General features: G+C 34.8%; 1 long non-coding RNA gene across 1 annotated transcript; it reads left to right on the plus strand.

Moving 5' to 3' along the window:
* Window positions 1-30,402: 30,402 nt before the first annotated feature.
* Window positions 30,403-53,087, plus strand: LOC141488448 (uncharacterized). The gene is made up of 6 exons (XR_012468683.1): window positions 30,403-30,720; window positions 39,587-39,618; window positions 40,977-41,041; window positions 45,611-45,713; window positions 46,847-47,003; window positions 52,346-53,087. It is a non-coding gene; the product is annotated as an uncharacterized LOC141488448 (long non-coding RNA).
* The last annotated feature ends 7,861 nt before the right edge of the window (window positions 53,088-60,948 follow it).

A 60,948-nucleotide genomic window follows, 5' to 3' on the forward strand; every position in this document is an offset into this window, starting at 1 on the left:
AATGCTATGACTGATGAGGAATTATTGTTAAGATGGAGAAGAAGTAGAGGGTGAAAATGAGAAAGAAATCACTTCTTGTAATTTGTGTTTTTCCTCCACAATTGACTCTCCTTTAGACTGCCAGGGGTAACAAACCCTGAAACAAACCTCAGCTATGCCACTCTCAGATAGTATGTCATACTTTTCAAGACCACCAGAAATGGGGTCTATCAAATTAAAGAGTTGAAAGGAACCTCAGTGGCTATTTAGCTCAAACCATAAACAAAAGAAATACTTACTATGATATATTTGTGGTCACCTGGTCTTTGCTTGAAGATTTCCAAGGAAGGGAAATTTAATACCTTTATTCAAGACAGTTCATTTCACTGTTGGGCAATATTATTTGTCAAGAAGTTTGTTTTTTCCCCTTTTCTTGACATGAAACAAATTTGCCTTTTTTGAATCTTCATTTTTCTTGCTTCTACCCTCTGAGGAAAAACAGGGAAAAGCTAAGTAGTCCTCCACATGTTTTTGTGGGTCAATTATTTTGGTCATGTCCAACTCCTCATGAAAGATGAAGAAACTGAGGCAAATAGGGATAAGTGTCATGACTGGCAAGTGTTGGAGGTTGGATTTGAATTTAGGTCTTCTAAGACAAATCCTTTCTCTACTGCACAACCAAGCTTTCCCTACATGACAGACCTTTACATATTTGAATACAATTATTCTGTATCACGACTCTTTTCTTCTACATACTAATCATCCTTGAAGTGATCTTTGGTTGACAAGAACTCAAGGTACTTCATAATCCTCTTACTCTCTGTACCTCCATTGTCCTCTTCTAAATACTCTCCAATGTGTTGGCAGAAAGAGCAGGGGTCCATGTCTTTTTCCTTTAGTCACAAGTAGTTCCCCTTTGGAAGCTGTCCTCTGTTCAGTCCAAAGCAAGTCCATATTTCTTCTTCTTCTTCTTTTTTTTTTTTTTGCAAGGCAATGGGGTCAAGTTGCTTGCCCAAGGCCACACAGCTAGCTAATTATTAAGTGTCTGAGGCCGGATTTGAACTCATGTACTCCTGACTCCAGGGCCAGTGCTCTATCCACTACAACACTAGCCACTAAGTCCATACTTCTTGATTATCCTTTTACTTTAAAAAAAACAGTTTAAAAAAAGTTATGCTTGCTGGCTGATTACTGAAATAGATAGTTTTATTTCTGGAAATGTAGAGTAAGTCACTTTCAAGGCCAGTACTAATAGGAATTATCCATTGGTCCTAAAGTTATTATGCATTATCCTTCATCAAACACTGAGCAGAGGAGTTGTTTTTTCCCCTAAATATTCTTTTCAAAGTCACAAGTGTCTGTCTTTTGTGTACCTTTAATAAACTTTGACTAGTTTTCTAAAAGAAAAAATTGTTCTTTTTATCACAACACCAGCTTGTTAATACCCTTTTAAATTATAGTACCCAGAACTAAACAATATTTCAAATGAGGTCTGACAAGAGGAAAGTAGAGTGGGATGATCACCTTCCTATTCCTGGAAATGATGCTTCTATCAATGCCATCCATTTGGTTGCCTCATTCCAATGTGATTCATAGTGAGATTAGAATCTACCACAATCCTTATATATTTTTCAGACAAATCACTCTTTAACCCTGTTTTCCTCTCTTTTACTTTACTTTTTTTTGTACCTAAGTATAAGTCATTTCTATAGAATGTCATCTAAACTGATTCTGTACATTTCTGTAGCCTATCATGATTTTTATAAGTGAAAGGAAAGGGAATAAGTATTTATATAATATCTATTGTGTGCTAAGTATTTTAGAATTATCTCATTTTATCCTTACAAGAACCATGAGAGGTAGAGTTGTTTTATTTCCCCTCTTTTACAAGTAAGAAAACTTAGGCAGGGGCAGCTAGGTGGCACAGTGGATAGAGCACCGGCCCTGGAGTCAGGAGTGCTTGAATTCAAATCTGGCCTCAGACACTTAATAATTACCTAGCTGTGTATCCTTGGGCAAGCCACTTGACCCCATTGCCTTGCAAAAACTTAAAAAAAAAAAGACCAACCAAACAAAAAAACTTAGGCAAACAGAGGTCGCAGGGTCACAACCAGTAAGGTCCGAGGGTGGATTTGAACTCAGGTCTTCCTAACTCCACACACTGCAGTCTATCTACTATATCACTTGCTGCCTCTATGGGTTTCACTCTGACAGCAATTATGTTAACTATTCTTATAATCTTTGTGGCATCCTCAAATTTGGTGGACAAGCCATTTGTATCTTTATCAAAGTCATTGCTAAAAAATTTTAATCTGTATGGAATTAAGCACAGATAACTAGAATTCTCTAGATCACCCCAACCATTTGTGCCATTAGGAATGATTTTAGTATTATCTAAATTGATTCTAGTCTATTCTATATTTCTCCATTTCATCACAAGAACAGGGAGATAGACTTTGTATTCCCCCTTATATATTAATATAGTCATTTTAGTAAAAAACAAAAGAAATAAGGTTAATCTGGCATGACTCATTCTTTTTTTGGTGTTGTTCAAAAGATTTTACTAATTTTGAGTTTTACAATTTCCCCCCATTCTTGCTTCCCTCCCCCCACCCCCCATTGTTTCCATGGTATACATTGATTTCAGGTGAATGCCATGAGAGAGAAATCATATCCTTAAGGAAGAAAAATAAAGTATAAGAGATTGCAAAAATTACATAATAGGATAACAGTTTTTTTTTTTTTATAAAGTGAAGGTAATAGTCTTTGGTCTTTGTTTAAACTCCACAATTCTTTCTCTGGATACAGATGATATTCTCCATTGCAGACAGCCCAAAATTGTGCCTGGTTGTTGCACTGAAGGAATGAGCAAGTTCATCATCACTCCCATGTTGCTGTTAGGGTGTACAAAGTTTTTCTGGTTCTGCTCATCTCGCTCAGCATCAGTGGAATGACCCATTCTTGATGAAGGAATGCTGGTTTTGTTATCACTGCTTCCCATTCTAGGTGGTTCCTAACTAATGATTTATTCTAGAATTTTCCCCAAGAAATTCAAATGCATTGTTCCATGTTTACAAACTCTCCTTTCTCCCATTTGAAGATCAGGACATCATTTTCCCAAGTTAATATTGTTAAATTCTTTTGAATTCTGTTATCAAGTGACTTAGCCATTCCTCCTAGTTACTTGTAATTAAAATTTTGGAAAGTATTCTATCTATGCCTAGATGCAAATCATTGACTTTTTTTATGAGCCAATGGGTTAAGTGACTTACCCAAGGTCACACAGCTAGTAAGCATCAAGTGTCTGAGACTGAATTTGAACTCTGACACTAGGGCTGGCATCACCTAGCTGCTCCCAAATCATTGATTTTTTAAAAAATGTTGAGTAGTGCTGAATGATAGTGTCTTAGAGAGTAAATACTCCTGAATTGGAATAAAAAGAGATTTGAATTTTAGTTTCCAACTTTAATTTAAATTAAATTACAATTTTAACTTTACATTTACTGTGTGACAAAGCAAATCATTTAACCTCTCAAAATCCATTTCTTCATTTGTAAAGTCAACAGTAATACCCTCAGGTATCTTGTACAGTTGTTATAAGAATCATAGAGGTATTTTAAATAAAACTTTGTAAACTCTAAAATGCTAAATCTATATCAACTCTTTTTATAGGACCAAAAACAGTCACTCTTCTTCATGAAAATCATTTATGTTTTTATATTCATAATTTTAATCCTGAAAGTTTTCAACCATGGAAACTTTACATACCTCTTTGGACCATTTCTTAAGCAGAATCTTAAGACTCAGTGATCCTGCATTATCTTCATCATCCCAAACATTAGGATTTGTCATTTGGCTATTTTTATTTCTTCTCCTCTACTATATACCCTAAAATGAAGTGGTCACTTCCTCCTAAAGTTCTATCATCTCAATCTCATCTGTCTCCCTTAATTGATCACAATCCAATTTAGGATTATGCTTTCCATCCATTTCTTTCTCCATCCTTAATAAAGGCAAGAATTACTCAGCTGTTCAGTGTTTAGAAAAGAGCAATCTATGCAGTTCTTTCTATATAATTGGACCACACACTTTTGGAAATTCCTCTGATTTGAATGTTAACAGTCAGCAAAGTGATCAGGATATCAAGATGGTAAATACTGATGGAACAGTAGAGTTTGTGATTTCATTAGCATGGGGATCTCCCAATGAAGGAACTTCCTCAATCATTGCAGGTTGAAATGTTTCTGACTTAGAGGAAAATTTCTGGGGAATTTCTTGATGATCTAGGAGATTAAGTGACCTTCAACTGATAACATAGGGAAACAGGGTAATAGCCAAGATATGAATTCATGTTTTCTTGAATCAAAGTTTAGCAATTTATCCATTATACTATTTTACTTCTCCTAATGGACATAATGTGGTACAATAAAGGAATTTAAAGGGAAGAAGAACCAAGTATTAACCAGCTCAGCAGAACACAGACTTTACTATTACATAAAAAATAGACAATGATGGGTTCAAACTTTCAAAATCGCAGTACCTTCAGGACCTTTAATAGAGAAGAACAAAAATTAACCAGGTACAATATTCAATGAACTCTGATTCTTTCTTATATTTTAAACTAATTTGACTCTTTTCTCAAGAACTACATTTGGACATACTTAAGAATACTTTCATTTAATTCTGTTCAGTTTGTATATAAGTGAACTACCTTTTCTGTAACTTCCTTATGTATGAATCAATTTTAATCTTGGAGTATTAGAGTTTAACCCTCATGCCAATACTCTGGATAAACACAACAAAACTAAGTCTCATCTATAGAAATACTAATAATCAAAATTCCTGACATCTGCCCCTCTTGAAAGCTGCAGTTGTAAACGAGGAAGGGTGCTTTCTTGGGTACTTCCACTTTGTGGATCAGATTCTTACTAATATAACTACCAGGAAATAAGACTAAAATTGGAATTTTGAAGAACTTTGGATTTCCAAACCCTCCCAATCCACATCTTCCAGTGTATCTGAAGACTTTGTTATCAATGAAACACTTGCTTTCCTTGATGTACAGGTAAGAAATCTCACAATTTCTAGATGTTATACGGATCAATGTATGATAGTATAAATGTGGAGTTTCACATAATAGAAGCTATCTTGATTTTAGAGATCTGGCTATTGGCACAGTTGTATTTAGTTGTATTTAGAACCAGGTCACAGTCAATGAAGACTTAGGTTATGCCATTGACAAATGGCCCTGTGAAAAATTACTTTATCATAATCTCTCTATTCCTTGCTCTCCAGAGGGCAGATGCCCCATCACTTAAGTGTAGAAATAAAAGAGACATAGAAACATTCCCTGCTCAAAATAAAGAGAAACTGATAAAGTAGATGTTTATTAAAATACTCCTGACTTCAGAACTACAGAAAAATCCTAGTCTTTAAAAGAAAATCTCCATAGTTCCTTTGGTGCCTCCATGTAGTCTCTCACCTTCAGGGAAACATCTAGTTGATTCCCCTTTGCAGTATATTTTCCGAGGATTGTGGCCACCACTATTGGTGATATTTATGGCAGAGAATGTCTATGTGGGAGCATCTAGTCTAGTTGTTACCTGAATGGGCCTTGAAGGCCACTGTGGCCAGTAGCAGTTGGATACACTATAAATCAGAATTTTTATCCTGTCTATGAATATTATGAGAACTTTGATTAATGATCACCAAACAGACATACTATTGGAAGAACTAAAATTCTCAATATAAATGAAACCAGAAAATTTTTGCAGCTCAATGGAAGAGTACACCATGGAGATGAAAAGAAACTGGTGGAGTTAATTTCATCATGACTCTAGAGGCAAAAATAAAAATAATTTTTAGGTTACATTTGCTCATCTTATGATGCATTGCCTATGATAAGTATTAATAAAAATAATTTTAATTTATGTTATAATGTTACAGGGGGTGGCTAGGTGGCATAGTGGATAAAGCACCAGCCCTGGAGTCAGGAGTACCTGGGTTCAAATCCGGTCTCAGACATTTAATAATTACCTAGCTGTGTGGCCTTGGGCAAGCCACTTAACCCAGTTTGCCTTGAAAAAAAACTTAAAAAAATAATGTTATAGAAGATAAAAAGGCAAATACATTGTATAAAAACAGGTCTTCCAAATTAAAATATATTCTAATATTGGTTACTTCAGTGCAAAGGTAGAAATAGATGAAGACATAGAAAAATGTAGTAAAAGTTGGTTCAGGAGTAAGAAATGAGAGAAATCAAAGACTTGACAATTCCCTAAAAGTTTCATGCCTAAGTATTATGACTATTTTCTTCAGAAAAAGAAACAAAAATCTTGGGCATGGTGTGCACCAAATAACATAACAAAAAAAAAGGGAGAATGATTATATGTTAGCAGACATGAAAATTTTTGTCCCTGCTGTGAAAGTTATTCCTGTATCAGTTTTCTGTGTGCAGTTAGATCACCATCTTGTCAGAGCAAAGATAAAAATTAGTATAAAGTTAGAAGAAAGAATAAGAGGTTGAAAAGGAAACAGATGGAAGGCCCTTAAAACAATTCCAGATAGACTTATTTAAGTAAGTTATTGATGAAATAAAAGAAGTGAAGGATACAAAGAAAAATTACACCAACTAATAATTTAATACTTGTGTATTATTCAACCAGTCAACAAACATTTATTGGGAGTCGAGATAGAAGATAAGAGGCAACAGCTTTGACAAATTCTTCCAACATTCCCTTCCATATAACTTTAAAAATGCACCTCAAATTAAGTTTTAGAATGGCAAAGTGAACAAAAGGTTGAAACATTTTTCTAGACTAAGACAATTTAAGAGATTTGCACTAGAAATCTGTTACTCAGGGCAGGGACCAGTCCAGAGCGAACACAGGAGCAGTATCAGCAACAGATCTTGGAGGTAGCTGCAGCTTCAAAAACTCTTAGAACAGAGATGGGAAGGAGGTTGTAACCTACTCAGAAGGAGATTACAGGGGACTCTTTGCTGGCCCTGGATTCAGCTATCATTACTTGGCAATTCTTTTAGTCATATGCTTTTGAAGATTGCAAATCTAGAGTGGATGCATGTATACATGGATGAATGCATACGTATACATATACGTATATGTAGGTGTACATGTATGTGTGCACGTATATGCACATGTATGTGTGTGCACATGCACATGCATATGTATATGCGTGTGTATGTGTACATGTATATATATATATGTGTGTGTGTGTGTGTGTGTGTGTGTGTGTATGTTTGTAGAAGTGTAATAGTACTTGCAGCTACAAGAGATCTGGTCATAGTTCCAGGGCTAAGAGATATGCTAGAACTTGTAATTACAGAGAAACAGGGAACCTTCCTGGATAAACACCAGAGGACAGACCAGGAGAACTGTCATCATACCTTTCCCTGATTCACACCACCTTGGAAAAATTGAAAACTTTCAGATTCTCATAACTAACTCTGAAAACAACAACATAAAAATGTTTGGGACAGTACCAATGCCCTAGGTGAGTAGAGCATAATATTAGCATAAAGTTCAAAACCGTGAAATAGATTGGGAAAATGAGCAAACAGTGAAAAAAGAACTTGACCCTAAAAAAACTACTAGGGTAGCAAGGACCAGGGCACAAATTCAAAAGAAGACAATAATGTAAAAGCAGTTATAAGTGAAATCTCAAAGAAAATGGCTAATTGGAAACAAACCCAACAAGAATTCCTAAAAGAGGTTTAAAAAACAGTTAAGCATGATAGAGGAAAAATTGAATAATACAAATGAGAATAATGCAATAAAATTATGAAAAGAAATTGAAATTTTGGTAAAAGAAGAAGAAAAAATCACTGGAAAAAATTCTTTAAAAGCAAAGTAGGTCAAATAAAAAATTCTCTAAAAAAGGGCAATCTTAAAAAAAACAGAACTGGCCAAATAGAAAAGAGGTACAAAAGTTTGCTGAAGAAAATAATTCCTTAAAAGTAAGAAATGGGCAAGTGGAAGCTAATAATTCCATAAAACATCAAGAAATGATAAAACAAAGTCAAAAGAATGGGAATATACAACAACTCTCCTATAAAATAGATCGAGAAGAGATAATTTAAAAAATTTTGGACTACCTAAAAGCCATGATCAAAAAAAAAATAGCCTAGTCTTCATATTTCAAGAAATTATTAAGGAAAACTGTCCCTATACCTTAGATCCAGTGAGTAAAATGGAAATTAAAAAAAAAAATCACTAATCACCTTGTGAGTTTCCAAAATGAAAATTTCCAGGAATAATATAACAAAATTCCAAAGTCCCCATGTCAAGGAGAAAATATTGTAAGCAACCAGAAAGTTTTGTGGAGCCACAGTCAGGATAAAATAAGATTTGGCTTACACTCCTATATTAAAGGATTGGAGAGTTTGGAATATGATATTCTAGAAGGCGTGTTGAGATTGCAATCAGTGAAACTGAGTGCAATCCTTGAAAGAAAAAAATGGATTTTCGTTGAAATGAAGGACTTTTTTTGGCAAGGCAAATGGGGTTAAGTGGCTTGCCCAAGGCCACACAGCTAGGTAATTATTCAGTGTCTGAGGTCAGATTTGAACTCAGGTACTCCTGACTCCAGGGCCAGTGCTCTATCCACTGCACCACCTAGCCGCCCCTGAAATGAAGGACTTTTAAACATTTTTGATGAAAACACTTTTATGGGAATAGGAAATATATGTGTGTGTGCACATGTGTGTATATATACACACACATGTGCACACATACACACTTTCTATTTAAATCCACGCATACAAATATGAGTATTCATGTCAGAACATGCAATTTTTTCTGAAAAGCATGAGGCAAGGTTCTTAATTAAACCAAATGAAACTATGAGAGATTTAAGGGAAGAAGAGAAATTTTTAATAGTTTTTGTGAAAAATCAAATATGAAATCAAGAAGCTATAAAAGGATTATCACTACAAGGAGTAAAGTTGAATAAGCTGAATTTTTAATGTACCTGGGCAGCACAACTGTGAGAAGTTCTCCAGCTGTAGCAGCAGCTACTGAGTAGAAAGAAGGCAGATAGTGAAAGCATTCCAATTTCTAGTGCCCTCCCTTCTTCCCTCCCTCCCCAAACTATATAGTTGTATTTATTCATTTCATTTCTGTACTATATATTTTCTGTGTTCTTCAATGGAATATATAGCAAGAGATGAATAGTAATAGTGATTAAAAGTAGAAGACAGTATAGAGTTAAAATAGTTTAGTATAGATATGAAATTGAAGATAGAGGAAAAGGTAATGGTAGAAAAGATAATGGCATAAGAAAATATTGAGGGGTGGTAAAATTGAAGGTTTTAATGACAGTAAAAGACAGGCTTATGATGGGTAATATATATGGGGAGTGGAATGATAGAAGGTTATGTCAAAGTGAAGAATGTGTTTCTAATTAGGGGAGAATATTTATGGGTAATAGTGAAATCTAGAGTTTGCATGGCTGTAGTAGAATATTTAAGATTATGGAATCTAATGAGGTTGAAGAACTGGAAGATTAGAGCATTTGGAAGAACATCTACATGGATAATGAAGTCTCCTAGTTTAAGGACAGGAGTTGGGAAGAAGAGAAAGATGGCAATATAGCAATTAAGCTTTTTGAGAAAAGATGGAGAATAGTGGTAAACTACAGCTGACATAATTTTGATTGGGTAGAAATTACTGAATGAGGGTACTACAAAGGAAGAAATATTGGTAAATGATCCAGGTGAAGGAAGACTGTATATGACAGTGGGGGAGTAAGGACTATTGTAAAACTTCTCATTCAGAACCAAACATGTCTCTTAGAAGAGCTAATAAATGGAAACTGGGAAATAAAGAGATCTAGGATAAAGGAGGGTATGTCATTGGTGTAGTGGGAAGGGTGAGAAAGGGGAATGAGGAAGTTGAGGTTAAGAAAATAGTCATGTTTTCTACATGAAACTGCAGGAGTCATAGGAGTAGGAGTAGGTAGCAAATGAATAAAAAAAAGAATAAAGACTCCAAGTAATGCTGCATAGTTCTCCTATTCCTTGATGACTAGGAAAAGGAGAAGGCTGTAGGAAATGCTGAGAAGTGACTGGAAGAGGGTGTATTTAACTGATTAAATCTATTGTTCTAAGAATAAAGACAAAAGTTTCTAAAGTGAAACCTTACTTAGCAAAGGGATTTCTTGCCTAAGCAGAGTGATATAGCAGTTAAAGGCAACACTTATTTAAAATATAAATAAATTTATAAATTTTTATGATGAAATATACCAGAAAATTATGAGTACTAATACCTTAAAAACAGTGAGTATCATTAGATGAGGGGGGAAAAAGACAATTTAAGAAAGCTTGGTAAGAAAGCCAACCAAGAGAAACCATACCATGTTCATTTTAAGGCTTAAAGTGGAAGAAGGAAAAAAAAGATCTGCAAAGATTTTTGTAACAAACTTTTCCATCATAAAGGAAAATGGAGCTATCAGTTTGGAATCTAACACCAACAATTCTGGATGTACTTAGGAAAACACTGCAGAAAACACATGAGAAAACCATCCAGACTTGATTAAGTAGGCATCAAGGAGGTGCTGGAGATGATAAAACTTTGAGAACTCTAAGAAGACATTTCTCAAGGTATCTGAAGGAAGAGAGGATATCAAATATGGAAAAGTTCTCTGATTTTATTACCAAAAAAAGAAAAGACTAAAATAAAAAAGAGAAAAAGATGACTGAGATTATCAGTAGATACCAATTTATAGCCCTAATCTTCAGCTCTCCACAAAATTTTGAGCATAATGTATATATGCAGATTTGTTTAAAAATTGTTCTATGAAGAACCACATCTGTACTTTTGCAAAACTAATTGAAAAATGTAGAGAATAAAAGATGTCATTTTTATTCAGAAAAGTTAACTTTTTAGAGAAAAATAACTTAAAAGGTTTACCTTGAGCAAGATGTAGGCCAAACATATATCAAAATCATTCAAGATTCCTTGAAAAATATTATGGCATTAATCTTGTTTGAAAACTCTTATCATTAATGTGAAATGAGATATAAAATTAGGAAAGTGTTTTTTCAAAGGTGTTTGTCACTGTCATGAAGATCAGGAGCAAAGTCCAAGCAAAATGCTGCTCTCTACATGTATAAATTCTTTAGATGCTCAATGATTGCATCAATCCCGAGAATACTATTGGACTTCTTATATCAGATCTATAATTCATTAAAGAATTTTACTAACTATCCATACAAGAGAAACCAAATGGACAAAGAATACCTACCATCCAGACTATCATTTGCAAGTAGAAGGGAAATCTATATTGCTTATCCATTGGAAAGATTCTTCAAATGGACAATGAGTAGGGCTCAGAATTTGAACAAGAGAACAAATATTGGGTTATATTCCCTTTGAGTGGGTGCAGAATTGTTTTACTGATCCCAAGTTTTCCATGAAACAACAGTTTATCTTTTTAATATCAATAATTTTTGGATTGTAATGAATTACTTAACATTCCACCTCCAAGGAAGTGAAATTTAAGATCACTCAAAAGGTAATGGAAGAACATTGTTAGCTACCATGCATTATAAGAATTAAATACATTTGCTTTTAGAGATTATATCATTCTTTGTACTTTTATTCCCCAGTGCCTAGCATAATAAATGCCTATTCATTGATTGATTAATTAATCAAAAAATGGAAGACTTGCTTGATGAACTGATTCAGAGTAAACTGAGTCAAATTGTTGCAGGTCTGGTAGTATCTGGTGAGATCAAGCTCAAGGGAGTGTACTAATAGTAGAACCATATAGCTCTATTAATGTCAAGTTGACATTGCCCTTGTCTTAAAACTATTGCCAGTTGTATCATACTGGCTCACCATTCAAAGATGGAATATTTGAGAAGAAAGACTTCTGAAGATTAGTCCATTGAGACATTTTAGGACATATCTGACTTTCACAAATTGTCATCACATAGCATGGGCTAGTGTTTTCCTGAGTTTATGTGCTGTGGTACTTTGCTGATATAGGAGGAATCAAAATTACTTAAGGTCAAGAGACTTCCACTGTAGCCAGATCATCTCCAATGGTACCATTTCCTATAAATCAAGCCCTGAGATGAAATGATTCTGGTAAAGGAAAGTGAGAAGGATGCCTTGCACAGCAAACTCTTCATTATATTAAACATAATAGTGCAACTTATGCTTCCAAACATTCGATTAGTTAATGTATGCCTCTTTGATTCCAAAGGAATGTCAATAATAGAAAATAATCTGAAGAATTAAGACATTTTAGTTAGGGCAATAATCAGACTAAGAAATGGAGGAAGTCTTCAATTAATTCAAAGAACAGAGTATCTCTTAAATTCATCTTTGATTATATTGAAGAGAAAATTATGGAGGGAATGGTGAAAGGGGGGTTGAATAGTTTTAGGAAAATGATTAGCTTGGGTACCTGACATTATAAATTTGTTTTGTTTTGAAGCTGTTACCTAAACACTGAACCCTTGCTTAAGAGTTAGGATTAGAATTTTGTCTTTGATGAGAATATTATAAATAATCTAAAATAGGTTGTGTTAGAAGATTTTTTTAAAGGTATGGGAAAGCTACATATAACTGCCTTAACATTGTGGAAGGATTTCTATAGCACAATGAAATTCTGTGATAAACTACATAAGGCTATATCTGTCCAAAATGGACAGATCAAAGGATAGAGTCCCTGGAAAAAGGAAATGGGAAACCCCTCTAGCATCTTTGCCAAGAAAGCCCCAATGACAGTACTAAAATGTTAAAAGAGATGACATTGGAAGATAATTCTTTTAAGTCAGAAGATGAACTTAAATGGATGGGAATGGGTGAATTTTAATTCACTTTGTATACTTCTGTGGGCCAGAAGTCCTCATAGTCAATAAAAAGATGAGACAAAAGGTACTAGGGGATAATCTCAAAAATGACCATATGATCTTTTCCAGTCTAAGGCAAACCATTCAACATGACAGCAATATATGCTCCAAACTCTGATCATTTCCAAAGAGGTTTTAGTTCTATGAAGACCCACAACATCTTCTAGAAATAGTACTAAAATTAAGAAAAAGATGCTGAATTCATCATAAGGAAGTGAAATGCTAAAATTGGAAATCAAAAGATAATTGGAATAATAGACAAGTTTGACCTTGGAGTACAAAATGGAGAGACTCATAGAGTTTTGTCAAGATAACTCACTAGTCATAGCAAATTTTTTCAATAACTTGACATAAACTTTTCAATAACTGGACATAACCAGTTAGTAAATACAGAAATTAGATTGATTATTTAAATTACAGCCAAAGATAGAGAAACTCTATATAATCAGCTCTTTAACTGAACTGACTGTAGATAAAATCATGAGCTTCTTATTGCAAAATTCACATTCTAATTGAAGAAAGCAGGGAAAACCAACAGACTATATAGGCATGACCTAAATAACAACCTTGTGGATCTGAAGTGGAAATTATAAATAGATTTAATGGATTAGACTCAGTAGAAAAAGTGATTGAAGAGCCATGGAAAGAGGTTTGCAATATTGTATAGCAGGCAACAGCAAAAAAAAAAAATTCCAAGAAAACAAAATGGTTGTCTGATGAGAGTGTGAAAAGCAAGGGTCCTCACAGTAGAGAATCTGTTATGCCAGAGGATTGTCAGAAAACAATAATATAAAGCAATGGGGTTAAATGACTTGCTTGGGCAAGTTCTACAGCTAAGTAATTATTAAGTATAGAGGCTGGATTTGAACTCAGATCCTTCTGACTCCAAGGCCAGTGCTCTATCCACTGCACCACCTAGCTGCCCCTATAATGTATAATTTATCTATCTCTATTTTCTTTATATTCTGAGCTCCATAAGTATCAATTCCTCAGTGTATAAACAAAGCTTTTAATGTAACAGCTTTATATTAGTGAAAGAATGACGCATCTTAGTGATCAAAATTATACAGAAATGAATCAGAACGTTACCTCCGTTCTGACTTTCACCTCTCCTCACTACAGCCTTATAGCCCTTCCCTGTAGTTCTATAATATTTACATGATCATATGGGGTACTCCCTTCAGACTCTTCCTCCAACTTGCATTCTGGATTCCCATGGAGAAGACTACCCCCAGGTTAAAAATACTCTTTAAGTTTGTTGTTGTTTATTTATTCAGTCATGTCTGATATTTTATGACTCTAGGGACCAAACCATGGGATATTCTTGGCAAAGATACTGAAGGGGCTTGCTGTTTCCTTCTCCACTTCCTATTTCATAGAGGGGGAAATGAGGCAAATAAAGGATAAGTAATTTGCCCAGGTCACATAGATGATAATTAATTGTCTGAGGTCAAATTTGTCAGAATTGTCTCAGATCTTCCTGATTCCAAAACTGATGCTTTATATACCAAATCACTTACCCCTACCCTATGTTCATTTGTTCAGTTGTGTCCAACTCTTTGTGACCCCATGGATTTGTCTATCTAATTTCCTTAGCAAAGAAACTAGAGTGGTTTGTTGTTTATTTCTTTCTTTAAATATTTTATTTGTTTTCCAATTATATACAGTAGTAGTTTCTACCTATTACTTTTTGTAAGGTTTTGAATTGTATACTTTTCTCCCATCCTCCCTTCCCCCCCCAGCCCACCACAGAAGGCAATATGATAATCTTTACATTGTCTCCATGCTATACATGGATTGAAATTGAATGTGTTGAGAGAGAAATCATATCCTTGAGGAGAAAATAAAATATTAGAGATAGCAAAATTATGTAGTACATAGATACTTTTTTAACTTGAAGGTAATAGACTCTGGTCTTTGTTTAAACTCCACAGTTCTTTCTCTGGATACAGATGGTATTCTCTACCACAGGTACTCTAAAATTGTCCCTGATTATTGCATTGATGAAATGAGCAAGTCCATTGAGATTGTTCATCACTCTCATGTTGCTGTTAGGATGTACAATGTTCTTCTGGCTCTACTCTTCTCTCCCAATATCATTTCATGCAAATCTTTCCAGGCTTCTCTGAAATACCATCCCTCTTGGTTTATAATAGAACAATAGTGTTCCATAACATTCATATACCATAATTTGTTCAGCCATTCCCTAATTGATGGACATTTACTCGACTTCCAATTCTTTGCTACCACAAACAGGGCTGCTATGAATATTTTTGTAAAAGTGATGTGTTTACCCCTTTTCAGGATCTCTTCAGTGTATAGACCCAATAGAGGTATTATTGGATCAAAGGGTATGCACATTTTTATTGCCCTTTGGGCATAATTCCATATTGCTCTCCAGAAAGGTTGGATGAGTTCACAACTTCAACAACAATATATTAGTGTCCCAGATTTCCTACATCCCTTCCAACATTGACTATTGTCCTTTCTGGTCATATTGGCCAATCTGATAGGTGTGAGATGGTACTTTAGAGCTTCTTTAATTGCATTTCTCTAATCAGAAATGATTTAGAACAATTTTTCACATGATTATGGATAGCTTTGGTTTCCTCATCTGTAAACTGCCTTTGCATATCCTTTGAACATTTGTCAATTGGGGAATGGCTTGTTATTTTTTATATAAATTTGTCTCAGTTCTTTATTTATTTTAGAAATGAGTTCTCTGTCAGAAATAACTAGTTGTAAAAATTGTTTCCCAATTTGTTACATTTCTTTTGATCTTGGTTACAATGGTTTTGTTTGTGCAAAAGCTTTTTAATTTAGTGTAATCAAAATTATCTAATTTGTTTTTAATGATGTGCTCCATCTTTCCTTGGTCAGAAATTACTTCCCTTTCCATATATCTGACAGGTAAACTATTCCTTGATCTCTCAGTTTTCTTAAAATATTGTCTTTTATGGTTAAAGCCTTTACCCATTTTGATCTTATCTTGGTATAGGGAGTAAGAGGTTGGTCTAATTCAGATATCCTCCATACTAATTTCCAATTTTCCCAACAGTTTTTTATTGGAGAGAGTTCTTATCCCAGAAGGTGGATTCTTTGGATTTATCAAACAGCAGATTACTATAATCGTTTCCTGCTGTCTCTTTTTGCTGTTTCTTTCTCTGGTGCTTTGGTGTAAAGACATAAATCACTCTCAAGAATGTCATTGACAAAATTTACAGTTTTAGGATCAGAGAAAAATTATTATGAACAGCTATAAATAGATCAATTGTCATAGGACCCACTGTCTGTATCACAAAAGATTTGATAGGTACCTCTTAAAGCAATGGAGAACTTGGAATATGGTATTTCAAAAGGCAAAAGTTGTAGATTTACAACAAAGAATTACTGATCATGCAAAACTGAATATAATTTGACATAGGAAAAATTTACTTTTAATGAAAAAGAGAACTTCCAACTGGTTCTGGTGAAAGTAAGTTGGTTAGAATAAGTTGATAAACAAACACAGGGGAAAAGAGAAACATAAAAGGATAAATAAGATATATCAATCAGAAAAGATAATACAAGTATGAAAGTTTTTTAATTTTAAAAATGAGTAGAAAATACTATATCCCCTCAAAATTTTTTTGTCATCAGGAATCATATCAAAACTTAAATAGAATGGCTTTGTTATGCTTTAATGATCTTAAGAGGAAGGAAAGGGGAGGTGAAAGGGAATATTCTAAGAAAGACAGAGGGAGGGAAGTTGGGAGAACTTACTATCTCACATAATCAGGTTTGTAAATAGAAGAATTTGGAATTGAGAACCTTACTTCTGTGGTACCTGGTCAAAGGAGTATAGAATATATATATATATATATATATATACATATATATATATATATGTATATATATATATATATATATACACATGTAGAACTTCATGTATGTGCAAGCACAAAAGTGCTCACACATGGAAAGGATTTGAGTAGAAATACATTCAACTTAGCAGGGAAAGAAGAGACGACTAGGAGGGAAAAGAGTAAGATAAATGGGAGATTCAGAGAAAGGTTAACTACTTAGTGCAATGGTTAAATTGCCAAATATAGTTAGAAAGACTCATCTTCCTGAGTACAAATCTGGAATTAGATATCTATTAGCTGTGAGGTCCTGGACAAGTTACTTAACCTCAGCTTCCTCATCTGTAAAATAAACTGGATAATAATGGCCAGCTATGCCAACATCTTTGCCAAGAAAACCCCAAATGGGGTCATGAAAAGTTGGACAAGATTGACAACATATTTAGAGTGATCATTCAAAGCAAAACAAATGAAGGGGAAGGAAAAGGAGAAGGAAAAGAAGAAGAAAGAGAAGGAGGAGGAAGGGGAGGAGGAAGAGGAGGAGAAGAAGAAAAAATAGAAAAACAAGAAGATCAAGAAAAAGATGAGATACTAAGCACGTGAAAAGAATTTTCAAAGTTTTATAAATATTATTCAAAGAATTATACATATTGCTCAATGAAGCATTCTAAAAAATTGACCATATTTTAAAGTATTTGTGATAAAAAGACTAGAGCTGAATAGAAAATTTGACATTTAAACACAAGATTCAAGAGAGACCATAAAAAGGAAAGATGAAAGAGAAATCATAAGGGATTAATAAGGTTAAAATATTTATATTTCTTTATAGGAAGATGATAATGTAAATCCCAAGAACTTTATCATTATTAGGGTAGGGTGGAGGGACTCTACATAGAGAACAAGTATGGGTGTGAGTCAATTATTTTGGGATGATGTTTAAACAATGATGACTAAGAAAGAGGAGAAGTAGGAAGAGAGAAAGATGGGGTAAATGAAGTGGGGTGGGGGAAGTCAATACTTGAACCTCATTTTATTCAAATGTGATTCAAAGAGAGAAGATACTCCATGTCATTACCTCTTAGAGAGAAGATACATGTAATTCTAAACTTGATTTAGAAATGACTCAAGGGATGAGAAAGAGACTTGTCTGCAGACATATAGAGGAATCAATATCTCAACATTTTCCCTGATTTCCAGTTTGTCTCTCTATGGATGGGTGGGATCAGGGTCTTTCTTGGTTAGGCTGAGCTCGCAACTCCATCCCCTCAGTGAATAAGCTCATTCACTTTTGGGGTTTTTTTTTGGATGTATATTCTAGTCCATATAACTTCTAGTTTTTAATCTATTATCTGTTTGAATAAATTATTTTACTCACTGGTAACTCTATGACGACTTTCTTTGTAATTAGCTTTTGATGAGAAGAAGCTGTGATTTCAGGGGATAGGAAAGTGACTAGAAGAAAAAATGTTATTCCTGAGTCAGAAATATTTAGGGGGTAATTCTCCTTTGTACCCCTCATTTAGAGAAGAACAGAGTATCCATTTTGCTATTCCTCTCTATGTAGTACTTAAAGTCTCTCTCTGAGAAGGTGTGACAAAATTCCTGAGTTATCTATCCATTCTTCCCTGCAAGACACATTTAGAAAAGCCATGTGAATAGACACTTTACATAAAGAACAACAGTAACAAATTATCCATAACTTTGTATCTCTGATACATTTATTGATTATTTTACATCTATTTACACATAAGATTTTTCCCCCTGTAATTTTTGCCTTACATGATATCTTAAGTTTTCTAATATCTTTATACTCCTTACATTTAGACTACTGGAATTTTTATAGTGTTATAGTATTCTATCATAAAAACACATAGGCATGTAGCTGTAGATGTATATATGTTCAGCTATTTCAAACCATGGAAATTTTAGACTATATTTTTTCTATTACTAATAATGCAACTAAACACATTTTTGCATAAGTGAGTTTTAAAAATAATATCCTTTAGATAGAACTGTAAGTGAGAGTTTTATTGTGTTAGTGTTGGGTTATTAAATATCAGGGCATGATCAATTTTCTTTTTTTTTGTTTTTAGTTTTTTCAAGGCAATGGGGTTAAATGGCTTGCCCAAGGCCACACAGCTAGGTAATTATTAAATATCTGAGGCTGGATTTGAACTCAGCTACTCCTGACTCCAGGACCAGTGCTCTAATCTATCTGCCCCCCATGATCAATTTTCTAACTCTGTTGTCTTAGCAAATTGTTCTCAGAAAAAGATGGCAATTCCAGTGATATTTGTCTGTTTTTCCCCAGAGACTCATCAACATAATTTCATGCTGCATTCTTAGCAGTTTTATATGCATGAAGTGCAAGTCACAGTTATAGTTTGCATTTCTGTGATTATGAATGAAATGTAGAGACAGCTGGTAGTGAAGTAGACAAAGTGCTGGGTCTCAAGGCTAGAAAGTCCAAGTTCAAAATCAGCCTCAGACACTTACAAATAACACCTACTTCCAGGGATTGTTATTCATGAAGCAGAATTTGTAAAGGACTTAGCCTAATTCTTGGCATCAGGAGGTACTTTACAAGTGCTAGGTAATATTACTATTATATTACTCATTATATTATACCATGTTATATTATACCATATTACTATTATAAATGTTGTTGTTATTCTGCAATATTTTAAAATGATTTTACCTGTTGCTTTTTCTCTTAGTAAATACTATACTTACCCACCCCAGGTGTTCACATGGACTATTTGTGCCTAACCTGTGGTAGAGCATTCCGAGCTCATATTGGTCTGATCAGCCACAGTGGAACACACTGTAATTTGTCTCAAACGTAGTGATGTCATTTTGGTCTTCTTCAATAATGAAAGACAAGAACCAACCAATATACTTATATATTTTTTAAAAAAATTATTTGTCCAATGTAGATTCAGTTTTGCACTTATAAATTGGAATTCCATTCCTGTATATTGATGAAGGTAAGCATTTAACTGAAATTCTTCAACACCCCTCAAATCTATTGACTGTTACTTTTCATGCTATAAAATTTTGGTTATATAGTCTTTTTTGTAGTTTTTTTTCTTATGAAATCAATCTACTTTGCTCCCAAGAAGTTTTTCTATTTTTCAATAACAAAGAACTTATTTCATTTTTGAAATTGAGATAACTGTATTACTCATTTTCACCCAACTTTTTTGTGGTTTCTTTTTGTGTTTAACTCATTGATCCTGCTGTAATTTATTGTGTTATATAGAGGAAGGTTTAGATTTATACTCCATTTCTGCTATAGTGCTATCCACTTTTCCCACAATATTTATTGAATAATTTTCCCTTTCTGTACTATTTAATATACATGACTTTGTCAAATGCTTTCTAAAATAAATCTTTCTTCTGTAATATTATGAACTGCCCTTATTTTATTTTATTTTTTTTGCAATGGAGATGTCAGTTCATACAATGAACAGTATTCTTTCTCAGATCTCTATTCTATTGATTATTCTATTTTCCCCCCTTTTTATCCAATACCAAATAGTTTTGGAAAATTAACACTGTATGAAGTCTTTTAAAGTGTTAATGCTAAATAAAGTATTTAAAAGTCCGCTCCTTGAAGAATTTATTGTTGGCAATGAAAGTGCCCTTTTTACCCTTTCTATCAGGGAATCTTCCCTTTTGTTTTCATACAAATGTTATCATTTTTTCAATGTCTTTAAAATTACTCACTATTATTTAGAATGGTATTATATTCAATCCATAAATTATTTTGAGAAAACATTGATTTATTTTACTATATTTATCATTCCTATTTATATGTAGCCCTAATTATCCCTAAAAGTTTGTTTCCCTCTGCTCAAATTTTCCTGGAGAATTTTATCTGAATCTTTCCTTTTTTGTTATCACATTCTATGAATATGGCATCATACTAGTACAATTTAATGTTAGCTTCTGGTGGGAATCTTTATGTACCTGGTGCTTAGCATAGTTCCTTAAACAAAATAAGTGCTTAATATTTTTTAAAATTAACTGATTCAGTTTTTCTTTATTTATGTTATAACTAAATCAAATGTATCTTTATAAATATCTGTCATATATTGAAACCATAATTTTTATCATATTATTATTATTAGGACTGAAACATCCCCTGAGAAAGTCTCAGAGTAGTCAAGAAATCCAAAGATGGGGTCCTTGGAAACCCTGGAGGGAAGCCGAATATTAATAGGTATTGCAGTGAGAATATAGATAGATGTGGCAGCTAGTTCCATAATACTCAGACCTCCAACTTCAACAAGGACAGCCAAGTTTTAGGAGCTCTGAGGTTTCTAACACTGTGTCCTCTGATGACCAAGAGGAATCTGAATATGTAGCACTCTGTAACTCTGGAATTCTGGAAGATAGAGGTCAATGTAAGAATTTAGAATAGGTCTTAACCAAAAGTGCTGCTTAGAACAAAGTACATAATCTCAGTTCAGGAACCAAAATTGGAGAGATGAGTAAATCAAAGAACATACTGATCAGTCAACATAGAACATTATTGAAAATATTATGATATTTTCAAAAGAAGAGAGAAATTACATAACAATTGCAAGTATAGATTTAAAGAAAAATGTATTCTACATTAAGATTATATATTATTATATATATTATATTATATATATAATAAGATTATAAGATTATATTATATTATATCTAGAAGAAATTAAGCAAGACATTAAAAAACTAAATGAAATCTTTGGAAGTAAGAATTGAAGGAGAATATGCAGCTCAGAATAAAAATAATAATAAATAGATATTTGGGGAAACAAGAATAGACCACATATAAATCAAGGTCTTCATAAGACAATAATAAATATTAGAATAAAAATGAAAGGATTTTTTAAATAGATGAAAATATAAGATCTGTGATATAAAAATGATTGACTTGGAAAAATGTCAAGGATAGATACTTTAAAATTCCTAAGTCTCTCTGAAAATCAGGAATATAAATCCTGGACATGGTATTTCAAGAATCACAAATGGAAAATTGTTCAGATCTATTAAAACCAGAGAGGGGAAAAGATAGAAAGAGTTCATGGTTCAATTCCTGAAAGAAACCCCAAAGCGAAAAATCCCAGGGATGTTATAGTCAAATCTAGATCTTGCATGTTAAAAAAAAATTCTACAAGCAACCAGAAAAAAAAAAGTATTCCAGATGCCAATGATAGCCTCTACTAAAATGAGAGGAACTCCTGGAAAACGATATTCGAATAGTCAAAAGGATAAACTTGCAACAAATAATAACTTACTCTACTAAGCCAAATAAAATGCTATAAGGGGAAAGAACGGTCCTTTTATGAAACAGAGGACTTAAAATCATTTCTCATGAAAATACTAGAACTTCATAAAAACTTTCAAATATAAATATACAAGTCAAAAGAAATCTATAAAAGTAAAGTTACTTGAGCAATTGGAAGGAGTTAAATGATTTCTCAAAACTGTATTACATAGAAAGAAGGGTATGCAAACATGGAGGAATAGGTTGGAGAAATGGACATCATATGAACCTTACTCAAGTATAATGGACAAAGGAGTATTAAACATTCATTTACTGTAATTTATCTAAGCATACAGATTAGTCATTTAGTTTAGTGAAGGAATACATTAAACCCAACGGGGAAGTAATTGGAAATAGGGAGAAGGGGTTAAGAAGAATATTATTAAGGAAGGAAGAGATACAAGCAAATGAAGGAGGGAATTCAAAGGAGAAAAAGAGAAAAGAAATAGAATCTAGCATGGTGCTTTCGGTGATGGAGCAATATTTGAACAAAATGTAGGATATCAATAAAATGGATTTTTATTGTGTTTTAAGCAACTGTGAAAGAGATGATTTTAGAGAATACTGCATAAGATCAACTGATGAAGATTGAATTGAATGGAATCAGTAGGACAATTTATACAAAGACAGCATTACATTGTAAAGAACAACAATTGTGAAAGACTTAATAACTCCGTTCAATGCAATAACCAACCATATTTCCAGATGACCTAATGTAAAGCATGTTACCTATGTCCCAACAGATTAATGATTGATAAGGTACAGAATTTTTTTTTGCAAGGGAGCTGTGTGTATTCTTTTGATTTTATTTATTTGGTACAAAGGATTTTTTTCTTCTTATTCTCCCTCTTGGATTTAAAGAAGGGAAACATCATGATATTTTTAAAAAATTCACAGAATCAAAAAAAGAATGAAAGATAGTTCAGATAGAAGCAGAGACAAGCAGAAGAGTTTTGAAAGCAATGTACAGAGCTTTATATTTTAATTTTTTCAAAAGCAAACAATATGAATTGGAGATTTCTTTGTTTCCTATAGAATTTTTTGGAGATGTTTTTTCTCTGAGCATGGAAATTTCTTGGTGTTTGAATTCAGAACAAACAAAAAAATTTTAAAGAAAATGTTATAGGATCGATTTCTTTCTATGTTTTCCATTCTCCTCCATAAAAATATTTGAGACAATGGAATTTACTTGCAGGCATGCTTTTTTTTTTGGGAAATGGAAAAAAGGCAATTAGGAGATGAACTTGATAATTGGAAAATAGAAAATATGAAGTAGAAAAAAAGAAGAAAAGTTAGAGAAGAGAATAGTGGTCTACCAGAAAATCCAGAACTTAAATTTGAAATTTTAAGTCAGAACGCATTTATTTATTTAGCACTTTCTATGTGCTAAACCCTGGGAACAAAGAGAAAGGCAAAAATAGTGAAAAACTAATCAAATAGGTAAACAATTATTTGCAAACAAGATGAAGACAGGATAATTTAAAATAATCAATAGAAAGCAAGCACTAGCATTAAGGGACCTGGGAAGGCATCTTGTGAAAGGGGGAATTTTAGCTGACATTAAAAAAAGTGAGGGAATTCAGGAGATGGGAATGAGGAATAAGAACATTCCAGGCATGGAGGACAGCCAGTGAAAATGCATATATTTAGGAATTGGAATGTTTTGTGTGAGGAACAAAAATTTCACTGGATGGTAGAGTATGTAGAGGTGGAAGAAAGTATTAGAATTGGAAAGGTAGGAGGAAGATAGATTTTAAAGGGCTTTAAAAGTCAGAGCGTTTCCTATTTAACCCTAGAGGTTCTTCTGTACAGGGAAATTGGCAATGAAATCATCTGGTCTTACCTTTAAAAAACTGGAGAGGTGGGGAAAATTATAGTGGAGGAACAGTAAGAAGGGAAAAGGGAAAGGTGAAATGAAGGGAGGAATACCACCACCATTATCCCTCATCCATCAACACCACTATTCCTAAGCATGCAAACTTCAATTTATCATGTGGATTTCTAGCAGAAACCCTGCCTGTCTGGTCCTGATAATGTTTGCCTCATGACCTGCATTTCCTTGTTCACAATGGCCAACCATCTTCCATTCTGATTATCAGGGTTAGATGAGTGCAGTAAGCTTTCTCACAAGGACTGGGTCTCTACTAAGGGGAAACTCTTATAGCCACCAATGGATATAAATACATACATATAAGGTGATACTATAAGGCTATAGAGCATGTAATATCACAGTTTCCAAAGAATTAAACTTTCAGGATACACAAAAGGTCCCAGAAAGAAGCATAGTAGGTATAAGTAGATTATGCTTTATTCCAACAAGTTCTACAGGAGTAGTCTAAAAATATTATCAAGGAAATGTATGCCTGAAAAAGCATGTAGTTGGTTACATAGCTAGGACAAAAGATTACAAACACATGGTTTCTGTGCAATACTATTATTCATAGAATTTCAAGAGGTAAAGCAAGGATTCTTGTAATCCATGGATAGATTTAGGACTGGTGGCATTTTGAACTGGATGTCTGAGCCTAGGAGACTACTCCTTCAGGTTCACAACCTCCAGTCATCTTCAAATCCTCACTCTCCCTCCAATTCCTAATAAGTTGCCATATTTCTTTATCTTTTGTTTATAACCAACCCTCTTCTTTACTTACACAGTCACATTATTAACTCAGACCCTTATCTGTTAGACTAATCTAACTGATTTTCCCTATTCAAGTCTTTCACTACTCCAAGTCACCTTCTAAGTAGAAGATAAAGCAATTTTATGGGGTAGCTCAAGTGGCATGATGGGTAGAGCACTGGTCTTGGAGTCAGGAAGACCTGAGTTCAAATGTGGCCTCAGGTAATTATACTTAAAGTGAGACTTTGGGCAAGTCACTTAACCCCATTGCCTCACACAAAACAAAATACTAATTTTCTTACAGTGCAAGTGTAAGTATCCTATTTTCAACAATTTCAGTTAGCCCTAGGACCCAATATCACATTTTCCCTTTTCAGGTTGATTTCACATTCATTATTGTACTCAATACACAAGATGGGCAGCAAGATAGAATAGTGGCTAGAGTTCTAAGCCTGAAATCAGGAATATGAGTCTTCCTGAGTTTAAATCCAGCCTCAGATACTTAATTAGCTGTGTTACCCTGGGCAAGTCATTTAACCCTATTTGCCTCAATTTCTCATTTGCTAAATGATCTGTAGAAGGTAATGACAAACTACTCCAGTATCTTTGCCATGAAAACTAAACATGGAATCACAAAATCAGAAATAATTGATTGAACAACAACAATTGTTCTTAAAATCTTTCATTTATTGTTTTTATACCAATCATTCCTACTTCCTGAATGGTCTCCCTCCTCATCACCTTTTCTTGAAATTTCTGGTCCCTTCTAAACTCAGCTCAAATATATGTGTGTGTGTGTGTGTGTGTGTGTGTGTGTGTGTTTATGCTTGTGTGTATAGTATATATACATTCTATCCATATACACACACATATATATATATATATATATATATCCATACCTATATATTTCTCTAAATCCTAAAATATAGATGTAAGGAGTAACTTCCCATATATGGTGAGACCCATGTGTTGAAATGGGAATATTTTTGTTTTGCTCAAAAGGAAGTAGAATCAATATCTCTAGCTTTTCTCTTCCATTCTTTTTAAAGGAAGATTTTCATTCCTGCCAGGAGATGAAGCAGGCAAGAGAATGGGGTTACATAAATATTAATATAGATATCCACATATACATTTATTTATCTATCTAGGTATATCTATTGATCTGTTTGTCTTTTTTTTTCTGTCTACCAGTCTATCTATACGTTAATATCTATCCTTTATCTATCTGTACTTCTATCTATCTAGTTCTAAAAATCTTAATGCAGTTTAAGCTATTAAAACTTAAAATTTTAGTGCCACTACTAAAACTAAAAGTTTTGTGCCATCATATATGTTACTTATTGCTCTCACTGGGCTCAGAGTAGGTAGCTAATGTTGATTGTTTGCTTGGTTTGTTGATGAATACGAAGTCCTTCCCATTTCCCACTTGGGAAAATAATTTCTCCGTGACACCCCTCTGAATTGAGGGAAGGAGGAATTATGTTCTTTCTGGAATCACAAAGAAATCACATATTTCTAAAGTCATCTGACCTAGAGATTGACCTATACACCTTCCAACTCCATAGGAAAATGTAGGAAAGCAATTCTTTGGGGAGAAAAACACTTTTTACATAATGAGCAAAGTCTCTAGCTTTTTCAGACTGAGATTGGTCAACTTTACCCACATTGCACATAGAAGTTCACTTGGCATATCCTTCATCCACCTTTCTTCTATTTTCAAAAATAAAACCAAAACTTCTTGGATTTTGAATAGTCCCATCACAGACTCATTCTACTACAGACCCTTCCATTTCTAGGATAGAATTCACTTAATTATTTGAAATGGCAACTTTGTCTCCTGAGAAATAGAATCCTGAGTGACTTCTCCCAATAAGGTAGAAAAGACTGCATATTGTCACCTTATTTATTTAACTTATATGTAGAGTATATTATGCAAAAATGCCAGGTGGATGAATCAAAAGCCAGAATTAAGGTTGCCTGGAGAAATATCAACAGTCTCATATATTCTGATAATAGCACTCTGATGGCAGAAAGTGAAGAAGAATTAAGATGCTTCTTGATGAGGGTGAAAGAAGAAAGTGTTAAAGCTGGCTTTAAGCTTAACATAAAAAAATCCCCCAAAACAAAAAAACCTAAGATCTTGGCAACTGTTCCCATCACTTCTTGGCAAATAGAGGGAGAAGAAATGAAAACAGTGTTAGATTTTATATTCTTGGGCTCAAAGATCACTTTAGATGGCAACTGCAGCTATGAAATTAAATATGCTTTCTCTCTGAAAGAAAAGCTATGGCAATTCTGGACAGCATACTAAAAAGCTAGAATATTACCTTACTAACAAAAGTTTGTATAGTCTGAGCTTTAGTTTTCCCAGTAGTAATGAATGACTGAGTGAATTGGATTGTAAAGGAAAGTCTGAGTGCCACAGAATTGATGTTGTTGAATTGTGGTAGTGGAGAACACTTCTGAGAGTCCCTTGGATAGTTAGGAGATCAAATCAGTCAATACTTGGAGAAATTAATTCAGACTATTCACTGGAAGGTCAAATAACCGAAGCTGAAGCTTAAATACTTTGGTCACATAATAAGAAGACAGGACTCCTAGGAGAAGACTGATGTTGGGAAAGGCAGAGGATGAGATGACTAGATATTGTCATAGAAACAATGAACAGGAACTTGAAAAGACTTTGAGAGATAGTTGATAATAGAAGGAACTGATGCACTATGTCCAAAGGGGTCACAAAGAGTGAGACACTATTGAATGACTGAACAACAAATAGGTGCATAAAATAATAGCACTAAATAGCAAAACTGCAAAGAGCAAACCAAATTCTCTCAAACTATTCTTTTAGAGATGATAGAGAAATATGGATTAGTTGATAATACATTCAGAGGGATTCAGAACTGGATGAATGCCCAGACTCAAAGACTAGCTGTCAATGGCTCAATGCTAACTTGGAAAGAGGTCTCCAGTAGTATAGCCTAGGGATTTATACTTGCCTCTTTGATGTTTGACATTTTTATCATTGACTTGAATAATACCTTGGATGTATGTTCCTCAAATCTGCAAATGACACAAAGCTGATAGGGATAGCTCATGCTGTAGATGGCAGTTATAATTTAAAAGGATCTTGACAGACTATAGTATTGTACTAAATTTAATAAGATAAAATTCATTGGGATAAATGTAAAGTCTTGTCCTTGGACACAAAAAATGGATTCCACAAATATAAGATAGGGACTAACAGTTGCTCTGAAAAAGATCTGAGGGTTTTAGTGGATTGCAAAATCAATATGTTAGAAAAGTGATATGACAGTTTAAAAAGCCAATGCTACCTTGTGCTACACAAAGAGAATATTGTCTTTTAGTTGCAAGAACTCTGTCCCATTTATACACTGCCCTCATCAGTCCTCTTTTGTAGCATGTGTACAGGTCTAGATTCTGCAGTTTAAGCACACAGATAAAATAGAGAATGCCCAGAGAAGGGCAACTAGACTAGGTCTTGAGGTCATGATATATTAGATTCAATCACATAAATAAGGCCTAGGTAGACTGGAAAAGAGAAGACACAGGATACCATACCTGTCTTTAAGTACATGAAGGAATGCCATATAAAGGAAGGATAAATCTTGCTCTGTTTGTCCTCCAGAGGTAGAATCACAAGAAACTGTTGGAAGTAACAAAAAAGCAAATGTTGACATCAGGAATTACTTTCTAACAATGAGAATTGTCCCAAGGTGGGAAGGATTGCATGGAGAGGTGGAGGGTTTCCTTTGCAAGAGAAGTATCAAGGAAAGGTTGGAAGAGTGTTTGTTGGGTATGTTAAAGTAAAGAGATCTTTTGTGTATGGTTGTACTACATGGTTGCTGAAGTCTCTTCCACCTTCCAAATTCTGGAATTCTGAAATAAAGGTTTTGCATGTCAATCTTAGTAACTCATAAAACAACAAAAATGAGAAGCTCATTTTGTTTTAAGTATTCATTTCTCCTAATGTTGCTATTTATTGTGATTATAGCCATAGCCACCAGAGACAATATTTAATTTTTTCCACTTATTATCATCTGTCATTTGCCACTATAATTTTTGGCAGTTGTGTCTATGAATTTTAAAATTAAGATTTCTAATGATTTTAATTTTATTGGCAGTTAAAAGTAATGATTTATTTTATTATCAATTCTAAGTTTTCACTTTTCAGTTCATTATTTTGGTCATATTTTTATGATCTTTCTATCTTTGATTTTTTATTTTGTTGTTTTTTAATATCTCTAAGTACAAAAATATTGCTTTATTTTATATGTACATTTATTACTTTTAATTTGTCTCTTATAAAATTTTGTTCCAGATTTTTCTATTTATGATGCTTGCATACTCCATGTTTTTTAAAATTGTTTGGCATTTCTCATTTTCTAGTTTGACTCAACTAACTTCAATTAAGCTATTTTTCAGTTTTCCTATAAACATCTCTTAGTTTCCCAATTTAGTTTCAGAATATTATTTTAAGTAGTATTTATGCCTCTGAATTTACTATGTATTTCCTTGAGTCCAACATGTGATCAGTTTTAATGAATTCCATGAATACTTGGAAATAAAAGTACACTTCTTATCTTTTCCAATTAATTTCTATCAGATATCTGATTATTTCAACTTTTGTATTAAATTGTTAAAAATCTATCATTTCTTTACTGGTTATCTTCATCATCATCATCATAGACATCATCATTATCATCATCATGGGCTATTAGGAGCACCTACCACTAATTTATTTCTGAATATTTCATTTTGCAGATATAAAAACCAAATCTGAATTTAACTATTCTGTTAAAGTATCTATATTTAATATTGTAAAATTCTTATTTTTTGTGTTCTTTGTTTTTTAAAACTTGCTGGTTGAATTCAGTTTTATCCAGAACAGGTATTTCTGGATTACATGTTAGAGCCCATGGAGTCTTCTATTTTAATTGATCTATGTCTTGTGTTAGATACAATTTCTTTAGGGAAAATACTGCTTTTTCCACATTAAAAAAATCTATTCAGTAAAATTTATTTTTTCTTTTTTTTAACTACAGAATTTAATCAATTCATATTATCTCTTTAAAAAATTGTTAGATTTAACCTATTATCTGCTATATTTCCCTATATTTGTTAGTGATATTTTCAGGATTGTAGTCTTTCTTATCTTCCTCTGTTTTTTTTCCTTAACAAAATCAAACAAAAATAAGCAAATTCACTGTACTTTATATTGATAATTCTGTACATTTCTCTAAGGCTTGATTCCCAAGGTTCCTGAAGGATCTCATTATGACTCTGTTGTGCCTCTGTGCTGGTTTTGTGATCTGTAATTGGAAAGTCAATCAGTCAAAAGGCATTCATTTAGCATCTGCTGTAGGGAAGAGGATACAAAGTGCTTTCTCTTCTTTTCTCTAGACATTTTATTTACCCAAAGGGGGCAGAAAATGACATATATGTAAGAAAAGAATATTGAGACAATTCTGAGCATCTGAAAGAAAAGAAATGGCCGTATAATTACCCTAAAAAAAACCCCTTTTGAACAGAGAATACTGGGGTAAAAATGACTGTGAGGCAATATTGTCTATCAGTTCGTTTACATTTGATTGTTTTCAGAATAGAGCTGGGAACAAGGGGGAAACTGTATATTGGTGTGTGTGTGTGTGTGTGTGTGTGTGTGTGTGTGTATGAGATACATGATAGAACTGTGGACTTTGAGGTTTGCTTTTTTTCTTTTTTAAACCTGCATTAGAGATAGAGCACTACTTCTGAAGGGATCCTGATGTGAAGCATTAAAAACTAGAAATGACAAGATGAATACAGAGAATGAGGAGCCAGAGATCAGAAAAATGAGACGACCACATAGCAGCCGCCTGGAGAGAAACTGAAAGCCTCGACTGCCTCCTGCTGTTGAAATGAACATGGGCTCAGAGAGCCAACTGAAGCTTCAGGCTCTTCAGGCTTTGCTTTGATTGGAGAAGAGAACCTGAGCTGCTGGAAGCTAATTGCAGAAGGCAGAGTCCTCCTGCTGAAGAGCTGGTTGGGTTCATCAGCATTGCCCTCTCACCCTCTGCTGGGGGTAGGTAGGACCCTGAGGGTCTTGATTGTGTTGCTATATGCTGCTTTTCTCTGGTTCAAGAGGTAGATATTTCTCTATAGGAACCGATTTGTCATTGCTGCTGTTTAACTAAAAACTTAATGCAGTCAATGATCCAAGAGTAGTAGATAGACAGCTTTATTTAGAGGGAGAACAGAAAGGCTTGGAAAATGAGCAAGAGTCACTTAGTCCAAGACAGTTCTTTAAAAGAGACTGCCAATATACAGACTTGTAGTCCACAGCTGTAAGTTGCCTTATATGAGCCCATTGGGTTGTTCTACTTATGTACCTCACTTGTAGGTTTCTCTACTTTCTCCCGAGATACTATGTGTATTGGTGGGAAAATGTTTCAAAGATTTATGGGTAGATTGTTATATTTTAATTTTTCTAGCTTTTACCTTCCTATTTAGTAAATGATTCGTGTATAAGAGTTAATGTTGCTGTTACCTCTGATTTGTGTAAATGGGAAGCACACTGGCAGGGGCTCAGAAAATACCATGGCTAATAGGGGTATATCTTCCCCTGATTCCCTTAGGTTTACCCCAATACCTTGAGTGTAAATTGTAGCAATGTGACCATGCAATTTTAACCTTAATCTATCAGCACAGACAGTCAATTCAAAGCTAGGAAGAGACAGTGCAAGTAAAGATTTGGAACTACTTTCTTCTTAGTTTGTCATAATAATATTACTTGTGTTTTTCTCCCTCCCCCCTTTTTTATTATTGAAATAACATTATATAATATATCCTTCCAGTTTAATGATTTTCCAGGCAGATCTCTATTTCTTGAAATATATGGCTATTTTATCATTATATTATAGTATAGTAATGATAAAAAAATAAATAATGTATTATAAAATATGAAATTATAAAATACTCCTTCTACTATATCTGTTTCTTTTAAGGAAATAGATCTTTCCATTACATATTTTTAGTGGAATGGGACTTTTATACTCCAGCAAATCAAATTTATTTTAAACCTCTTTGTGTTAAATTTCAAATTCAATTTACCAATAATTTGTTCATAAGTATCAAATATATCTCACCTAACATTAATTGGTTTTATAATATTAGATAAAATAATTTTATTGAAAGCAGAGAGGTCAGTAGAATAAACTTGGAAATTCCTCATTATTGTGGGTAATCAGGAAAGTTGGAGCTGGCCCTGTTAAAGATTATGTCAGAGGGAGGTATGGGAGAACTCATAAGATCCAAGTTTGAAATGATACTTGAGTAATAATTTGAATTTGAATGCTGAAAACTTGTCTTCCATCACTATAATAGAATAAAAATGATAGAATCTTTTTAGATAGATAGAATTTAGATAGATAGAATTTAGATAGAATTATTTTCTCCTGTGAATTATCAGGCATTTCTTCAACTAGAAAGTCTTGCTTCTGAATCACTGTTGCTATCCTCCATGGTATGCAGCTTTATAGTTTTATCTGGGAATTTTTTCTACTTCCACAAGAGATTTAAGATTAAAGCCCTCTTTATCCAGGTGACAAATCTCTTGGCAAATACTTATTTTCTAAGCCTCATGAAAAACACTTTAGTTGGCCAAGAAGCTACTATCTTGGTGTCTTGAACTGCAATACAAAAAAACAAAATCTACTTTTTTCAATACAGTTTACATTTCCAGGTTTTAACTTCCCATATTGTTTATTCCCTTTGAAACTTATACTTTCTAGCTTTGAATATGTATGCAATGTCATCTCAACTCTCTTCTTAATTAGCAAGTTCCTTCTCTATGTTCTAAGTCATATTTAATTTTCATCACATTATATACATTGCTTTTCTATCACAACATAATCTTTCTAAGGAAACAGATCTGACCATGCCATTCCTTTGCTCAGGAATCTTCAGTGACTCCCTTTTGTCTCTAAAGTAAAATGTAAATTCCTCATTTATAATGTGGCTCCAAATTACCTTTCCAGCCTCATATATTATTTTCCTTCATGTGATTGTCATTCCATCGAAATTCTCTATTCTATTCCATGAATCCCAGCATTCTTTCTTCCATTTCTATGTTGGTGTAGAGGCTGTCCCCCATAACTGTGAGGCTTTCTTTTCTCCTCTCCAACACTTGGAATCCAAGGCTTAATTTAGGTTCCTTCTATAGGAATGATTTTCTGATCTCCCTCATTGTTAGTGTTCTCTGTCTCAAAAAGTGAGAGGAGAGGAGTAAAATTTAAAAAAGGAAGAAGTTTAGGTTGTGGACACATTGAAATATTTATATTTGATCATTGAGGCAACAGGAGTGCAAATGGAATTTATTGAGTAGAGGTTTAACATGATCACACATGTCTTAGGAATACACTTTGGCAACTGAGGAAGATGAATTGGAGTGTGTAGAGACTTGGAAAGGGCAAGGAAATTTGGGAGGAGGTTATTGCAATATTCTAGGAAAGAAAGGCAGACAGTCAGAAACAAAGACAGAGACTTTGAAAGGGACAGATGGAAAGAGGTTGATAGTGAGAACAATGTTAAAAATTGAAGGGTAGAGATTCAAGGGGATGTTATCAAAGGTTCAAGTCAAGGAGTTGGCTGTCATGTTTACAGTAGGGGAAATGGTGAAGGATGATGCTAAGGACTGGTGAAACGAGAAGAGGGAAAAAGGAATTCTTGACACATATCTTCAGATTTTTCTTTGGAAAGTATGAAGAGAGGGCCTTAGCCAAGAGAGTGGGGTGAGGAGGATTTGGAATAGTTGTTTTGGAGAATGGGATAGAGGTTCTAAATCTTTTGTTGACTTATTTATGTAGATGTTATATCCAGCAAACAAAATGGAAACTCCTTGAGGTTAGGGTATCTTTTTTGATTTATTTTGTCTTTGAAATCCAGGTTCTTTCATATACTCTAATTATAGTTGTGTCAAATTCAAATGGAAACTGGGATACTGATTTGTACATAACAATCTTTGTGGGTCATTGATCATATGTTGATATATTAAAATGTAATATCATTCATATTTGATTCTATTGCTTTGTCTGAGAACATGATTGTTACCCTTGCCTTTTTACCTTCATCTGAAGCATAGTAGATTCTTCTCCAGGTCCATATTTTAACTCTGCATCTCTGTTTCAAGTGAATTTCTTATAAACAACATATTGGTAGATTTTGGTTTCTAATTTTTCTAATCACTTCCAATTTAAAGGTGAATTCATCTCATTCACAGTTATTATTACTAATTGTACAAATCTTTTCATCCTATTTCCTTCTATTTCTAAGTTTGTTTTGCTTCTGAACATTGCCTTTCTTCATCTACCCTTTTTTTTTAATTAACCTTCTTCCCTGGGGCGGCTAGGTGGTGCAGTGGATAAAGCACCGGCCTTGGAGTCAGGAGTACCTGGGTTCAAATCCGGTCTCAGACACTTAAAAATTACCTAGCTGTGTGGCCTTGGGCAAGCCACTTAACCCCGTTTGCCTTGCAAAAAAAAAAATCTAAAACAAACAAACAAACAAAAAAAACCCTTCTTCCCCATGTTTCTCTCATGCCCTTCTGCTCCTACTTCCTTTTTGGGTTTAATAGATTTCTATACTCAGATGAGTGTATCTGAGTGTATTTTCTTTCCTCTTTGAAGCATTTTAGATGAGAGTAAGGTTCAAGCATTCCCTGCCACCCCACAATTTTCCCCTCTATTATAAAAGTTCTTGCTCTTTTTTTTGTATGAGATAATTTCACCCATTCTTTCCCTCTCTTTCCTCTATCCCAGTGCATCTTTATTTTTCACTCATCCATCTGTTTGACATCATCCCAACATAACTGACTTAGTCCCATATCATCTGCCTAAGTAGCAGACTTTTAACTGCCTGAATAAGGATATAGTTCTTAGGTATTACACATTTCATCTTCTTACATAGAAATATAAACAATTTGATCATATTTAGTCTATTATGATTTCTTTTTTATGTTTTACTTTTATCTTCTCTTAAAATTTATATTTGAAAGTCAAATTTCCTATTCGTTTGGTCTTTTCAGCAGGTATACTTGAAAGTCTTCAGTTCCATTAAATATTCATTTTCTGAGTAGATTATTCTTGATTGTAATCCCACCTCTTTTGCCTTCCAGAATATCATATTCCAAGCCTTCTACTTCTTCAGTATAGTAGCTGTTAAATCTAGTGTAATCCTGACTGTGGCTCTACTATATTTTAATGGTTCTTTCTGATCTTTCTGTTTAAATTATTTTCTCTTTGACCCTAGAGATGTGGATTGTGGCTATAATATTCTTGGGAGTTTTCCTTTTGGGATCTCTTTCAGATGATAATTGGTGAATTCTTTCATTTTCAATTTTCCCATCTAATTCTGGGATACCAGTATAGATTTCCTTTATAATTTCTTGAAATATGATGTCCAGGTTCTTTCTTTCATCATGTCTTTCAAGTAGTCTAATAATTCATAAATTTTCTTCTCTCAATTTGTATTCACTACAATATGTCATATTTTTTTCATTCTTTTCTTCTTTTTTATTTTTCTTGATATCTTATAGAGTTATTAACTTTTACTTGCCAAAATCTAATTTTTAAGGGATTGCTTTCTTCAGTGTATTTTTATAACACTCTTTCCATCTAGCCAATTCTGTTTTTAAGGCATTTTTTCATTTATTTTTTCTGCCTCTTTTACCAAACTGATAATTATCTTTTTATAATTTTTTTACCTTTCTCTTTTTCTTGTCCTTTTTTCCCCTCTAGCATTGTTATTTGATTTTGAAAACCATTTTTTAAAACTCTTCTGGAATTCTTGTTGGACTTGTGTCCAATAAACATTTTTCCCCTTCTGAAATTTTGCTTGTAGCTATTTTTGGCATCATTATATTCTTCTGAATTTGTGTCTTGATCTTCCTTATCACCACAATATCTTTTTGTTCTTAGATTCTTTGTTGTTGCTGCCAGTCATTTTCTCAAGCTATTTCTTGACTTTGAGCTTTATATTTAAGTTGGACTCTGTTTTTTGTATGGGGGCAGGGGAGTGAGAGACTTCCCTACATCCCAGGGTCTTGTCTTACCATTTTCAAGGTTAGTAATAGGGGTTTGAAAGTTTTCTAGTGTTTCCAAAGTAATCTGGCAAGATATATGGTCACTGCTCTCTTGATCTGAGCTCTATTATTTACCCAGGAAGGGTCCTTGATCCTTGAGATCATAATAAGTACTGCTTCTTGGTACCCCTCTACTTTGTGACCAACATTGTTATTCTCTGCCCTGAAATGTGAACCAGAAATGAATATCAACAAAGGACTTGCCAATCTGCACCCAGTCTTATGCCCAGGGTTATCACAAGGGGATCCTGTTATCGTTTTCTGATCCATTGTCTGATTTCTTTCTTATCTCTGGCTTGAGAACCCCTAAATCTGTTGTTGTCACCACCACCAAGTTTCACCACTGGTGTTGCATCCATGTGGACTTTAAGTGAGACTCTACCCCAATGTCACAGATCTTTTCTTCTAACTTCTTAAGTTGCCCTGGGCTGAAAGAATGTTTCACCCTGAACTTTTGTTGGTTCTGACTCTCTAGAATTCAATTTTAAGCATTATTTTAAGTTTGGAGGGGAATGTTGGGAGAGATTAGTTACAATACTTCTAGTACTCTACTATCTTGGTTCTGCCCTTGAGTCTCAATCACATTTTATTAAAATTTTTTTGTCATTGTGTGGTATTCAGTACTTCAATGCATTTGAGATATGATTCTTGCCATCAAAAAGAAAGATAAGAGGTAAGGAAAGAAGGGGAAAGTATTTAAATTCTAACTTGAAATCACTATAATACTTCTAATTCCAGGTACAGAGATAAGCTTCAGGGATACATCTTCCCCTAAGGAATCATTAAAACAGTTTGTTACCTAAATAACATCTAGATTATTGATACTGACTTGCTTAAATTTATATATTATTTCCCTTGACCTGTCTTGTTAGCACATGAACAAATTTAGATGAACTGATGTGGCAGAAAGTGAGGACTTTTCCAGTCTACATACACCTTTGCAAAGAGCAAATACCCATCAGGTCTTCTGAGCTGATAATTGTAAGACTAGATTATTCCAGTGCTGATTTAAAACTGTTAGTCTAGAAAGGAATAAATGATGATGTCACATAATCTATAGATCAATGATCTAGAAGTCACTAGGTAGCCTTTCTCTTAGGTTGTGAGGATCAAATGAGTTAACATGTGTAAAGCACTGTTTAAATTTTAAAGTATTATGTAGATACAAACTATTATCGTTATTAGATGGAGATGTAAAAGGCATCTTTGGTTATTTGTTAATCCATGGTAACTTCTTTTATGTGATTCTGTGATTTTCTTGTCTCAGGTCTTGTTGCAAGGTGTTCTGCCTTTGCATTTCCTAGACCCCCCCCCTTTTTGGTAACTTATCTTAAATGGCACCCATACAACATTTTCTGAAACTCTGGTTAAGAGCCTGATGAAGCTGAACTGAAGGTGTTAATCCCACAAATCTGAGAAGATTGAAAAAAATTAGACCTTGAAATAAAAACAGCTCAATAGCAACTTCCAGAGGGTTGTTGTAAATGAACATATTAGCCACCTGCCAACATGGCTATCCCTTTACCTCAAGGCTCCACATCCTGTTTTGCAGCAATCTTTCCCTAAGACAAGATTCTCTTTTGCCATATTACACAAGTTCAGTTTGCACAGCCTCAGAGGGCATAGACCACTAGTTATTTGCTTCTGTACCAGTATGGAAATCCTTCAATGCACACAAGACAATACTGATCTGCAGTCCCTCCCCAGAGTACTGTAAGGCTCTTTGGGATTAGAGGGTTTATTTTAGAGAAGCTAGTGTGAGATGACTCAATTCTGTCTCTGCAAAGTACTGGCAGTGTATCGGGTTCCTCTGATGAGTTCGGTGAGAGGAGGAAAAAAAAAGCTAAAGTCACCTGGGCCAAGCCAGAATGGGATGGTAGAATGTTTCTTCTTGGAATAAAGAATGTCTCATTTTTGTCTCTATGACCTCAGTATCTTAGCACAGTGACTGGCACACAGCAGGGACTTTAATGCTTTTTGACTGATTGATGACATTTTGCTTTTCAAAGAGCCCCCTGGTAACCCTAGGGTGACAAATGATAGCCTACCTCCTCTGAATAGCTTCTACTATTGGTGGACTACAAGGTGGCATTGGCCTTTACTGCTCAACTTCCCTGGAAACATATTTGTTTTCTAACATTTAAGCAGAGAGGGAGGAGTCCACAAACTCCCCCCTCTGCTTTAATGTTGCACATTGATGCTAGAAAACAAGCACTCTCTCAGGGATCTGGCTTTACTTTTTACCTTTGTATAAATCGGTTGTCAGCACACTCAATACTACTCATTACTCTTAAGTGCTCATTCTTTACCCTTTTTACATATTTACCTCCAGTATCATAGATACTATTTAATAGTATTAATTAATTAATTTATCTATAGCAATTCTTTTTAAAAAATTTAAATATTTTATTTATTTATTATTCCAGCTATATGCAATGGTAATTTTAACCAGGCTTTTTTTTTTTTGCAAGGATTTTCTCCCTTCCTCCCTTCTCTCCCTGCCTTGCCGAACAGAAAGCAATCTGATATAAGATCTATATTTATAAACATGCTAAGCAAAGATCAATATTGAACATGTTTGAGAGAAGAATAAGATCCAAATGGAAGAGAGAAAAAATTTTAGAGAGAAAAAAAGTGACAAAATAACATGACAACTTTTAAAAATAAATTTGGCCTTCATTTAAATTCCACAATTCCTTCTCTGGATAAGGATGGTATTTTCCATCACAATCTTTTAAAATTGTATTTGATTACTGTACTGCTGAATTGAACAAGTCTATCATAATTGATCATCATCCCATGTTGTCACTGTGTATAATGTTCTTCTGGTTCTGCTCATTTTATTCAGCATCAGTTCATGCAAGTCTTCCCAGGTTTTTCTTAAATTCCTTCCCTCATGATTTTTTATAGATTTTTATAGGTTCCATCACAAAGATATACCACAATTTGTTTAGCCATTCCCCAATTTCTGGGCATCCCTTCAATTTCCAATTCTTTGCCACAAAATTTGTGGCAAATTCTTTGCTACAAAAAGAGCTGCTATGAATATTTTTTGTACATGTGGGATTTTTACCATTTTTCATGATCTTTTCAGGATACAGACTCAGTAGTAGTATTGCTGGATCAAAGGGTATACACATTTTTATTGTCCTTTGGACATAATTCCAAATTGCTCTCCCAGAAAAGTTGGATCAGTTTGCAACTCCATCAACAATGCATTTGTTGCCCAGTTTTCCCACATCCCCTCCAGCATTGATCATTTTCCTCTCTAGTCATATTTAATCTGAGAGGTGTGAAGTGATACCTCAGGGATATTTTAATTTGCAATCCCAAATCCCAGGTAGCTAATATTGATTCATCTTATCCCCCCAAATGTTGGTCATCCTTCCCAAAATTAAGTTATATTTATCATATATATATATGTATATATATATATATACATATATATATATATATATATATATAGCATATATTTACATGTTACATATTCTTTTTGCTAATGCAATGTAAGCTCCTTCAGGGAAGGGATTATATCATTTTTGGTTTTGTATTCCCCAGCACCAAATAAAAACAAAATTCCTAAATAAATGAATGAATACACACACACACACACACACACACACACATACAATAAGTAAAAGCTAAATGAGTGCTAAATAAAAACTTGTTGATTTGGGTCCTTCTTTCCTTTTATCACTTACTCTCCAATTGCTGGGATTCCTACGAGAGTTACAAGAGAGCATATCTCATCAGCTTCACTAACTTTTTTCTTGTTCTCCTTATGAAACCTGGTGATATATATGTGGAGCAGCTATTACTCAGGAGACAGGCCATTTCCATCAGGTAAATACAAGAGTATGTTCCAAATATCTTTCTTTGTTTAGAAGCATGATAATATTTTATTTGCCAAATTTTAAATGCAGGAACCATATATATTATGCATTCTAAAGCAGAAATATGTTTATATAATAAAATATATTATAGATAATTAATATACATTAAGCATAAAACTTCATTTTAGTCATCGACACCCTTTGCCCATTTTGTTGTTATTACTTATTAGATTAAGGGTAGAGAAAGGATAGGTAGATAAAGAATAAACAACAAAGCTTTAATTGGAACTTCACTTTCTTGATTACAAATGTAAAACACTTTTTGTCACCAGATAGAGCTCTAGTTTTCATTACCAAGCAATAGTAGTCTTCACTTTTAAAGGTAGCCAAAGGTCTTCACTTTTACTTGGAAGCATATTGGTTCCTTCATTCAACAAGCATTAATTGCCTGCTATGGGTAAGGTACTCCACTAATTTTTGAGGGACATCAAGAAAGGGAAAAACAAAACATGTCTCTTGAACTCAAATAGCTTCCAATATTGTTGAGATATGTACATTGATAACATTTTATGATTTAATTATAGCAGGAAGTTCTCTGGTAAAAAATTTTCTCTGCTAATACAGATGGGCACCTCTGAACTTTATAATTTTATAGAGCTACTGGACATGGAGCATTTAGGTGACCTGGCCAGAATCATGTAGTCAATATGTTCTAGAGGAAGAACCAAAATCCAAGTTTTCATAACTCCAAGGACAGTTTCCCTCTACTATGCTAGGCTGTCTTTTATATAAATATGCAAAACTATATAAGTATATAAGTATGAAAAACTATGCTAAGTGAAAAGTAGAAGTAAAAGCAACTGTTCACAGGAGGAATTAATCATATCTTCCTTGAAATGTCAATGGAAGAGGTGACATAAGTCTGTGTCTTCTGCACTCCCAACATGAGTGCTGTAATAAATTAATTTACCAGTTACCCAACTCACTCTTCAAACACACCAGATTTTTTGGGGAAAGACAGTACTTTTGAGTAGAGAATCCCTTATTGTCTTACCACAACCAGTGGTAGTGGTATGTAACTGGGTTGCTAGCACCTGAACTTCAAGAAGACCAGAGCCAGGCAGGCAACAGATTTTGTGACTCCAGTTCCCCCTAATGAAAAATCTTAACCTTGTATGTAGGAGATAAAATCATATGTTTAAAATTAGGCAAGAAAAATCTTAGTTTGAAGGTTAGGGGGAAAAGCCTACACTTAGCTGTCAGCCAACTAAGCATGACAGTACCAGATCTTTAGAAAAAAGAAAATTTAATAGAAATGTTGCTCTCATATTGTAAAATCAGGGTAATGGTGCTTTATTTGTTTTGCAGAATTGCAATGATGTCAAAATACACCCAAAACATCTGGACATGGGAAAACATTGGCAATTTGGAAGGTCTGGTGGAACCAATTGTTTTATAATCCTAATAGCTTTATGACTGCATCTGTTACATTACATGCATTATGTATAATCCCTAGCTACACAAAGCAAATGGGGGTTAGCTCAGAAATCCCAAGAGGCGAATGCTTAAATCTATATAACCAAGTGTCTATAATAACAACAGAGAAACTGCTCACATATCTACAACTTGTTTGGATTAAGTATGTGAGAGGATCTTATTCTTAATTCAAGTATTTGGAAGATGAGTTATGGCAACATAAATCATAAACCTTCTGATTTGATGAGGATATATATTATACAGATATCACTCTTCTTCTGGAAAGTAACTACATTATCCAGAAAAGAAAACCCTAATACTAGCTTTGCTTGATTCAGGTCACAAACCTGAACCATCAATCACAGTTAGAAAATATACCAGTCAAATTCCTCACATTTACTGTGCAGAGTCCATAGCAGATCATGGATTATAGTATTCATTGAAGGGCATCATCATTTTATGACAGGTTTTCCCTAGAGTATAACCAGCTAGCTAGACATTTTGAAGCATTGTAGGACAAGGTCTAGCTTGTGAAGGAAGCATGAACTTGGGGTACATTTACGTTGCATATCAGTGACAAATATAAAGCTGGATCAATATCTTTATTTCCATTGCTCAAAGGCATTATTGATCCTGAAACAACAATTTTTTAAAATTTATTTTTAACAATCATTTTTATAATATTTGGGTTCCAAATTCTCTTTCTCCCTCCAGTCCATCCCCAAATCAATTGAGGAGGCAAGCAATATGATATAAATTATACAAGTAAAGTCATACAAAACATATTTCCATATTAGCCTTGTTGCAAAAAAACCAAGAAAAATAAAGTGAAAAAAGTAAGCTTCAATCTGTACTTAGGGTTCATCCTATTTTCTTTCTGGAGGTGGATAATATTTTTAAGTATGAGTTTTTTTGTAATTATCTTGAATCATTCTATTGTTCAGAGAATCTAAGACTTTCAAATTTGTTCATTTCAATCATCAACAACAATGTTAATGTGGGAAAAAGAAATTAGGTTTTTCCTTGCTTACTCTAAAAAAGTACTTATTATTGGGGTAGGGCTTTCCAATGTAAGGCAGGAGGCAAGTGGTGAATTAAATATTTAATGGAATGCAGTTCAGAGATTTATTTTAAAATCACAAAATGCCAGCAACACTATAAGAAGCAATTTGTTCTATGGTCAGCTCATGGAAAGGATTTCAATACTCTCCAACTTTGTCTTTTAAATTGTCATAGGAACATTTTCATAAACAAAAATGTATTAAATGTTAGTTTATATTATAAAATTACAAAATGAATTGGGAGTAACCTCAGTGGTCTTCTAGTTCAATTCATGCTTGTCTTGGTAACTCTTTTACTACATACCCAACAAAGAATAATCCAATTTTTGTTTGAAAACAGTTGGGGAACTTATCATGTCCCAAAGAAGCCTAATGTTTGAATAACTAATTTGTTAATAAATTTTCCCTTCTATTAAGCCAAAATCTGCCTCCTATGTGGTAGAACTCATTCCTCAAGGGATTTCTAGAAGCAATACATAACCTATAGTAGTCAATCATGTTAAATTCTGATCTAAAACAATGTCACTAGCAATAGTAATGTAAGGAGATAAGGCACAATGACTAGAAAGCTAACTGGTTAGGAGTCCAGAGGAACTGAGGGCAAATCTGATCTCTACGATGTAGAGGTTCCATGGTAACTCAAAACAGATTGCCTGAGTTCCCCAGGCAGTTCTTTAATGTTATACATTGCAGAAAAGTTACCAATCTGCCCCAGAGAATTTCTTTACCAGGTAGTTTCTACATAGGATGCTCCCCAAAATCAACATACCACAAGTATGACAACAACAAAAATATGGTCATATGTCATATGCATGTGAGGAAAATGCATTACAAATTATATAAGTTTCTATGTTATAGAAACTATTTTTGATACTTTTTATATTGGTGAAATCAGCTTTATATAAACAGAAGAGCCCAAAAGAGCAAAGGAAGATATAGCATCTGCTTCACATGGATGAAGTGATTTGATATAGGGGAAAGAGTTTGGAATCTGGATCAGAAAACCCATTAAATCCAGTATTACCCTATCTCTGTTCCCTAATTCTGTATGACTTTGAAACCTCACTGTGTTTCAGTTTCTTAATCAACAAAATAAAAAGTTGCAATAGATGATCTCTGAAGTCCCTTCCAGTGCTAGTTCTGTGATTCTCTGGCAGTCAGATGGATCTGTGGTTTCGTTGATAGGAGTACTCCCTCCATTGATCCAAGAGGTGACTGTGATGTGGTAGAAAAAGTATTGAAATGGATGCTTGTTCTGAGTCTGTTTTGACCTAGCTAAGGAGAATAGGATGAGTCCATTTCCCATTTTGGGGTTTCAGTTTGCTCATTTATGAAAGTGAAGATGGCAGATGATGAAGTTTTTAAGATGAAGTTCAAATTCCTTTCTAGTCAGCTTGTTTGATCCTTTGCTCTATATCCTTCTCTACCTATGTAAATCTTATTCTTGCTTTTCAATAGATTCTCCATGGTTGTTGTTGTTCAGTAATTTTCAGTTGTATTCAACTCTTAATTACCCCATTGGGGTATTCTAAGAAAGCTATTGGAGTGATTCATCATTTCCTTCTCCAGCTCATTTTACAGATGAGGAAACTGAGGCAAACAGAATAAGTGACCTACCCAGGGTCACATAGCTGGTAAATGGCTGATGCCACATTTGAACTGGTGAAGATGATAAGTCTTCTTGACTCTAGGTTCTGCACTCTGCCCGCTGCATCACCTAACTACTCCCTGAAAAAAAGCACCCAGTATTTCCAGTTGGTCCCCATCTAATTATTAAACAAATCCAAATTGGTTTAGCTTCCAAGATAAGATGGGATTGGGTATATTCAGGGTAGTATGGTTACAGACAATGCACATGATTCTCTGTAGAGGATTCACCTTATAGAGTCCTTTAGTTCTATCACTCACTATAGTACTCTAGATCTAAAGTTTCATTCTCTCTGCATCAGGACATACACATTTGAGGATGCAGGCCTCTACTACTCTTCTGGATTATCACAAGTAATTATGACTTTCATTTGTCTTTGTGTTACATTTGGGACCCCTGCAAATATGATTCTTCTGTAATCATAGCTTCTAGGACTCATCCTCTGGCATCACTGGGACAGCAACAAAAATAAAGCATTGGATTTTTGTGAAAGTAAAGACTTTCAAATCATAGAATTGCTATTGAGTTGGTTCAGTTGTGTCTAATTCTATGAGATCCCATTTTGGAGGTTCTTGTCAAAGACACTGGAGTGGTTTGCAAAGATGAGGAAACTAAGGCAAAAGAGTTAAAAGACTTGCTCAGAGTGACACAGTTAGGGAGCATCTGAGGTTGGATTTGAACTCAATTCTTCCTGACTCCAGGTCAAACACTGAATTATTATGCCACCTAATTTCCCTGGAATCATAGAAAACAATGAATAATTTCATAAATGTGATCCATAGGAGCATAGATTTAGAACTGAAAAAAGATTTTAGAGGTCATCAAGGTCAACCTTCTCATTTTATTGACAAGCAAACTTAGATCCTGAGGTCACACAATAATGAGGTATCTGAGGATGAGATCCAAATCCAGTTTCCTATTCTAAATCTGTTTCACTAATTATCGTACATGTTGGCTGATCTTCTACTTAATTCTAAACTCAATTCATTGTCAACCTGCAATTGTACATGCACATAAATCATCTTCATCAATCATTCAATCAAAAAGCAACCTGATGTAGCAGATAGAGGCCAAGCCTTGGAATTAGGAAGTCAAGGATTCAAGTACTGCTCATATTACCTTCTCAGCTAGTATCAGGCTATTTAGCTTCTTATTTTCCCAGGCTACTCTCTAAGCATATGACATATTACTCACTTGCAAAGATAGTGAAATTCTACAGTGATGAACTAATAGGTCTAGATATATTTATGAAGTATGTGTATAGTCTAAAAATACAGACACACATACACAATTAGGCTAACAAACTCAACTCTTTATTGAGTATATGTTCAGCTTCATTTCATAGTCTATATGATATATATTTTCCTATATTTTGTATAGATAGAGCAATGAACTGGATTCAGAATTGTATTATTGAATAAAATCAAATTGGATTATACTTGGAAAAAATTGCTCCTTTTTTTCAATAGCACCTCACCCCAGTAGCTACTTGGCAAGCAGATTCCTGGAACTCCTCATCTTGTCTTGGGACCTGAGGATATGACTGATGAACTTTTGCCTTATTTTACCCAATCCCAGGCCTATCATGCTATTTCCTAGCCACCTGGGGTGCACATATTCTCTGTCATGCCTTTCCCTCCTTTCAGATCTTGCTGTCCTGCATATGTATTTTCTTCATCTATTAGAATATAAGTTCCTTAAATTCAGAGATTCTTTTATTTTGTTTCACTAGCATGTAGTACAGTGTTTGGAACATAGTAAGCACTTAAATGTTTTGGTTTTCATTAATTTAGTCATTCATTTCTCTGACTTTTAAGGAAATCTCATTTCTCTGGACCTCAGTTTCTTCATCTATGACATGATAAAGTTGGACTGACTGCTATAGTCTCTTCTAAATCTGGGCTCCATGAATTGTATGAGGTAGGTAATTACTAGTTTCCCTACTTAATAGATGAGTGACCTGAGGATCAGAATTTAAATGACTTGCTCATGGTCACATAATCACAGAATCAAACCAAATGTAGATGAAGCAGGCAATCAGAGCCTTTTCAAGCAGGCAAACAACATTAGGGAAATCCAGGAGCAGCTGTCAGGGACCAAGGCAATGATATATTGGAGCTATGTTATATAAGCCTTAGGCAACAAAATCCTGGAGAACAAGGTAGAAATACAATTTCAAGGGAATCTGTATATAAAAATATTACTTTACATTGCATAGAATAAATATCAGAGTAAAATTTTAGCATCCCATGATCCTTTGTTTGAATATCTCCAGTTTTGGAAACCTTCCTACTTTCTGAGATGGTCAATCTTATTTTTGGATAGCATTGTGAAAAGGCTTTTCTTAAATCCAACCTGTTTGCTTTTTTGAAAATCATCATATCCCTCCCACCTACCCCAAGCTAAACCTTTAATTCTCCACTCAAAATATCTCTAATTCCTTCAACTCTGTCAGTCAATAGAAATTTATTAAGTACTTAGCATATGTCTAACACTGGATTAAATGCTGGGTATATGGAGGAGGGTAAAAGACAATTCCTGTTCTAAAGAGCCCCAGTCTAATGGAGCAGACAACATGCAAGCAATAAGGTACAAGCAAGTTAGGTACAAGAGAAATTGAAGATAATAAACAGAATTAAGAGGTATTGGGAAAGACTTCTTGAAGAAATCAGGGTTTTAGCTGTGACCTAAAGGAGGCCAGGGAATTCAGGAAGTAGTGATGAATATTGATGAATGGTGGACATTTTATCCTGGAGAGACTATCTTGTTGAGAAATAGCAAAGAGTTCAGTGTTACTGTATCTCAGAGTATGTAGAAAGGAGTGAGATATTAAAAAATGGGAAAAAGTAGAGAATTTAATATTTGATCTTGGAGCTGATAGAATTTATTGGGAAGGGTGGTGACATAGTCTATTATTTGGATAGACTGGAGTGGGGAAGACAGGGCAAGGAGAACAAACAGTAGGCTACTGAAATATTTTAGACTCCAGCTGTAAAGAAATGAGGATCTGCACTGATCCTTACTATCTAATCAATGTCTTTTTTAAAATGCAGCATCCAGAATTGATTTCAATATCCCAGTTGTATTCTGATCTGAATAACAGATGAATAGCCTCCCTTACAGACTGCATTACAGTGGAGCCTAACATCACATCATCTCTTCTGGCTTCCATGTCATATAGTCATCAAGCTGGTTCATTTCTCTGAGTGTGTATGTATTCAACTTTTTAACAATAACTTTTATCATGTGACTTTCTATGGCTAAGACACATTATATCAGCCTCTAAAAAAGTAAAGTTGTGGATAACCCAAAGGGCTATGAAGAAGCACTTGATGGGCATAAGTATGTACTAACTATTGTTTCTGTTGGAGACAATTATCTTGTGAACTCTAAGGAAGATAAGATATCATAGGATCATAGAATATTTGGATAAAGAAGGGACCTTAGAGTTCATCTCATTTTACTTATGAGAAAAGTGATTGCACAGTGTCACAAAACATAGTAATCCCTGGGTAAAAACCAAAAGCTTCTGACTCCTATTATAATATTCCTCCTTTTCCCCTGAAATTTTTAATGACTACCTTTTGCTTTTCTAACATAGTATTTTACTTTTTCCCAAATGACAATTTCATAATAATTTTTATAGAGTTTTAAGTTCCAAATTTTACTCCCTTTCTTTCTCTCCTCCCCTCTTCCTAAGATGGTAGGCAATTTGATAAAGGTTATATCTGTGTACTATCATATAAAATATATTTTCATATTAGTCACAGTTGTGAAAGAAACAGATCAAAAGAAAAAACACAAAACAGAATAAATTAAGTGAAAAAACCATGCTTTGATCTGCATTCATAGTCCATCAGTTCTTTGCCTATAGATAGCATGTTCTTTTGGGAATCCTTCATATTTATCTTGGATCATTGTGTTGCTGAGAAGGACTGAAGCATTCAAAGTTGATCACACAATGCTGATGATATTGAGTGCTTTGTTTACCTGGTTCTGTTCATTTCATTTTATATCAGTTTGTACTGTCTTTCCAACGTTTTCTGAAATCTACTTGTTATCATTTCTAATTGTGCAATTAATATACCACAACTTGTTCGGTCATTTTCCAATTGATGAGCATCTCAATTTCCAATATTTTGCCACTATGAAAGGGGCTGCAATATTTTTTCCTTGACCCTTAGCTACTCCTGCCCCAAATTATATGTTTCATTTATTTTGTATATATTTTTGTATATGTTGTTTCCCAAGGGAAAATGTAAGCACCTTGAGGGCAAGGTTTTTTTAATATCTGTCTTTGTATCCCTAGCACCTAGTATAATGTTGGGCACCTGTTAAGGACTTAATGAATACTTGTTGATTAATTGATTGAATACATTTGTTCATGATGACTTATGGGCTTTCCTTTCCCTGAACTGTACCTCCTGAAAGTTCTGGGATTGGGGCAGGGCATATAAGGGTCCTGAAGGTAAATGAGGAACTGATAAGAAAGTGGAGGCATAAAATGAGTAGTGAATTAAATGAGTCATATGCCTAGAATATGAAGGAAGAATGATTTTAGTAGTACAAGTGGAGTGCAAGGTGGATTGACAGTCACTCCTGATTTTGATTCTGGTAGTTTTTAGATAATCACAAGATGCTGCTGTTAAAGGTAGCTTGGTACAATGAATAAAAATTCCAGGAGTTAGAGGACTCCAGTTGGGCTATTAGCTCTTCCACCTATTTGCTTTTGTTTGGCCTGAAAGGATGATTGAAATTTCTGATTTTTTAAAAATTCACTTGATGCACAGTAAATTTTATTCTAATCTCTTAGTTTCACTCATATATGTCTTTGGTTTTTTTGTCTTCTTAACAACAACAGATTGTGAGGATTTGTTTTATTGAGCAAATAAAATTCTTTAAGCATTGTATTGTATTGTTTAATCCATTCACTTTTAAAGTTATGAGAGTTAGATTTATATTTTTCTTCATTTGTCTATAATAAAATAGTTTCCAAATGAAGACTTTTTTTTCCTCTATAAAGAAAGAACTGTGTTTCTTCAGATATTTTAGGTTAAAATCTACTTTAAGACATCTTTATTTCCACAAGTTTTTCCTCCCCTTACCCTCAAATCTTCCTACCTCCTATTTGTTATTTTCTCTAGTTTTGGAGTTTTACTTAACATATATAGGTTCTTTTGTCTTTCTTCCTTTTAATTAGTTATATAAATCTTTCTTCTGTTATCTTTTTTCCCCTACAGTAGTCAAGCCAAATTCTCCTTCCTCTACTCCTTTTCCATTTGTTTTCTTATAAAATTTCATTTTCTGTATTTTTTAAATTGTGATTTCTCTTCCATTTCTGTCTATTGTAGATTTTTTTATTATTTAATCCATGATTCTTCCATACATCTATTCCTCTTTTTAGTTTCTATATTCCTCATGGAAATAATTCTTCTGTAGTATTCATTTTGAAATCTTTTTCTAAATCACTTCTATGTTAGCTTCTATATAGTTAGGATTTTGCCCAAATTCTCCCTTTTCAATTGTGCCTTACTCTTGGATTTATGAATTCCTGTAGAGAAAATAGAAGTATTGCTCCATTGTAAGAATTTTCATACATCCCCACTGTATAGCTTTTTTTTTTTTTACAAAGCAATGGGATTAAGTGACTTGGCCGAGGTAACACAGTTAATTAAACATTAAGTATCTGAGGCCAGATTTGAACTGCAGGTCCTCCTGACTCCAGGGCCCATGCTCTATACACTGCATCACCTAGTGTGTAGTTTTTTTACCATCCTTTCCCAAATCCCCTCCCTTTCTTTCCCAACTAATCATGAAATAGCCTTGAATTCCATTCTTTTGAGGCAGAATGAGTGGGTCTCTAATCACCAAATCCCTGAAGATATGCTCCATTTATAGCATTATCTCTTCATGTTCTCCCCCTCTTCTAGTTGGAACCCCTTTCACCAATGAAGCAAGATTTCCTTCCTTTCTTCCTTTTTTCATAACCTCCTTTTTCCTCCTCTCCCATTTTCCCATAGGTTTTCTTCCTGAGAGACTTCAGAAGTTATTTCCCCTTCCTTGCTAACCTTTGACTTGATTAGAGTATAATCCCATATTTTCCTCTCTTCTTCCCCCTCACCTTTTATGTATTTTGTATTATGAGATTCTTCCCACCAAAAAACATTGATTCTTTATTAGCAGGTGTTATGAGGTTTAGGTCATGATGTTTCAGGCTTATTTCCTTTACTTTTTCTCATTCTTTTGTCACTAGTAATGCTCAAAGAGATTATGCATATGAGGTCAAATATCTCTGTCCACTGGGAACTTTAGTTCACTTTGCTTATTGGTCTCCTTTTTGTATTTGTACATAGGCATAAGATCATAGATTAGAGCTACAAGGGATTTTAGAGATCTTCTAATCCAATCCATTAATTTTACAGACAAGTAAACAGGCCTAGAGAGGTTGCTATTTACCAAGATCACACAACTACTAAATGGTACAGCTGACCTTTGAGCCAATGAGGGCATTAGTTTATTTCCTGTCTTCTTTCTTGGATATTTTTCTCCTATAAACACAATATTGGTTCTCAAATCTTCCTGTTTTGTACCTGCAACATTATATGATATCAGGTTTGTCATTTGTGTATCTATTTTCTTTTTCCAGTATACCTATGAGGACCTGTCTTCAACTGGTCCTTTAACTTTTAACTTACTTGCTTAGATTTAGTCCATCAAAAAATGGAAGAAATATTTCAAATGGAAGATAAAGAAGGTAAAGAATCTGAGAATGCAGAGGAGAATCAACACTTGTCACCCTATGTATTTGCCTTTTTAGCTGCATTCCATTTCTGACTGAGAAGCTATTATTCCTATTCTTTAAACCACAGACCAAAAAACCTAAATCTTAATTATCACTAGGGATGAAAACATCTCCTCCTCTCTTCAAATGTTATTTATTTGTTGTTTTATTTGCCCGATTAAGATCTTTAGGAATGCTTTCTGGACTACTAGTATTGCTGTATTTCTCCAAATGGATCAGCAGAAGTGAAGAACAAGCTCAATAGTTTTCAGGAATCTATCCAACATATGCCAGATACATATCAGAAAGACATAAATGTATCTAATACTCATTTCAGTTATATCTAAATTTTTCTTCAATTCCTTCAGTAAAGCATGCACCACTATCAATGCTCATCTTTTCTTCCTCTGGAAGAAGAAGATTACTTCAAGATTTTCCATTGGAATGCACCTATGAATTCTCAAGACCATTCTTCAGGGCACAGGAACTATCCTCCTTTAGGGATGGTCCAACTCTCCCCTCTAAAGAAAAAATGTTCCATTTGTTACGTAGGACCAAGTGGTCAATGGTTCTTTATTTTCTTCTTACCCTCTGAAATCTTGATACAAGTGAAAATTTCCTAATGCTTTTTTAAAACATTCTTTTTTTTTTTTAGGGTTTTCCAAGGCAAATGGGGTTAAATGGCTTGCCCAAGGCCACACAGCTAGGTAATTATTAAGTGTCTGAGACTGGATTTGAACCCAGGTACTCCTGACTCCAAGGCCGGTGCTTTATCCACTACGCCACCTAGCCGCCCCAAAACATTCTTTTTCAATTTAGTTTTCTCCTAGAAATATTTTTTTCAATGTCTTCTAGAAACACTTCATTTTTCATGATACTCCAGAAAGTAGAAATGTAATAGTCCTTTCCTTTTACTTTCTTTTCTAGGAAAACCTGAGTTCAAATCAAACCTCTTTCACTTATTAACTACATGAGATTAGACATGTCACTTAACCTCTGTCTGCTTTAGTTTCCTTGACTCTACAATCTGAATAATAATTGTATATACCTCCCATGGTTGTTTTGGGTATCAAGTGAATATTTTTAAGTACTCAGTATAGTTTCTGAAACAAAGTAAGCACTATGTCAATGTTAACTATTATTATTGTTATTATTTAATTGTGCCTCTAACTGTTATTAGCTATATATCTTGAACAAGGCATTTAGTCTTTTTTTAGTCTCAGTTTCCTCATCTGTAAAATGAGAATAATAATAGCACCTACTTTATATGGTTGTTATGAAGATCAAAAATGATAATATATACAATTATGATAACATGAAAGGACAAAATAAATATTAATTATCAATGGTATAAAAGCATTTAAGTAGAAAAACTACACAGTGCAGTCTTTGCAACCACTGTCAAATTCTAACTCTCATGTTTTCATGAAGCAAGATTCAAAGTTCTGTGACTGATTTTTAGAATCTCCTTTGGATAACTCTTGTGGTCTATGGCTATAGAAAATGCTTATTTAGGATATTTCAAAACAATGAAAACTAGCACCTGAAATTGGTTTCCTTTTTAACTCTGTGTATTTTATTTTATGAATTTAAAAGCAAGATGCTGAAAAGAGTTCCAGATGTTTGCTAGACTGCTATAACACAAACAAAACTAAGAACTCCTATTTGAGGAATCCTGTTCTCTGCAGTGTCTTAAATTTCTGACTTGAAAAGATTGTACTACATTTGAGTTTCTTCTAGAGCTAATTTAATATTTGTTTACAAAATTCAGATTGATCATCTTGATAGAGGAGAAGATAAAAGGGGATAATAAAGAATAAAGTATTCCTTCAAAGAATGGAAGAAATATTTCAAGAGAAAATAAGGAAAGAGAAGAATCTGAGGAAGCAGAGGAGAACTGACAATTGGGTCAAGACGATGGAAGATTGTAAGACAGAGAAGGAGAGGAAGGAAGGAAGGTTCCTGATTGTGACAGGCAGAATGATGTTCCAAATTGAATACAGCAGAAGTTAATAGAGATAAATGTGAAGATTAACATCTGGATTAAAAGAAAATCAAGGACATGCCAATATAATCAAGGCAGTATATTTAGATAACAATATACATTTTTATATGAGTTTAAGTGAACTGTAAGCTCATTATGAAATGATGGTAGGACATAGAAGCCAAAAAAAGCAAATAAGATCTTAGATTGCAATAAGAATATTTTTTTTTTGCCCTTTTCAACCCTTGTCTGAAAAATTATGTCCAGTGTTACGAACTACCTTTTATGAAGAATGCTAAGTAAGGTGCCATCTGAGACTAGTCCTTTGGTATTGAAGATGATTACACAAACCAACCAAATGATTGGTGGCATGAATTGCACAATTATGTTTATTATAGTAAGGGATATGCTGTGCAAGGTATCATTCTCATTGATCTTTACCAGAACTGTTTTACCCCATGTCCTGATTGATAGGAAACAGGAGTATTGGAATTGGTCTGGCTGTTAGGGGAGTCTCTTGGCCTCAAATTGGTTTTGGTTTCTCCTGTGTCAGCAAGACACAAAAATGAATCATCAAAAACAGACAAGCATCTGATATTAGGGGACAGTTTATGACAATCCAATAAATCCTAACCTGTCTCTCTCTTTTTTTTTAAATTTATTTTTTATTCTCATTTTGTACAAATGTTTTTTTACATTAATAAAATATTTTTATTTACAAGTAAACAAAATACCCCTCCCCCATGAATATAGATAGATTTGCTTGGGCGAAAAAAGTAAAGGGGAGAGAAAAAAATTAAAATTAAAAAAATAATAGTAATAATTGTAGGTATGGCCAGGTGGCGCAATGGACGAAGCACTAGCCCTGGAGCCACGAGCACTGGAGTCCATATCCAGCCTTCTAACCCAATAATCACCCAGCATTGTGACATGCAAGCCACCCGATCCCCACTGCCCTGCAAAAACCAAAAAGAAGGGAAAAAAAGACCCAAAATAAAATAAAATAGTAATAATAGTAGGGGTGGCTGGGTAGCAGACAGAGCATTGGCCCTTGAGCCAGGAGCACCTGGGTAAAAATCCGGCCCCAGACACCCAAAGATCACCCTGCTATGTGGCCCCAGGCAGGCCACCCAGCCCCACTTGCCCTGCACCCTCCCCGAAATAATAATAACAAAAAATGTGCTTCAGTCTTTGTTCCAACACCAACAACTCTGTCATGGGTGGATCTCATTCTTTATGATAAGTCCATCACAAAAGTTATTTCCATATTTTTCCAACGTTGCCATTGCTGATTGCAACTCCCTCCTTTCTTATTTCTCCACTACCATGTACTGTATTTTCTCTCTCCTTTCACTCTGACTCTGCTGTAGGGTCGCTGAGTGGCAGAGCAGGAAGATCCCTGGTCCTGGGGCCAAGAAGCCCTGAGCCCCCATACCACCCCTTAGGCCCAGAATCTACGTGGCCCTATGGTCCTGGGAAGGCCACCCAATCCCAGCCCCTTGCAAGAAGTAAAAAAGAAAATGTGTTATATCTGACCACTCTCCCCCCATGGTCCATCCTCTCCTCCTTTATTCACATCCCCACCCCTTCTCCCTGCTCCCCCCTCCTTCTTACTCCAGATGTCTATACCCCATTGAGTATATATGCTGTTTCCTCTCCTAGCCATCTCTGATGAGAGCAAAGGTTACCTCATTCCCCTTTGCCTCCCCACTTCCATATCATTGCAATAGCTCATTGTAATAAAAAAAATCTTATTATGTGAAATATCTTGGACTATTCCCCCCTCTCCTTTTTTTTCTTTCTCCCATTCCATTTCCCTTTTTTTCCTACTGATTCCATTTTTACACCATATTTTATCTTCGAATTCAGCTTTCTCCTGTGCTTCAACTATAAAAGCTCCCTCTACCTGCTCTATTAACTGAGAAGGTTCATATGAGTATTATCAGTGTCACTTTTCTATGCAGGAATGCAGGCAGTTCATCCTCATTAAGTCCCTCATATTTTCCCCCTCTCCTCCAATCTCCATGCTTCACCTGAATCCTGTATCTGAAGATCAAACCTTCTGTTCAGCTCTGGCTATTCCAAAAGGAACATTTGAAATTCCCCTGGTTCATTGAAAGTCCATCTTTTTCCCTGGAAGAGGACATTCAGCCTTGCTGGGTAGTTCATTCTTGGCTGCATTCTAAGATCTTTTGCCTTCCGGTATATTGTATTCCAAGCCCTACGAGCTTCCAATGTAGTTGCTGCTAAATCCTGTGTGATCCTGACTGCAGCTCCACGATATTTGAACTGTTTCCTTCTGGCTGCTTGTAATATTTAATATTTTCTCTTTGACTTGGGAGTTCTGGAACTTGGCTATAATATTCCTGGGGGTTGGTTTTTTGGGATCTCTTTCTCAGGGGGATCGGTGGATTCTCTCCATTTCTATTTTGCCCTCTGCTTCTAGAATATCAGGGCAATTTTCCTGTAGTAATTCTTTGAAAATGATGTCAAGGCTCTTTTCCTGATCATGACTTTCAGGTATTCCAATAATTTTTAAATTATCTTTCTTAAGTCTGTTTTCCATATCAGTTGTTTTTTCAATGAGATATTTCATATTTTCTTCTAATTTTTCATTTTTTTAGTTTTGAAGTATTGATTCCTGATTTCTGCTAAATTCATCAATCTCCCTGAATTCTATTCTTTGTCTGAAGGATTTGTTCTCCTCAGAGAGTTTTCTTATCTCTTTTTCCATCTGGCCAATTTTGCTTTTTAAAGCATTCTTCTCCTCAATAACTTTTTGAACTGCTTTATCCATTTGACCTAAGTTGGTTTTTAGCATGCTATTTTCTTCAGCATTTTTTTGGATTTCCTTGACTAAGCTGCTGACTTCATTTTCATGTTTTTCCTGCATCTCTCTCCTTCCTTTTCCCAGTTTTTCTTCCAACTCCCTCATTTGATTTTCAAAGTCTTTTTTGAGTTCTGTCATAGCCTGAGCCCAATTTCTGTTTTTCTTGGAGTCTTTAGATGCAGGAGCTTGTGCTTCCTCATCTTCAGACTGAGTATTTTGATCCTTCTTGGGTTCATTTGCAAAATATTTCTCAATGGTCTTCCTCTTGCTTGCTCATTTTCCCAGCCTAAGGCTGTTTTTTGTGGTGCTTCCTGAGCTTTTGGGACACTCCCACCAGGGTCTCAGTGTGTGAGGCTCTGTCCTCCCTCCTGGTCTGTGAATGACCATAAGCATCCCCCTCTGCCATGGGGCCGAGGTGGGGGGGGCCTGTTGTTCTATGGGGGTGGTCTAGACTGCAATCAGGATCTGAATGTGGTCAGAGCCCCAGAGTCCTGTTCCAGGGGCAGAGGACAGAGCTTGGCAGTCTCTCTCTCTTCACTCCCCTCCCTCAGCTCAATGGGCTCATGCCCTGGGGGCTCCTGCTTATGGGCTCCGCCTGCTTCTGTTCCTGGATCAGGGCTGGGGAAAGACCAAGCTGCTTGCTGTTTGCCGTGATGGCTGGGCTCCACATGCTCGCTCTGGCAGAGGTCCCCCGCTGTTCCACCACCTTGTGCCAGGTGCTCCCCGGGGTGCAGCTCAGGAGACTCCAACGCTGTTGTGAGCCATGGCTCCCAGCACCCTGGGGCTGCCTCCGGGAGGCTGAAGTTCTTTCCCTCTGGCGGGCCACCCCTCTTGTGGGCCACCCCTCTGACCCTGGGGAGCAGAGCCTTTCTGCTCTTTTCCAGGTTACCTTGAGTAGGAGAACTGCCTCACTGGGTCCCTTTGTGGGTTCTGTCTCTCAAAAATTTAGTTAGAGTCCTTAGCTTATGAGTTTTTATCAGAGAGCTCCTAAGACTTGATCCCTTCGTGTTGCCATCTTAGCTCCGCCCCACTCCTAACCTGTCTCTCAATGGACTAATCATAAGTATTTCTTCTCAGACCTTCCACCTTTGAACTACACATCAACACAACATGATTGACAATAGCTTTAAATTAGGACAATGTCAGCTTGGGTTGACACTAGAGATGTTCAGATTGGGTAAGAGAAGACTTAGGGGCATGATCATTGTCCATGTAGAACTGTCAAGTAGAAGAGGGATTAGAACCAGGTTCAATTGGTGGAAGTAACATAGAGACAGATATCAGCTTAATTTAGGGGAAATTTTCTTATATAGTTATCCCTTCCCCATGAAATATTCATGAAAAAATTTTTTGGCCTTCCCTTTATACCAGAGATTGGAATTTTTCCTTTTTCTCTTATGGGGTGTTTACAGTAATTTATTGTAAATTTTAGATTATTTGTTCATCGACTATGTCATCTGCTTCAAAAAACTCCCCCTTCTCCCATATTCCTATTTAATTTTTTATGGAAACTCATGAGATATCATAATCATGATGATGAAAGTCATGATGTGGAAAAAATAACCAATTAGAATTATACAAAAAGAAAATGGACTATTGTATGAAATGAGTGTCCCATATTTGGTGGTCTTCATGCAGAGGGACATATCAGTGACAATTCCTGATTCAGTATGAATTGGCCTTCTTGAAATGATCCAGTATAAAATTGTTCTCTTCTTACTCTGGATTGTCATTATAATATGAGAAGGCTCAGCTTTGTCAGATAGTGAATTCCTGACTGCATTCCAAGTGCCTTGCTCTTCAGAATATCATGTTCCAGGCCCATCGATCCTTTAATGTTTATGTAACCAGATCCCATGTAATCTTTACTGTGGCTTCTTGGTATCTAAATTGTTTCTTTCTGGCTGTTTGCAGGATTTTCTCTTTTATCTGATAGTTTTGGAATTTGGCCCATGATAATCCTTGGTGTTTTCATTTTAGGATCCCTTTCCAGAGGGGATCTATGTATTCTTTCAATAACTATTTTGCCTTCTGGGTCCATGACATCAGAACAATTTTCCATCACTAAATCCTGTAATGTTGAGTCCAGGCTTTTTTTCTCTCTTCAATGTTTTCAAGAAGCCCAATGATTCTTAAGTTGTCTCTCCTGGTTCTATTTTTGAGTCAGTGGTCTTGCTGATGAGATATATTACATTTTCTTCTAATATTTTTATTTTTTTGGTTTTGTTTATAAGATTATTGTTGTCTCATGGACTCATTAGTTTCCACTGATTCCATTCTTTTCTTTAGAGAAGAATTTTCTTCATTTACCTTTTGCAACTCCTTTTCCAATTGGCCAATTCTATTTTTGAAGGTGTTTCCCTTTCCCCAATTGAGGTTTTGAGAAAATTATTTTCTTTTTGTATTTGTCAAATTCTATTTTATTTTATTTTAATTTTTTTAGATTTTTGCAAGGCAAATGGGGTTAAGTGGCTTGCCCAAGGCCACACAGCTAGGTAATTATTAAGTGTCTGAGACCAGATTTGAACCCAGGTACTCCTGACTCCAGGGCCGGTGCTGTCAAATTCTATTTTTACAAGGATTTGTTTTCTTGTTGCAAGATATTAATTTTCTCATGCAAGGTGTTAATTTTCTCTTGAATTTCTTTTCCCAGTTTTCCCAATTGATTTTTAAACTCCTTCCTGATTTCTTCTGGGAAGTCTTTCTGGGTTGGAGACCAATTCATATTCTCCTTAGAAGTTCTAAATCTCTCTGGGTTAGGATCTTTACTTTCAAAATAATTATCAATGCCCCCCTCTTCTGCTGGGCTTTCTTCATTTTTGTAAGATCTTTTGTTGGGGGAGGGGCTGGTTCATAGAGTTTTGGTGTTGAAAATCCTAGAGGCTTTGCTCACTGGGTTTAGAAACTCCAAGTGGGCTGGCCAGTAAGGGGTGATGGTTGCTTTTTCTGGAGTATCTGTGACCTTGATTTGAGGCCCTCTCCCTAGGTCTTGAGGGTGTGGGTGGTACTGCTGGATACTTTTATCCTTGAACAATATGGGCTGGGCCCTGGGGTGAAGTAGTTAATCTCCCTATTCTACTTAGGGAGCTCTGCTGTCCATGCCTGAGCCTGGGGGGTAGGGAGGTGGGGGGAGGCTGTTACTGTGTTTGTTCTGGGAAAAGGGCTCCACTAAAAGTATGGAGCTCACAGCCCAAGCCAAGTGGATTGATGTTCAGCCACACTCTGCAACTTTCTGTGCTGGAACTCCCTCCAGCCCTTTGGGGCTCCCCAGACCACTGCTTCCCCAGCCAAAGCCTCTGTGGCTTAGGTTGGTCCTCTGGCTTAACCCTGCTGCTTCTGTGATGGCTCTCTGTTCTCTACTCCCAGCTGACCAACATTCCCTTGAGACAGACCTTGTTGGGAGATGTTCTTCTAGATTCTTTTTCTGGGTTTTGTTGGTCGAATTTCTGCTAAGAGGTTTCTTTCATATTATTTTCTGAGGAAAAGCCAGGAGACCTTAGCCCAGAGCTTGGCTTCTCTCTGCTATCTTCTGTCATGACATCATGATTCTTTGAACTAGTAGAGCCATGTCATAAATTTGAAACTGTTCCCACAATGGATAGAATTAGACTTTCTAAATAAGAAGTGGCTTTTCCTGCTCCATAGAATTATGATAAAGATATGCAAATGCTTCCAAAGGAGAGAGGACATTTATTACTGGTCACAGAAAAAAAGAAAAGTCCCAGGGTAGTGAGAGGGACTTAGTACCTTAGAGGCATTCTTAGTTGAATGTAACATAAACAATTAGAAGCTATACTGTCATCCACTGTCATATAATAGAAATGTGATAGAAGGCTTCTTAAAAGGTTCTTCATCCCAGTGGGGAGCAACATTATTTATTCATTAGATAAACTAATATCAGAAAACTGGTAACTAAAGGAAGAAATCATGGTATGGGCTATATGGGTAACATTCAATGGAGGAAGAAACAAAATGAAAATGGGATAATTTGACAACATTTGGATGGAAGCAGGAAAGAGATAATGAGTTTGAGAAATAAATACCAACTGTGGCACATGAGCAAGAAATAGCAGTGTAGGAAGTTTTCAGCTATCTTGACCTTCTGTCAAAAACAGACTAGCTGATAAATTTTAATTTATCCTTGATTAATACTTTTTTCTACAAAAGGTAGAAGTAATTAGGAGAGTTGTTGTTATGAATCTGATTCTAACCAATGATAAATAAGTTGGTTGTTGAAGTAAGAATGATGGAAACCTTAGGATGAAGTTATGTAGAAAGAAAATTAAGTCATAGACCAGCACATATACCATTGATTTTTGTAAAACCAAATTTCAAAAAGTACAGAGAAAGAAAAGGTATGATCTCCTATACCCTGGTTCTATATAATTACTCAAATAGCATGGGGATATTCTTAAGAATAATAGTTGGGATACTCAAATGCTAATGATTCCAATGAGAAAAGGGGGAGAGGGATACAGTGAAAAAGACCGATGTGTATGACATGGGAATACTTGATTTTTTTAAAATAAAGACATTTATGGAAGATAGAAGCAAGGCCAATAGATAATTGAGGATAAATACAAAATAACTACACAGTCCTTTAAGAATATTGTCAGGAGTACTAAAATATAACGAGCTGAGGCTGTTGAAGATTATTAGGACAAAAGTTATTTAAGAAAATATTTAAAGAAACAACTTGACATAGGAGATAGTAAGGTAGTCCTGGGTTCAAAGTCTACCTCTGGTACATATTGACTGCATGATCTTGGGCATGTGACTTAACATTTTAGTAATCCTAGGCAACTCTGTATGACTACAATATTCAGAATAGTTTATAGATTAGAAGGGATTTCACAATTTGATCCAACTTCATTATTTCAATGAAGTAACTAAGCCCCAGGAAAGCTAAGTGACTTGATCAAATACACATAATTATAAAACCTCTGAGGCAGTATTTGACTGCAGATCTTTCTGACTCCAGGGTCAGTGTTCTTTCCACTAGGCCACAGTTTTATTACAAAGATTATTTAAGCCAATGAAATCACAGAGTCAAATTTTGGGGAAAACATTCATGGGAAGAAAAAGGAAGATCAAAGAAAGGACAGGACTATTATTTGGGTTATTAATATGATAATAAATCATGGAGAGGAAAAGGGTCACTTAATCCTTATTTTGCTTCTATTTTCCCTATTTTATTTATTTTCATTTTAGTGAGAATATGAACACTCAAACATGTATAGACAGTTTAGGAACTGATTATTAAGAATATTTTAATTAATTACATAATTAAGAGTATTAAGAATAACAAGCTAGCTGGTTCCAATGGAGGAAGAGCCATGAGAATTGAATGAATGTAAATCCAAAGGATCAAGAGCCTTTTCTGAGAAGTACAGAGTAAAGAACAAGAGAGCAGTATCTATATTTCTTCATAGATCACCCCTCCTTGGAAGATGTGAAAATTCAAAAGTCCCAGAGCTATCTCCGAAAAAATGCATAAAACAGAAGCTATATACAGAGCCCCTCAGTCCCCTAGTTCTGAAACAGAGTTCAGCATTAACCT

Source organism: Macrotis lagotis, chromosome 1 (assembly GCF_037893015.1).
Source record: "Macrotis lagotis isolate mMagLag1 chromosome 1, bilby.v1.9.chrom.fasta, whole genome shotgun sequence".
Classification (NCBI taxonomy): Eukaryota; Metazoa; Chordata; class Mammalia; order Peramelemorphia; family Peramelidae; genus Macrotis; species Macrotis lagotis.